The sequence below is a fragment of the Bos indicus x Bos taurus genome, chromosome 9 (assembly GCF_003369695.1).
Source record: "Bos indicus x Bos taurus breed Angus x Brahman F1 hybrid chromosome 9, Bos_hybrid_MaternalHap_v2.0, whole genome shotgun sequence".
NCBI lineage: Eukaryota > Metazoa > Chordata > Mammalia > Artiodactyla > Bovidae > Bos > Bos indicus x Bos taurus.
In genome coordinates, this window is record NC_040084.1 from 90,191,448 (window position 1) to 90,254,158 (window position 62,711).

The following is a 62,711-nucleotide window of genomic DNA, read 5'->3' on the forward strand; positions in this document are numbered from 1 at the left end:
AGCTAAAGCTGAAACGCCAATACTTTGGCCACCTCATGCGAAGAGTTGACTCATTGGAAAAGACTCTGATGCTGGAAGGGATTGGGGGCAGGAGGAGAAGGGGAGGACAGAGGATGACATGGCTGGATGGCATCACTGACTCGATGGATGTGAGTCTGAGTGAACTCCGGGAGTTGGTGATGGACAGGGAGGCCTGGTGTGCTGCGATTCATGGGGTGGCAAAGAGCCAGACACGACTGAACGACTGAACTGAACTGAACTGATCTGATGGTCCAACTCTAACATCCATACTGGAAAAAAACCATAGCTTTGACTATACGGACCTTTGTTGGTAAAGTGATATCTCTGCTTTTTAATATGCTGTCTAGGTTTGTCATAGCTTTTCTTCCAAGGAGCAAGTATCTTTTAATTTCATGGCTGCAGTCACCATTCACAGTTAATTTGGAGCCCATGAAAATAAAACCTGTCACTGCTTCTATATCAATATATCTCCTCAACTAAGGTGCAGAAAATACCTTTAATCTGTTTAAAGAAATAACAAGGCAGAGTTGTCCCATTAGACTTCATTTGCAAAAGATGAATTACTTAAAAAGATAAAATTACAAGGATTTCGGGAGGGTGACAGTAGAGCCGTAAGCTCCTCAGGACTCCCGAGTGCAGAGTTCAGTGTGAATGTACAGATCAGCAGTCGTGAAACTGGCCCTGACTCCAGGGTCTCTCCTAAGGCCTCCTTGAGGACAGGACCATTTTGCTTTTCTAACACTTTTGTTCCTCTGGAGCATCTAGGACACAATCTGATTTACTTTTTGTAAATATCACTTTTACATCGGATGGAAATTTGCTAGGAATGGAAGAAGGGAATTCAGTTAAGAAGCTCTTGAGCGATCTTGCTGTTGGTGAAAATACTCGCTCTACTCTTCTATTTCATTTGGGCATCATGAAATATCTGTCATTAGAAAGCCCTTGAAAATCTTTTGCTAATCAGTCCTCATAGATCAAATTGCCGTAGAATATATTTAACTAGCACAAAACCAACAGTGTATTCTTTTCCTTATATTTGATGTTCCCTTTTCTTACACATATTGAATCGTAAAGTTGGAACCTTGACAATGAATTCCATAATATACTGTAACCATTTCCAATTAAAACAAAAAAGCAATATAATAAAATATAACCAAAATTATGTTTCATAAATACTTTTGCATTCCTAATGACCTAAACTCTTGCTATTGAGGAAATTCTTCACTTGGACTACATTCCTACATAGCTTCAGTCAATCAGTAAAACACTGTGAAAGCTCCCTTTTAGTTTCTACAGACTCATCATCTACAACAGTGTTCAAGAGAGAAAGAGGAAGACAGCTGTCCTCACAAACAAGGACATACTATTTTCAGCAGAATAAAGCTCCTGCTTCACAGAGGTGAATATAAAATGGAAAGTTGGTATTTTTCCAGGTAAACGCACTGCAGCAGCCAATGATGCCAATTTGTTTCCTTTCCTTTATGTCTACTGGAAGGACAGGCCTCAAATGCACAGTGAGCTCACGAACGCTGCTGTTTTATTCAATTAGATTCTGGAGTAAGGCAAAACACTATAGACAGAAAAATCTATGACTGTGTAATTTCATCATATTTAAAGGGAAAGAGACACTGCTGTTTTTTGGTTCTGAACTTGTAATTTCAGAGGTAACTGAATCAAATAGTTACTATTGCTACTGCTGCTGCTGCTAAGTCACTTCAGTCGCGTCTGACTCTGTGCGGCCCCATAGACGGCAGCCTACCAGGCTCCCCCGTCCCTGGGATTCTCCAGGCAAGAACACTGGAGTGGGTTGCCATTTCCTTCTCCAAGGCAGGAAAGTGAAAAGTGAAAGGGAAGTTGCTCAGTTGTGTCCGACTCTTAGCGACCCCATGGACTGCAGCCCACCATACTCCTCAATCCATGGGATTTTCTTACTATTATGAATGAGTTAATTTCAAGTCAGAGAGGCACAGGTGACTTACTCAGGGATAGTAATCAAGATCCTATTTTTAAGAGACAGAGTTTGATTTTGTAGAAAGAAAAATATATTTGTGGCTAATTTAATGAAAAAAACCTTGTGAAGCATGGCCTTATTACTATATTATTCCTAGTTTATTAACAATTTTTAGTTGTGGACTATATATAGAGATGGTTGAAGAATAAAAAGAAAAAGATATCTACCAAAATATTCCAGTGCTAGAATATAAGTCTGGGTTATAATTTTTAAAGTAATTACAGAGATGTGCTTTTACGATAACAAATTATTATATTTTGGTGTCTATCAATTGTTTGAAAGACTTTTTTTGATGTGGACCTATTTTAAAGTCTTTATTGAATTTGTTACAATATTATTTCTGTTTTCTAAGATCCCAAGACATGTGGCCAACCAGGAATCAAATCCGTACCCACTACAACTAGAAGGTGAAGTCCTACCCCCTGGACCTCCAGGGAAGTCCTGGTGCCTATAAACTTTTGAAAAAAGATCTGAGAAGATGCTACAACTTTTATAGAAGTTATGCACATTTACATATAAAATATGTATAAATAATATATAATTAAAATAATATCTATAGATGTATACACATATTTTATGTGTATATACATATGCATATATGATATACAGTATATTAGGCAGAAGTGTGTTTAATGTGTATTTGAATAACTGAAACTTATGTATATCACTGCAGATTTCCTTGTCTTTTCATAGACAGAAAACTTTTATAACCTAACATGAGACATCTGTCACAGGGAATGACAGTTCCATAAATTTTAGCTTGACTGTTCACCTCCACTCTGGATTTAGGAAACACATTTTGATGATTCATATATATATAGCATAAAAGTATTATTGACAATAAAATGACATCAGGCTATATAGACCCATAAATAAAGAGAACTCAAGACTTTCATATAAGTAATCCATGTGAGAAAATCATTGTGTAAATTTGGAGACACCTATCCTATATTGGCATGATGGGCACAAGTCCTTAAAAAAGAAAAATAAGTGTGTAGTTTCCATTTTTTAAACACATTCAGAGTTCTTCTTCCCTTCCTTCTAAAACACATATTTTGGAATTTTATGGTGCCCAGCATTAACTTTCTTCCAGTTGCTTGCTTTTTGAAACATACTTCATAAGAAATGATTAATTAATTAGTTAGTGGAATCAATCATTTGTTTTCTGCAGTTAACCATATTGAGGAGAACAGTGATTCTGAATCTTTAATGTGCATATAAATCACCTGGTTGTTATTCAGTCACTAAGTCATGTCTGACTCTGAGACCCAGTGGACTGCAGCACATCAGGCTTCCTTTTCCTTCACTATCTCCCAGAGTTTGCTCAAACTCAGGTCCATTGAGTCAGTGATGCCATCCAACTATCTCATCCTCTGTTGCCCTCTTCTCCTGCTGCCCTCAATCTTTCCCAGCATCAGGGTCTTTTCCAATGAACTGACTCTTTGCATCAGGTGGCCAAAGGATTGGAGCTTCAGCTTCAGTATCAGTCCTTCCAATGAATATTCAGAGTCAATTTCCTTTAGGATGGACTGGTTGGATCTCCTTGGAGCCCAAGGGACTCTCAAGAGTCTTCTCCAACACCACAGTTTGAAGGCATCTGTTCTTCGGCACTCAGCCTTCTTTATGGTCTAACTCTCACATCCATACATAACTACTGGAAAAACCATAGCTTTGATGGACCGTAGTTATATGGACCTTTGTCCGCAAAGTTATGTCTTTACTTTTTAATATGCTGTCTCGGTTTGCTTCCCTGGTGGCTCAGAGGTAAAGCATCTGCCCGCAATGCGGGAGACCTGGGTTCGATCCCTGGGTCGGGAAGATCCCCTGGAAAAGGAAATGGTAAGCCATTCCGGTACTCTTGCCTGGAAAATCCCATGGACAGAGAAGCCTGGTGGACCACAGTCCATGGGGTCGCAAAGAGTCAGACACGACTGAGCGACTTCACTTTCACTTTCTTTCACTAGGTTTGTCATAGCTTTTCTTCCAAATCACCTAGGGATCTTACCAAACTGTAGAATCAGACTCAGTAGGTCTAGCGTTGCTAGCAATTTTTCAGATGCTGTTGCAGTTGGGCAGCAGACCCACGTGGTCTATCAAGGCACTAGAATCCTTAACCCAGTTATTTGTTTCTGTTCCCTCTCACCCTCAGGAATTCAACGAACACATACCGAACATGAACTCTGAACCAGCCACTGTGCCCTCCAAAAAGCATATCTAAGTGCAAGCAAGTTTTCAAATTTCTTTTTTCTTTATATTTTGCTGATTCCCTTTCCATTATGGGAAATAGGGTGCAAAATGCCCCAGGGAAAGGGTGAATGGAGAATATAGGCTACACTTGCTCGAGAGTAAGTAATTCCTTCATTCAGGTTAATTTTTTGCTAAGCACTGTTTAAATCCTGGGGCTAACTATCCTCATAAGTGTTACTAAAGGGAATGTCTCATTCTCCCCCAACAGCTATAAAAATGTAGCCTGATATTTCAGTTATGAGAATCAACCAGAAGCTCATTTTCTCCATCCCTTCAAAATTTTTTCTAAGTAGGAAAATTTTATGGAAAGATGTTTTTTGAAATCAGACACATTTGGGTTTAGACACAACATATTCCACTTACTTGTGTGATCCTAGGTAACTTACATCAATTCCTCAAGCCTCTGTTTTCTTATCTCAAAACACGGTTCATACCAATTACCTTACATCATTTACAACATATATCTTGAACACCTTCAGTGTACTGGCCACTGGTCTAGCTTTGGATGGATCAGTGAATAAACTGACACAGACATCTTCCTCCTACGACTGTTGGGCTTCAGTGTCCAACTCTTGGCGATCCTACAGACTGTAGCCCACCAGGCTCCTCTGTCCATGGGATTCTCCAGGCAAGAATACTGGAGTGGGTTGCCATGTCCTCTTTAGGGGAATCTTCCTGACCCAAGAGGAAAGTCTCAGGTCTCCTGCATTGGCAGGTGAATTCTTTAGCACTAGCCCCACCTGGGAAGCCCTGCGTGGAAATAATGCTATCACTAGGGCCCGGCACATTACTGATGCTCAAAAATGGTAGTAATTAGCAGTTTGTATTAGCTTTCAACTTTCTGGTGTTTTCCAGGTAACTCACAGGTAAGTAAAATTGCCATATTCATAAATTTTCATAGCAGTTCTCACTTCTTCATGCTTACTCTAAGCCAGGCATGATTCTAAGTGCTTTATGTATGTATCCACAGTCATCTAATCCTATGAAGTAGGTTGTTATTCTCATTTCATGAGGATAAGAACAGTGATGCTTAGAAAGAAAATTAAGAAATTTACCAAGATCACAAGCTGGTAAATAGTAGAGCTGGGATCTGAACTCACAAAGTTTGGCTTCAGAGATTCTGCTCTTAACCACAACACCCTGTAGTAATAAAATTAGAACCATTCTAGGTAATTCCAAAAAGCTTCACTTCACGTATTAAAAGTGTCCATGCGTGCTTGCTAAGTCACTTCAGAAGTGACTCTTTGGACCGTAGTCCACCTGGCTCCCCTGTCCATGGGATTCTTGAGGCAAGAATACCAGATTGGGTTGCCGTACCCTCCTCCAGGGAATCTTCCAAACCCAGGAACCAAATCCGCATTTCTTATGTGTCCTGCATTGGCAGGTGGGTTCTTTACCACTAACACCACGTGGGAAGCCCCAAAAGTGCCCTTACCAAACCGTAAGTTAGCTAAGTGTAGTGTGCCTTACCTACTCCAGTACTCTTGCCTGGAAAATCCCACGGACGGAGGAGCCTGGTGGGCAGCAGTCCATGGGGTCGCGAAGAGTCGGACACGACTGAGCGACTTCACTTTCACTTTTCACTTTCCTGCATTGGAGAAGGAAATGACAACCCACTCCAGTGTTCTTGCCTGGAGAATCCCAGGGACGGGAGAACCTGGTGGGCTGCCGTCTCTGCGGTCGCACAGAGTCGGACATGACTGAAGCGACTTAGCAGTAGCAGTACGCCCTCTGGTGGAAAACCAAAGAAAGAAACACAAGGAAACATTGAGGGCAACAGGAAGAGACAGCAGTAAGTTCCCTGACATTCTGGGCTCTAGAAAAGTTTGCAAGTTCATGAGAATGGCTGGAAAACCTTCCAGGAACCAGATATAAGAGTACTGAGTAAGACTAAACAGAAAACATGATGTAGCTCTCTCACGCTGGCTACATATGACAGAGTCTTTACAGGGACAACTCTGCGATGGAATCTTATAGCATCTCCAAAATGAATATTAGAATCATAATTTTTACAAGAAATCATTTTAATTTAAAAAAGTGTTTGTCAGAATGTCAAAAAAAAAAAACATGATCATGAAGCTACTGTGCATCACCTGCTCAGGAAGGAATTGTTAGCAGATGTGGCTTTCCCCTCCTCCTGGTGCTGAAAGTATTAGTTCCTGGGATATACCCTCCTAAGGCCCTAAGGGTTAATTCTGTGCTCCCTACTCTCATCTCCCAAGCAAAAGCTGCTTTAAAATAAAGTACTATTTCTTCACTTCTCAGACTATACACTCCAGTGGTTAGAGGCAGTCGGTCTTAAATGTGAACTGACTGGTAGAACTCGCCTGCACAGTGTCTGGTGAGAAGTCACCACACTGAAATTTTCCTGTTCAGGCAGCTGAGGTGGGGAGGGAAGTACTTCCCCCTCTTATGCTTCTCTTCACTCTCCTCTCATTCCCAGCAAGATAAGCATTCGTTTTTCAGTCTCTCAGTCGTGTCTGAGTCTTTATGACCTCATGAACTACAGCCCACCAGTCTCCTCTGTCCATGGGATTTCCCAGGCAAGAGTACTGGAGTGGATTGCCATTTCCTTTTCCGGTGGATCCTCACCCAGGGATTGAACCCACGTCTCCTGCATCGGCAGGCGGATTCTTTACCCCTGAGCCACCAGGGAAGCCCTCTTTTATCTTCATACAATCCATCCTCCGCTCATTTTAGTGCTAGTTCATCCTCGACTGAAAAAACTCATCCTTAAAAATATGGGTTGGCTTAAAGCTCAACATTCAGAAAATTAAGATCATGGCATCCTGTCCCATTACTTCATGGCAAATAGATGGGGAAACAGTGGCTGACTTTATTTTTCTGGGCTCCAAAATCACTGCAGATGGTGATTGCAGCCATGAAATTAAAAGACACTTACTCCTTGGAAGGAAAGTAATGACCAACCTAGACAGTGTATTAAAAAGCAGAGACATTACTTTGCCAACAAAGGTCCATCTAGTCAAGGCTATGGTTTTTCCAGTGGTCATGTATGGATGTGAGAGTTGGACTATAAAGAAAGCTGAGCGCCAAAGAATTGATGCTTTTGAAGTGTGGTGTTGGAAAAGACTCTTGAGAGTCCCATGGACCGCCAGGAGATCCAACCAGTCCATCCTAAAGGAGATCAGTCCTGGATGTTCATTGGAAGGACTGATGTTGAAGCTGAAACTCCAATACTTTGGCCACCTGATGTGAACAGCTGATTTGAAAAGACCCTGATGCTGGGAAAGATTGAGGGCAGGAGGAGAAGGGGATGACAGAGGATGAGATGGTTGGATGGCATCACAGACTCAATGGGCATGGCTTTGGGTGGACTCTGGGAGTTGGTAATGGACAGGGAGGCCTGGTGTGCTACAGTTCATGGGGTCCCAAAGAGTCGGATATGACTGAGCGACTGAACTTAACTGACTGAAAAATATGGGAGTATTTTTATAATTTTTACTTAAAAATCTAAAAAATATATTTACTTTAAAAAAATAGTGCATGCATGCTGAGTCGCTTCAGTTGTGTTCGACTCTTTGCAACCCTGTGAACAGGAGCCCACCAGGCTCTTCCATCCATGGGATTCTTCAGGCAAGAATATTGGAGTGGGTTGCCATCCCCTCCTCCAAGGGATCTTCGAGACCCAGGAATCAAACTTATGTCTCCTGCAACTCCTGCACTGCAGGCAGATTCTTTACTGCTGAGCCACTGGGGAAGCCCTAAAAAAAAAATAGTGCTAGTCCTTAGAAATAAACTAAACTGGGTTCTGAAGTTAGGTCAACAATAATACATGTTGCCTTAGGGGATCATGAACTCCAGCACCACTTCAGAGTTTCCTTTCCTGCCACTCTACTCTGAATTCTTTAAAAAATGATTTCTTATGGCGTTTGCCTAGCTCTTGACATGATATAGAAGTTGTTTCTTTCTGTCATGTAAAGAAAACAGGTGATGAGAATTAGTTTTCTTCACAGTAGTAAAGGAACTCCTGGAATATTGGCAGCATAAAATTACATTTTGGAGAAGGAAATGGCAACCCACTCCAGTATTCTTGCCTGGAAAATTCCAAGGACAGAGGAGCCTGGCAGGCTACAGCCCATGGGATTGCAAAGAGTTGGACATGACTTAAGGACTGAGTAAAATTACATAAATGAAATGCAGTGGGTGTTGAATCATGTTTTTAAAAGAAGGGAGGGGGTGGTTCCTTCTTCTTCCCTTTAATACTAATGATCACTTCTTTTCACAGACTTTGTCCATTTTATCATCTTTTTGAAACCAAATGAAGAAGTGTAGCTGGACATGCTCATCTATGTCCACTATGTAAAATGACATTGACCAAAAAATAAACCCTCAAAACCAAAACAAGGCATTAGCAAAACCGTGTTTTTGCAAACCTCAAACTATAGGATCCCTATAGCCCTCAAAGCTCTGGAAGAAAGGAAAAGCTTATTCCTGGGGAAAGGGTCACAGAAGGTTCCAGCAGTGATGTGAGGCAAAGCCCAAGTTCAGTTCTACTCATTGACTTCCACAGATGCCAGCCTAAATCCACAGTCAGTCATTCTTTTTATTCATTTCTTCCACAAATATTTAATAAACACTTGCTGTGTGACGGGGAGATAGGACCTGGCCTTCATTGGTATGAGAGGTGACCTGTTAGTTTGAGAGTGAGGAAAGGGCAGAGGTCAGATGAGGAGCAAGTTGCTGACAAACCATGAGTGTTGGGGGCTCTGGAGAAAAGTATCCAAGTCAATTTAAATGACCTTTAGTCCCTCATTTTCCAGCAAATACCCTCTTCTCTCTCCACCTGAAAGTGAAAGTGAAAGTCACTCAGTCGTGTCCGACTCTGCGACTCCATAGACTGTACAGTTCATGGAATTCTCCAGGCCAGAATACTGGAATGGGTAGCCTTTCCCTTCTCCAGGGGATCTTCCCAACCCAGGGATCGAACCCAGATCTCCACCATGGCAGGCGGATTCTTTACCAGCTGAACCTAGAGGGATGCCCTATCCTTATACCTAGAATAAACTTATTTTTAGAGTATGGAAGATCTAGATACTAGGGTACTAGAGTGTGATCTGTTTGGGCTATGGAGCCAGAAAAGATTCTTCAGCTACATGTTTGTTGTGTGATCTTAGACCAGTGCTGTCCAACAGAAACATAATGCGAGCCGCATATGTGATTTAACATTTTCTAGTTGCCACACTAACAATTATTAAAAGAAATAGGCAAAATGTATTTTATAGTATTTTATTTAACCTAGTATATCATTATTTCAACAAGTAGTCAGTATACAACTTATTTATGAGATTTTGTTTTTCTTCATATCAAGTCTTTGATACCTGGGGTGTATTTTACATTTGCAGCTCATCTCCTTTTGGATTTGAATGAGCCACATTTCAAGTGTTTGCCAGCTTCCTGTGGCTACTGCATTGGCCAGTTGCAGATCTCAGCTTTGAATATAAATAGTGGACGTAAGTTTTGAAAATAAGGAAGTCTTTCATTCTTTATACCTGAGACCAAAAGGTAAATAATTTATAGCTACCTATCACAAGCTGGAATCAAGATTGCCAGGAGAAATATCAATACCTCAGGTATGCAGATGACACCACCCTTATGGCAGAAAGTGAAGAGGAACTAAAAAGCCTCTTGATGAAAGTGAAAGAGGAGAGTGAAAAAGTTGGCTTAAAGCTCAACATTCAGAAAACGAAGATCATGGCATCTGGTCCCATGACTTCATGGCAAATAGATGGGGAAACAGTGGGAACAGTGACAGACTTTATTTTTCTGGGCTCCAAAATCACTGCAGATATTGATTGTAGCCATGAAATTAAAAGACGCTTACTCCTTGGAAGGAAAGTTATGACCAACCTAGATAGCATATTGAAAAGCAGAGACATTACTTTGCCAACAAAGGTTCGTCTAGTCAAGGCTATGGTTTTTCCAGTGGTCATGTATGGATGTGAGAGTTGGACTGTGAAGAAAGCTGCCACTGAAGAATTAATGCTTTTGAAGTGTGGTGTTGGAGAAGACTCTTGAGAGTCCCTTGGACTGCAAAGAGATCCAACCAGTCCATTCTAAAGGAAATCAGTCCTGGGTGTTCATTGGAAGGACTGATGCTAAAACTGAAACTCCAGTACTTTGGCCACCTCATGCGAAGAGTTGACTCATCGGAAAAGACCCTGATGCTGGGAGGGATTGGGGGCAGGAGGAGAAGGGGGCAGGAGAAGGAGGTGGCTAGATGGCATCACCGACTCGATGGACATGAGTTTGAGTAAACTCCAGGAGTTGGTGATGGACAGGGAGGCCTGGCGTGCTGCGATTCATGGGGTGGCAAAGAGTCGGACACGACTGAACGACTGAACTGAACTGAACGGATCCTAGATAAACACTATGTTGTGGGCTTTATACTATAATCTGATAGTACAGATAGAATAGAAAAGCAGTAACATTGTTTCATCCATTTTTACATTAAACTTCACAGGAATGAACAAATTGGGGTGTGATGTTGTAAGAGCGCCATCTAGTGGCATAGTGCTATTTACAATGTTGAAGCCGAATTTGAGAAAAAGGGTACAACTCCAAGCAGTCAAGGTACGATTATGATTTCAAGAAAGTAGCTTCAATTTCTTAAATTTTAAGTAATGATGGAGGAACTATCATTGTTGCTCTCATATGCAATCTTTCAGGCAGACCCTTGAGTTGTATGAACCGGGCTTGACAAACTTCTCAGCCAGGTAGAGGATATGGAAATGCCAAACTCTGGGTGTCAGGTAACATTTTAACACGAACCCTGGTGAAAGGCAGGCAAGGCTTTAGTGCTAATATATGAGTATGGTATTTGCTCCAGTGGAATATGACAAAGCGAACACTCACACAAGGCCAGTGCCTATGAACACATTGAGATTTTAGCAGAAATCCAAGAATATAATCTCTACCATTTAAATGATGACAGAACTACTGCAGAGCTGCCAACAACTTTCTTTGTCAGAATAAAAGCCTCAGTGAAGCAGCATTTGCCACTAGATGGTTGCTTTAAGTAATCAGAAATACCAACTGGCCCCAGCACTGTGTTAGAGTCGCCAAGAGTGACTCTGAGAGAGTACAGACTGCTCACTCGCTCGACCAGAGAAGCCATGTGAAGGCGGTCATTTAGGAGACTAGCTCCCAGGAGAGACCGAGTTTGACCAGGGTCAGCTCAAGGGCCCTTCTGAATGTAGTTATGGATTCTTGCCACAACATGAACCACCTAAGAAATCTCTTTTTTTTAAGGATTTATTCATTTTTATTTGTTTGGCTGCTCCATGTCTTAGTTGTCACATGCAGGATTTTTGATCTCTATTGCAGCATGCAGGATCTTTTTAATTGCAGAGGTATGTAGGATCTAGTTCCCTGAACAGAAATTGACAGGGGCCCACAGAATTGGGAGTAGAGTCTTAGCCACTGGACCACCAGGGGAATCCCAAGAAATCTTTTGACATAACATTTATTTAGATTCAATCCATAAAACATATAGGGTTTCCCTGGATACCAGAACACAAAGACATTTTAGGAAGCTTAAAGCCAGTAGTGTGACTTTCTGTAAAAAAAAAAATAAATAAAGGAATCATTAAAAAAAATACCCCATGTATCAGTCACCATGAAAGCACTAACACCTGTAAGTTATTCCTTCTCCCTTCTGTAGCAGACTTACAATAGTCCATTTTGGTGATCTATTTTGGTGCTGGAGTATGTGTTCTTTATTCAGGGACATTCTACACAGCTGCAAGATGGCTTAGCCTCCTGTAGTCATATTAATGTTGATTTCAGGTCAGGTAATTACACATCTCAGAGCCCTGGGGAGGACTTGACATTCTTAAAAATGATTAGTGCAGCTAATTGAACGGTGTAAGGAAAGACTTCTACTCCCCTTTCTCTAGTCCAGGGTTCCTAGAAAGGGGTGCCCACTTTGCATTTGTTGTCTATAATTGCATAACAAATCATTCTCAAACTATGGGACTTAAAATGATAAACATTTATTATCTCAGGAGTTCAGGAATTTGGGATCAGTTTAGTTGGGTGACTCAGTTTGTACTCAGGATGTCAACAGGGACTAAAATTTGAAGTCTGAACTGGAACTGGAAGACCTACTTTCAAGACCACTCACAGACTCAATTCTTTCAAAGACCTTAGTTCCTCACAGTGTGGGCCTCTCTAGGCTGCTGACAACGGACCTTCCCCCAGTGGCTGATGAGAGAAATAAAGGGAGGTAGAAATTACCATGTCTTTTACAACATAGACTTGAAAGTGACATGCCATCACTTCTGCTGTAGTCTGTTAGTCATGTAGACCAAACCTGAGGGAGTGTAGAAGGAGATTACACAAAGTTGTAAACACCAAGAGGCTGGGTTCACAAAGGATATTTTAAAGGCTCTTCTATTCACATTTTACTGAAGATTTAAGACATTATAATATGGCAAGAAAATGAAATAAATGCATATAGACTGTAATGGCAGAAATAAAGCTGTCCTAATTTTCAGAAAACATTGATCATCTACATAGAAAATCCCATAACTGAGTTTAGCAAGGTTGCAGACTACAAGTTCAGTCAATTACAGTTCAATATATTAACAATGAATAATTGAAAACTGAAATTAAAGACACCATTTACAATAGCATTAATATGTAAAACTTAGGAATAAATCTGACATAGGATGTGCAAGACATGACAATTAAAAGACGAAACTGCTAAGAGACATTTTAAAAGATGTAAATGGAAGAACGACTATGTACACAAGTTGGAAAACTCAGTGCTGTCAAGATGACAATTCTCTCCTTCTCATCTAATCCAATAGATGAATAGGTGCATTGCAAGCTCAATCAAAATTGCAATTTGTATGTTTGTAGAAATTAACAAGCTAATTATAAAATTTATGTAGAAATAAAAAGGATCTATGATAGACAACTTTGAAAAAAAATTTTAAATAGAAAAGGACTGTCACTACTTCATTCCAAGACTTATTAGTGATCAAGGCAGTGTGGTTTTGGAGTTCAAGAGACAAATAGGTCAATTAAACAGTACAGAGTCCTGAAATAGTCCCTCATGTTTATGTAAAATTGATTTCTGACCAAGATGCAAAGACATTTCAGTTGACAAGAAATGAGTCTTGTCAACAAATGATGCTGGAGCAAGTGGACACTCATTTCAAATGATACCTCGCACTACATTCCAAATGTAAACTGCAGATGGACCACAGACCTAAATATGAATTTTAAAACTATAAAGCTTCTAGAAGAAAACAAAGGAGAAAGATATGTATGCTCTTAAGTTAGGCAAATTAGTTTTTTTTAATTAAGTTATTTAATTGGAGGCTAATTACTTTACAATATTGTAGTGGTTTTTGTTATACATTGACATGAATCAGCCATGGGTGTACATGTGTCCCCCATCCCAAAGCCCCTTCCCACCTCCCTCCCCACCCCATCCCTTAGGGTTGTCCCAGTGCACCTGCCCTGAGCGGCCTGACTCATGCATCGAACCTGGACTGGTGATCTATTTCACATATGGTAATATACATGCTTCAATGGTATTCTCTCAAATCATCCCACCCTTGCCTTCTCCCAGAGTGCAAAAGTCTGTTCTTTACATCTGTGTCTCTTTTGCTGTCTCGCATGTAGAATCATTGTTACCATCTTTCTAAATTCCATATGTATGTGTTAGTATACTGTATTAGTGTTTTTCTTTCTGGCTTACTTCACTCTGTATAATAGACTCCAGTTTCATCCACCTCATAAGAACTGATTCAAATGCATTCTTTTTAATAGCTGAGTAATATTCCATTGTGTATATGTACCACAGCTTTCTTATCCATTCGTCTGCTGATGGACCTCTAGCTTGCTTCCATGTCCTAGCTATTGTAAACAGTGCTGTGATGAACATTGGGGTACACGTGTCTCTTTCAATTCTGGTTCCCTCAGTGTGTATGCCCAGCAGTGGGATTGCTGGGTCATACGGCAGTTCTATTTAGTTTTTTAAGGAATCTCCACACTGTTCTCCAGAGTGGCTGTACTAGTTTCCATTCCCACCAACAGTGTAAGAGGGTTCCCTTTTCTCCATACCCTCTCCAGCAGTTATTGTTTGTAGTCTTTTTGATAGCAGCCATTCTGACTGGCATGAGATGGTACCTCATTGCTGTTTTGATTTGCAGTTCTGTGATAGAGTGATGTTGAGCATCTTTTCACGTGTTTGTTAGCCATTTGCATGTCTTCTTTGGAGAAATGTCTATCTAGTTCTTTGGCCCATTTTTTGATTGGGCTGTTTTTCTGGTATTGAGCTACTTGAGCTGCTTGTATATTTTTGAGATTAATTGTCAGTTGCTTTGTTATTATTTTCTCCCATTCTGGAGGCTGTCTTTTCACCTTATTTATAGTTTCCTTCACTGTGCAAAAGGTTTTAAGTTTAATTAGGTCCAATTTGTTTATTTTTGCTTTTATTTCCATTACTCTGGGAGGTGGTTCATAGAGAATCCTGCTTTGATTTATGTCAGGGTTTTGAGGTTAGGCAAAGTTCTGAGATGTAACACTCAAAGCATGATGAGTTAAAGACAAATGTTAATAATTTATATATGATCAAAAATAAAAACTCTTCCAAAGACACTAGGAAAATGAAAGATAAGACAAACTCTGATAAAACACTTGTACCGACTGTATACTCTCAAATACCAATAATAACACACAAATGATTTGATAGACACTTGACCAAAGAAAATGTACGATGGCAAATAACAATGGCAAACATCATCAGGGAGATGTAAATTAAAACCACAATGAGATACTGCTACAAACACATTCAAAGGCTAAAATTAAAGACAGACTATACCGTGTGCTGATGAGCACATGACATAAATGGGACTCTCATACACTCCTTGTGAGAATATGAAATAGTACTCATTGACTTCCCTGGTGGCCCAATGGCTAAGAATTCACCTGCCAATGCAGGGGACAAGTTTGATTGCTGATCAGGGAAGATTCCACATGCTGAGGGGCAACTAAGGGCATGAGCCACAACTGCTGAGCCTGTGCGCCACAGAGATCCTGCTCTGCAACAAGACAAGCCACTGAAATGAGAAGTCTGGGTGCCGCAAAGAAAGTGTAGCTCCTGCTAACCGCAACGAGAGAAAGAACAAGCGCAGAAACGAAGATCCAGTGCAGCCGAAAATAAATAAAATAGTAGTCACTTTGGAAACATTTTGGTATTTTCTTAAAAAAGTTAAACATATAATGACTATATAGCCCAAACATTCTACTACTAGATATTGGAAAGCAAAAGTGAGAGTTGCTCAGTCGTGTCCAACTCTTTGTGACCCTGTGGACTACACACTGTCCATGGAATTCTCCAGGCCAGGCCAGAATACTGGAGTGAGTAGCCTTTCCCTTCTCCAGGGAATCTTCCCAACCCAGGGATCAAACCCAGGTCTCCTGCATTGCAGGTGGATTCTTTACCAGGTAAGCCACAAGGGAAGCACAAGCATACTGGAGTGGGTAGCCTATCCCTTCTCCAGTGGATCTTCCCGACCCAGGAATTGAACTGGGGTCTCCTTCATTGCATGGACATGGAACAACAGACTGGTTCGAAATAGGAAAAGGAGTATGTCAAGGCTGTGTATTGTCACCCTGCTTATTTAACTTATAACATCATGAGAAACGCTGGGCTGGAAGAAGCACAAGCTGGAATCAAGATTGCCAGGAGAAATATCAATCACTTCAGATATGCAGATGACACCACCCTTATGGCAGAAAGTGAAGAGGAACTAAAAAGCCTCTTGATGAAAGTGAAAGAGGAGAGTGAAAAAGTTAGCTTAAAGCTCAACATTCAGAAAACTAAGATCATGTCATCTGGTCCCATCACTTCATGGCAAATAGATGGGGAAACAGTGGAAAGTGTCAGACTTTATTTTTCTGGGCTCCAAAATCACTGCAGATGGTGATTACAGCCATGAAATTAAAACATGCTTACTCCTTGGAAGGAAAGTTATGACCAACCTAGATAAGCATATTCAAAAGCAGAGACATTACTTTGCCAACAAAGGTCTGTCTAGTCAAGGCTACGGTTTTTCCAGTGGTCAGGTATGGATGTGAGTTGGACTGTGAGGAAAGCTCAGTGCCGAAGAATTGATGCTTTTTAAATGTGGTGTTGGAGAACTCTTGAGAGTCCCTTGGACTGCAAGGAGATCCAACCAGTCCATTCTGAAGGAGATCAGTCCTGGGTGTTCTTTGGAAGGACTGATGCTAAAGCTGAAACTCCAATTCTTTGGCCACCTCATGCGAAGAGTTGACTCATTGGAAGACTCTGATGCTGGGAGGGATTGGGGGCAGGAGGAGAAGGGGACGACAGAGGATGAGATGGCTGGATGGCATCACCGACTTGATGGACTTGAGTTTGAGTGAACTCTGGGAGTTGGTGATGGACAGGGTGGCCTGGCGTGCTGCAATTCATGGGGTCGCCAAGAGTCGGACACGACTGAGCGACTGAGCTGAACGGAACTCCTGCATCGCAGCCAGATTCTTTACCAGCTGAGCTACCAGGGAAGCCCCTCTCGATATTTGCCAAGAGAAATTAAAGAATACAACTTGCAAAGACTTATATATAAATGATTTTAACACCTTCATTTCTGGTAGCAAAAAAATGGGTGAAAAATCCAAACATCCAACTACCAGGGTGAACATACATGTAAACAAACTGGCATATCCGACAGTGTATTTCTTATTAAGAGAAAGGATGAATTACTGTGCACATAAAATGGATGAAACTCAAAAGTAATATTCATTGAAAGTAGTCACATAGTACAAAGTGATTTCATTTATAGAAAATTCTAGAAAAGACAAAGTAATCTACAGTGACAGATCACTGATTGCCTGGGGACTAACAGGAGGGATTACAAATGGGCAGGAAAAAATGATAATATTCATTACCTTCATCTGGCAAGTGATGGCTTCATGCATGTGTATGTCAAATTACATACTTTAATGCTTTTGTTTGTTGAAAGTTCCTTTAAGAAAACCATTGTTAATTTCATTGGAGATTTTATTCCATTAGAAAGACACACCCATTTAAGATAATCCATTTAAGATAAATCCTCTATCTTGGTTTCCTGTTGAGATCAAGGGCAAAGCCCTTAAGCCTCTAAGAAGCCCATTGATTGAGATGAATCAAGGTAATCTGAATCAAAAACACTGGTCATTGCAAACACCACCCTCCTCCAACACAAGAGACAAACTAAACATGGACATCACCAGACGGTCAATACCAAATTACATTCTTTGCAGCAGATGCTCTACACACTAAGCAAAAATTATAGCTGGAGCTGACTGTGGCTCAGATCATGAGTTTCTTATTGCAAAATTCAGACTTCAATTAGGGAAAACAACTAGACCTGCCTCCTGTGAAACCTGTATGCAGGTCAAGAACAATTAGAACCCAACATTGGAACAACAGACTGGTTCCAAATTGCTAAGGTAGTCCGTCAAGGCTGCCTATTGTCACCCTGCTTATTTAACTCATATGCAGAGTACATCATGAGAAATGCCAGGCTGGAGGAAGCACAAGCTGGAATCAAGATTGCCGGGAGAAATATCAATAACCTCAGATGTGCAGATGACACCACCCTTATGGCAGAAAGAAAACAAAAACTGAAGAGCCTCTTGATAGTGAAAAAGCAATGAATGAATGAATACACCAGAATTTCCCAAAGTGTGTTTTATGATCTTGCTTTGATCCATCTTGAAATGCTTATTTCAAGACCCAATTCCACTACTAAGATACTGGGTGGCAAGAAAATTGAAATTGGAATATGTAATTCTACAAGTTTGAGTAAACTCCAGGAGACAGTAGAGGGCAAAGGATCCTTGCGTGCTGCAGTCCATGGGGTTGCAGAGTTGGACAGGACTTAGTGACTGATTAGATGATCTTCCCTGGTGGCTCAGACGGTAAAGCATCTGCCTACAGTGCGGGACACCTGGGTTTGACCCCTGATGGAAAGATCCCCTGGAGAAGGAAATGGCAAACCACTCCAGAACTCTTGCCTGGAAAGCCCCATGGACAGAGGAGCCTGGTAGGCTACAGTCCATGAGATCGCAGAGTCGGACACAACTGAGCAACTTCACTTTCACTTTAGTGACTGAACGACAATCTCACAAGGTTCCCATAAGGAGACAAAGACCCACTCAATGCCTTTCCACACGTCAGTCTCCTACAGCTTCTTCAGCTGTTTCTAAGATTTAAATGTTTACCTACATAAAAGATTCACATTATTTATCAAGCTTGTAACAATTTTATTCATAATAGGAAAAAAATTACTTACATATATATACAAAAGACATGTATTTTCTTACTCTGACATAAAAAACACAGAAATATGTACATATGTACAAAATATTAAAACATTCAAGCTTTACAAATAAGGAAAACAAGCAAAACTTCACCAAGGATACTTTTTTGGGAAATACACTCTAAAAAAGAGGTAAAACAAAGGTGACGAGACATTTACATGGAGACACCAGAAGCTGATATTTCAGTAGATATTATTAATTTGGTAAAGCAAATAAAATAATGTTAATAGATGGTAAAGAAGATTTACTTTTAAGACTGTTGAGGTAAAATGACATGGTCTTCCTTTGCCATAAAATGGAATGAATTTTATTTTACCTCTGAATCACAATCATCATAGTTCCCCTTTTTTCCTTAAAATATTTATATTTTCTGATTTACATTGAGAATTTTAAATTTTTTCACTATTAAATTGTAAAATATTTTAATAAGTTGTGTACCCTCTTTTTTCACTGAAGGGAAAAATCCCATGTATTACACTGATTTCAACATAAAATTGAACATCACAATACATTTTTTTTTTTTTTTAGTTAAAACCTAACATTTTTCTAACTAGCCTTCATGATCGATCTCAATTGATGTAATAAGCAATCATAACCGTCGTAAATTCTTCTTGCTTTTCTTAGTACCAGGCACAGGACCCATTTTATAACTGGCTTTTAGGGGCTTGCCATTTGAACAGTCTTCGGTGGTATGATAAGTACACAAACACTTTGTACAATAATCAAATCCACAGCTTTCTCGTTTACAGGTTGCCCGTTGTAAATAGCAATCATATTTTGCAGGTGAATTACAGCGAATACAGGCTTTAAGGCTTTCATTCTTTTTCAAAGTTTTGGCGACCTAGAAAGAAGAAAATCCATACACGTATTTTACTAAGAACTGAATGTAATTTAGCTAGTCAAAACAAGGGCGCTTCCCCAATACACGTATTAGAGCACCAACACAACTCCTGCCTTTCAGGATCTTACTGCTCAACGTGGGAACAGACCACTGTCAACTGACCCAGTGGTTATTGCAGCATTAAGCTACAAATACGCTCTAATTCATAAACGCTACTCCCACATCAATGCCACCTTTTCTGTGGAACCAGGAGTTGGTTGCTCTTTTACCTCTAGCTTTTCTTTAAAAAAAACCTTTCACATTATATGGCATTTACCTTTATATAGCTATGAAGGTTACCATGTTTCCCTATCTATGTAGTGCCTGATAAAATTGACTTTTTGCTTAGCTCTCTCTTCCTCAGTTATCAAAGGCAATAATTGTGAAATGTAGTATTTAAGTTTTAGAAGAAACTTCAAGGTTTCTCCTTATTCTCTTAAGTGTTTCTAAATTAGAGCTCAACACCACTGAACTGTCATAAACAATGCCAAATAATGTCTATTATTTTTGGCATAGAAAGACATCTCTGTGTACTTTCCTAATTTGATTACTTGAGTCATAAACGGTTTTCTTACTCTAAATCCTTTTAACAATAAATACCTCGTTTCCAATTTATTGATAAACAAAAAATTACCTCAGAGAATTCACTGTGTCGACTGTAAGTAGAATGTTTCTGATCACCTGGATCAGGTAACTTAGTTCGAGCATCTTTTTTGGGGAGAGTCTGGGTTGCTGATTTTTGCACAGATGCTAAAGGGGTTCTGAATAAAACATACTCTCTGGTCGAAGCGTGTGGTGAAAACTTAATGTTTTTTTCCTAATTAAAAAAAAGTTTGAATAGGATTAAAAATTATCCTCCTATATTCTCAATAATCAGAAATTTTTATCATGTTTATACATGTAAAAAAGGGCAAATGAGAATATAAAGGATTTATTCCTGTATTCAATTTACCTGCATGTGTGTAAGCACAGCCACCCACAACTATTCAAACATTTAAAGCCTAACAACTAAGTTACTGAGAGAAACTACGAATCAGAAACTGTGAGAAAGCAACTTTACATGCTTAGTACCCAGCATTTAATACATGATTTATAAAGCACTACCCCCAGAACAAAAGGTCATTCTTCCTACCCACCAGTAGATGGCAATAGTCACATTCAAGTGTCACATCAGTGCTGTGAAAGGATTCAAAACAATCTATTGAGGTAGAAAATTTTTCATTAACACCAGCTTATGGATAAAGAAACTGAACCTGGAGAATTTAAGCAACACTCGACCTTAGTCTGCCAACTCCTAAGTCTGAAATTTTAATCGTGTGTTGATCTTTATTCTCAGAAACATCTCCAAAGTTACTAAGTATTTTGCAAAGTGAGTGAATTCCCTTCCTACACTAAAAATCTTCTATATGTAGATAATTTTACTACTTTGTAACAGATAAAATCCCAGCCCCTTTATCTTTGTATTTTCTTTTAATGAGTTATGAATGTAAAGGATTTCCAGATCTGTTATCTTTACTATTTCCCTCTCCCATTTCAAAGGTAGAGAGCACTAGCTGTTATATCTTAAAACAACTGCATAGACTTACAGTAATTCTTTGTATTGCTTTATTATACAATTGTAATGCCACCTTGTCATCTTCCAGAATCTTCTTCCAAGTTGTGCTCACTTTAGACACACTGGAAAAATAAATGATTATAAAGGGAACAATTAAGCACCATGAAGGCTAAGATGAATATATTACAGAAACACAACCAGTGCAAAAAAGAAATTTCTATTAGCAGTGCTTCATAAACCTGACTATACTTAGAACTGCCTGTGGCACGCACTTAAGATTTAAGGATGGCCCATGCCTAGTCACTTGGGTTTAGTTGGTCTAAAATGGGAGCCAGGGCTCGAGCTCCCCCCCGCCCCCAACCTTTTAAAAAGTTCACCATCAAGTAATTCTAAGTAGATCTAGGCTTAGGAACCCCAACACTTCATTTTTTCACAATATCCACAAATATCAAATCGGAAACTCCATTGTGTATATAGCTATTTATTAACATTAGACAAATTTCAAACATGTGACACATTGCTACTAGTAGAAATCAATTTAAAAAATCCATTTTGTTAACAAAAATGTTGTGATGTTGATTATCCCTCAAGAAGCTAGTCAATAATAAAAATCAATACTTGTGCCTGTTTTGGTTCAGTTATATTTCATGGACCAGCGTAAAGTAACAAAGAGTACTCCTGAAATTTTTTCAAAAAGCCAAAAATGAACCAAGTTGGAGGCAATCTAATCCAATACTCTGGATAATCATTTTCTCAATTGTTGTTTAGTTGCCAAGTTGTGTCAACTCTTGCGATCCCATGGACTACAACCCGCCAGGTTCCTCTGTCCATGGGATTTCCCAGTCAAGAATACTGGAGTGGGATGGGGAGAGGGGTTCAGGATGGGGGACACATGTATACCCATGGCTGATTCATGTCAATGTATGACAAAAACCACTACAATACTGTAAAGTTAGTAGCCTAAAATTAAAATTAAAAAAAAAAAAAAAAAAAAGAATACTGGAGTGGGTTACCATTTCCTTCTCCAAATCTTCCCGACCCAGGGACTAAACCCAAGTCTTCTGCATTGGCAGGTGGATTCTTTACCACTGAGCCACTACTGCTGCTGCTGCTAAGTCGCTTCATTTGTGTCCAACTCTGTGCGACCCCATAGACGACAGCCCACCAGGCTCTGCCGTCCCTGGGATTCTCCGGGCAAAAACACTGGAGTGGGTTGCCATTTCCTTCTCCAGTGCATGAAAGTGAAAAGTGAAAGTGAAGTTGCTCAGTTGTGCCTGACTTCTAGTGACCCCATGGACTGCAGGCTACCAGGCTCCTCTGTCCACTAGGGAAGCCCTAATTCTCTGTTGCTGCTAAGTTGCTTCAGTCGTGCCCGACTCTATGCAACCCCATAGATGGCAGCCCATCAGGCTCCCCGGTCCATGGGATTTTCCAGGCAAGAGTACTGGAGTGGGTTGCCATTGCCTTCTCCAATGGCAATTCTCTGTTATCTCATCCTAAAAGGTTTTCTCTGGTTGGATAAGGAGGAAAGGGCAGTCAGTAAAACGTTTCTAAGAAATAGTCATAATCAGACCCATTTGTATGTTTCTGCATTTTTATCACTTTTAAACTTGAAAATGGTCTAAAAAGAACAGAAATAATTACTTCATACTTTCAAGTGCGACAAAAATCAAATTCCCATTGGACCTGTACAGCAGACCCCTAGGCTGTTGTTTTTATAGTTATGACCAGAAGATGTAGCTTAGATATGAACAATTTCAGAACCAAAAGAAACAAAGATCCTAACAGAAATAGCTTTCACTAGCATAATATGAAATTTGAAGTAACTGGATTAAAAGCATACTTTCATCACCTCAATTAAAACTACAGTGCAAGACTACACTACTATCTTTGCATGAGCTGGTAGCGCTGAGCTATCTAACAAAAATATTCACGGATTATACTAATACATACACTCAGAGCAACAATACTTACTTGATTAAGTCCATCTCACTGAGTTGTGTTAAAATATTTGCTAAGAGATGTTTGAGTCCTCTTCGAAAGAGTTCACTGAGAATATCTACACATTCGAGGCCCATTTTCCTACCAATTATATTCTGTAGTCTAAAATTTCCACTGGATATAAATTCCTTCAGCTTCTCCCAATCTATTTTAGGATTTCGTTTACAATTTTTTTTTAATGTTGAACAAACCACTTTTTCAAAATGAAGAGCTGGCAGCAAGTTTTTGTTGGGATACTGGTCTGGGCTTTGTGTCTGTAGCAGGCAGCATTGTGGACTGTCATTGAAACTTTCCACCAGGGCAAGGCTACTGTCTTCATGTTCACTGAGGCCACTTCGTTGGGAAAATGAAGAGTAGCCACTGTCTTCATAACATCCGCTGGTCTCTAGTTCTTGTATGTTATTGGAACTATCAAGTGTTTGTTGTATGTGTTGATTTTCCTTGTTATGCAATGGCTTGCTTTCAGGTTCAAGTTCTACAATCCTGGGGCTCACAACGGGGGACCCAACATCTGATACCCTGTCGTAGTCTTTAATGCAGTCTTTATAAGAACCTTCCAAATATGCAGTAGTGTAGGAACCTTTTCTTCTACTGTCATCAGGCTTTACTGGTTTAATTCCAGAATGAACATGGTTATAGTTAAAATCACACTTCATTTTGACAGAGAGAGTGGAACTTTCTTCTTTACAACCTACAAAAAGAACATAACATTACGCCCGATGGCAAAAATTTCCATATATATCACTACTTCTTTAACTTTGGGATACAGATTTAATCACTTTGCATTCTTTCAGAACTGTGTACTTACCATGAAATTAGCTATGAAATTATCCAAGTATAATGTGAGAAAATATTACTAAAACCTAATAAGTACATATATCTTATTCTTGAGGGAGTACTTCAGTACAGTCTGCTTTTAAATCTGGTGTAACTATACCATCTGGCTTTTAGAGTCGTATCTGAATAGAAAATAGTGACAAAAGGGACTATTTAACAAATAGTCTATGCTTACAGAATAAGGAAATATGATGCATCAAGAGTAGGGCCTGAGGTAAGAGACATCCCTAGAGAAATCAAATACTTCTAGAAATATGGTTAAGATAATGGAAGACGGAATGTATAAGGGTCAAAACAGTTTTGATAAAAGTTGCAAAAAACTTATATATTTAAATGTTAGTAATTATTATAACTGACTCATTGGAAAAGACCCTGATGCTGGGAAAGACTGAAGGCAAAAGGAGAAGGGGGCGGCAGAGGATGAGATGGTTACATAGCATCACCAACTCAATGGACAAGAACTTGAGCAGACTCTGGGAATACCTAAGAACAGGGGAGCCTGGTGTGCTACAATCCATGGGGTTGCAAAGAGCTGGACACAACTTAGTGACTAAACAACAATTTTAAGTCTTATAATAATTAATCACAAAATCTATAGGAAGTTTAGAGAAAGGACTAAAGAGCCAATAAATTTAATCATTTGTAAGTTAACCACTGGGGGTTTCCCAGGGGGCACCATGGTAGTGTTTAGAATCCGCCTAAGCGACAAAGCACAAAGGCACAAATTAACCACACTAGTGACTTCTGGGGCAGGATGATTTTGCTGAGGGTTGTCCTGTCTGTTGCAGGATGTTTAGTAACTTTTAGCTATCTGATGCCATTAGCAGTCACTATTCCTCTAGCAGGACAATAAAAAATGTCTCCAGCAACCATTTATTGCCAAATGTTGGGAGTAGGGGGAAGTTGTGGGTGTATGTGTTAGTTGCTCAGTCATATCCGACTCTTTGCGACCCCATGGACTGTAGCCCACCAGGCTCCTTTGTCCATGGGATTCTCCAGGCAAGAATACTGGAGTGGGGGAAGTTAGCAGAGGCAAATCTCCCCCATTCTTAGTTAAGAACTGCTGTTTTAAAAGATGATTAGGATTTCTAGCAGGCAATAGTGGCTGGGAAGGAATATAGTAGATGGGTTTAAGAAAACTGTTTAGCATTTTTTAAGGCAGAGTATATGGATTGTATGTGCTTCTAATGTACTCCCCCCATCTACTATACTATACCTCCTGCAAACCAATCACAGGTAGGTAACAATTTACCCTATAAGTAAATATACCTAAGTACAGTCAGTATGTTTAGTCTGTACTAAACATTGGTAATCTGTTTATATGGAATTTACTGTTTTTACTTAGAACAGAAATGCTAAGCGCTAAAGGACACCTTGTAGATAGAAACTTTCTTTTAATTAAGTTTAAATTAAAAGTTTAGGGACATAAATATTCCCCCAATTAACCCTAACTCTAGAACAAATTATTCTGAGTTGTTCCCTTGTACTCAGAAAAGAGTAAAAAATTCTGAGATTTTCATTTTGGCCTCAAGTAAGGAATTAAGTATGATTTAGCTAAGACCACCCATGTTATCTGAAGATAAAGAAACCACCAACAAAGACACATTTTATTTTGTTTAGTTCCCTAAAGGGAATGGGCATGTTCAGTCGTGTCACACTTTGTGACCCTATGGACCATATAGCTCACCAGACTCCTCTGTCCATGGAATTCTCCAGGCAAGAATACTGGAGTGGGTTGCCATGCCCTTCTCCTGGGGATCTTCTATGACCCAGGGATAGAATCCCGTCTTTTGTGTTTCCTGCAATGGCAGGTAGGCTCTTTACCACTAGCACCACCTGGGAAATCCTAAAGGGAAGAGGCCTGAAACTATATCTCAGAAACTCAATTCTTTTCAAAGGTATTCTTCCTCTGCTGCCTTTACAACTCAGTTACTGAAAGACTATCCTACAGAACCCTGTTCATTCAACATTATTCTCAAGAGTATGGACAGTTCCTTAAATTCAGAGCTAATAATGATTCAGCTACTTTATAATTGTTTAGAAGTCAACAATTTCCAACATTCCCAAACATATGTTCAAAACTCTGAGGTAGAATGTGAGCCAACGCTCAGTCATGTCTGACTCTTTGTGACCCCATGGACTTCTCCAGACCAGAATGCTGGACTGGTAGCCTTTCCCTTCTCCAGGGGATCTCCCCAAACCAGGGATCAAACGCAGGTCTCCTGCATTGCAGGTGGATCCTTTACCAGCTGAGTCACAAGGATCATTAAAAAAGTGTGTGTGTATATATATATATATATAAAGCTCACAGTTCGGAGACCTCTTGAATCAGAAAGATGAGGACTAAGAGTCAATCCTAAAGGAAATCAACCTTGAATATTCATTACAAGGACTGAAGCTGAAGCTCCAATACTTTGGCCACCGGATGTGAACAGCAGACTCAAAAGACCCCGATGCTGTGAAAGACTGAAAGCAGAAGAAGGGGACGACAGAGGATGAAATGGTTGGATGGCATCACTGATTCAGTGGACATGAATTTGAGCAAACTCCAGAAGACAGTGAAGGACAGGGAAGCCTGGCATGCTGCAGTCCATGGGGTCGCAAAGAGCTGGACACAACTGAGCGAATGAGCAATAGAGAGTCTAGCTCTGCCACTTCATTTACCCAATGCCTACTTAGTGACAGAGTCTTGAGAAGGAAAGAAACTAGCCACAGATCTTTTGAAATCCTGGTATCTTGAAAGCCTTGTGAAAATCCAGACAGAGATGGACCCTGGAAGGAAAAGTGTTGAACTTTCAAGGAAGAGGAAGGCCTGCAGGGCTGTGACTCAGTATACGATAGGGGGATAAGGATTGAAAATTAATGTTGAAGAGATATAGAATGCTATAGGATTTTTAGGGTAGACTGGTTTAATTCATTGTGTAATAAAGAGCCTCTGAGGGGTTCTAAGTGAGACATCTGGTTAACACTAGGATTTCCCTGTAGCTCAAACGGTAAAGAATCTGCCTGTAATGCAGGAGACCAGGGTTCGATTCCTGGGTTGAGAAGATCTCTGGAGAAGGGAATGGAGATCCACTCCAGTATTCTTGCCTGGAGAATCCCATGGTCCTATGGACAGAGGAGCCTGGCAGAATAGTCTGTGAGGTCGCAAAGAGTCAAACATGGCTGTGCAACTAACACACAAACACACAAATAAACAAATGATTGCCAGCTATGGAAAATATTGGATCATATGAATAGGAAGGTATAGGGTTGGTCAAGAAGTTCATTGGGTTTTTTCAAAAGACACTGTGGAAAAACTTGAAAACTTCTCCTGTGACAAAATTTGAACAAACTTCTTGGCTAATCCAATACAAGTGAAAGCAGGGAGGGTAGTTGGAAATGCTTATCACAGGAGTCTAGAGTTGGGTACCCAAGACTAGGATGACCGCAGGGCAAATAAGAGATAACTGAATAGATCTGAGATCTTTTCAGAAAGGTAAAGTCAACAGAGGTTGGTGATACACTGTATTAGATGTGAATACCCTGGGTTTAAATCATGAGCATCTCAGGTGAAAAACAAAAAACTGAGCAAGTTAACTCTTAAAGCTTGTTTCCTCATGTATAAAATGCAGGTAAGAAAACCAAACTGGACTAAATGCATGGTGGAGTTTCCATCACATATAGTTTAATAAACAGAATCTATTTTCACTATATTATTTTTGTAAGCCAAACCCTTCATATTCTTTATATTTAAATCACGAACATGTTCAAAGTGGCAAAATACATTCTACACAGACTTATGCATTTCAGATTATATTTTCCCCTAGGAATCAAATCCAACTTCAAATGAAAGTCCTGGCTCAGCCTTTTGCCATTTTGTGATCTAGAACATTGAACTGGTCTTTCAATTTCTTTAAAATGGAAATACTATATCCATAATATCTACCTCATGGAGTTGGTAAAGATTCACCATTGCATTTTTAAAACCTCTTATTTACCAACTCAATAGTCCAATCATGAAAAAGTGGTATTAGGTAGTTAACTGTACAAAGTTAACTTCTATTTAACTTCCCAATGTAGATTTAACATTTCATAGTAAAATATAATACTTAAAAAGACTATAGTGCTTAAAGTTAAAAAATCTTTACAGCTATCCCAATGCTAAATAATTAAGTACTACAACCTCCAGTACCTACAAGATAACCAGCATGTGTCCAATACCAATGAGGCATGGCTAGTCCTTTAAAAGAACCTCAAGACCTGCTGCCATAAACTGCAAAAATCAGTCATAATCCCCAAGAGAATATTTTAGAAAAGCCTATTTCAGAAATATTTGAACGCAACAGATTTTTACATTTCATTTTCTTAAATTTTCAAATATAGAAAAAAATCTAGGGGACAGCAAATACCCTCGTGAGGGGCAAGGTAGTAGACAACCGAAGTTAAGCAACCAAAAAAATCCCTTCTTAAAGCCACCAATCTCCAGAATTTCAGAGGGTTTTGAGTCAGGGATTTCTAGACTAAGACTTAACCTGTTAAATTATTTTTTGAGTCTTCTAGATTCCTTTTCTAAAGAAAGGACCGTCTTTCAGTGGTTACCAAATATACACCATCAAGTTGTTAACTTCTAAAATTTTTCACAATTTCTAAAGTAAAATGAATGCAGCTGGGTCTTTTTAAGAGACAGCAACAAAGAGGATAAAAGTTAAGCATTCATTTGGGTGCCTTCCATTCCACCCAAGAGCTGGAATAAAAGATTGGGTCTCCAGAAGCACAGGGGAAAAAAAAAAAAAACTAATTCTTCACTTCTCAGATGATCTTCCCCAATTCTTCAAAATCAGCTACATTTGGACAAATTCGGGGTTTCTGCATTAAAAATGCCCTTTTCCCTCCTTCCATTTCAGTCCAGGCCTTGAGACTGAGTCACTCACTGGGTTCAAGGAGGGAAAAAAGGAGAAATTAAACGTTTTTGTTCAGACATCCCCAACAGAGCCTTGGCCCGATGAGAGGGGTCCCTTCATTTGGCGGGCATTGGAGAAGGGGAGACCCTGGAAATCCCGAGGGGTCGGAGGGGTGGCCCTCAGGGCGCGGACCGGCGGAGGAGGCGGGAGATAACAGCGAGCACGATCTCCCGCGCCCGCCAGGAAGACTGAGGTGGCGAAAACCTGGGAGGACTGACTTCCGACCTGAGTGCGGGGCAGGAGTGCAGAAGGGGCGCTGAAGTGAGGGGTCGGGCACCCGGCTGGACCCCGAGGGCCGCTGGCTGGCGGGCCCTGTCAGCGCCGAGGCTCAGGTGTGGGGGAGGGGCGGCAGGGGGCATTTGGCGCCCGGGCCCGCGGGGTGGAGGCAGGCAGCCCTGCCCAGGGTGAGGAGGCCCCGACCCGCACCTCCCAGGGGGGCTGGCGCCCCGGCTCGCCGGCACAGCTGGACCCAGGCGCGCCGGCCATCCCGCCCCGGGACCTCTGCTTCCCCTCTCCGGCCTCCCCCCTGCCTTCTTCCTCCAGGTCCCGGGGGAACCGCCGTCCGCCCTCCCGAGACCCAGGAAGGGGCCGCACGGCTGGACTCGGGAGGGTGTCGGGTCCAGGTTGTTGTCCACCGCCCCCCACATCCCGCCACCGTCATTCCCCCGCGGGCACCCCTTCTGGAAGGCGCGCCCCGCTCGCACCCTCTCCTCTCACCCACCGTCCGAGGGGCAAGGGCGCCCGGCGGCTGTCAGGGTGCCGTAGCTGCAGCGGCAGGAACCGGAGAGCGGCCGTAGGGAGCAGCTGCAGGGCCGCCGGCTCATGCCAGGGGTAAGAGAGGAGTCGGCCTCAGGTGAGAGAGCTGCTGCCGCAGGAGGAGAGCAAGCGGCCAGCTTCTCAGAGCTCTTATCTTCCAAAAGGCGCCAGCTGGTACTTTTAAAATCTTTGAATTTGGTGCCCAAATCTGCACGGCCCAATGGGGCACGCAGCTCACACGCGCGATCCAATGGGAGGGCGGCGGGAGGGCGTCCCCTCACTCGCGCCCAATGGGAGGCTGCCGAGGCGGGGCCGAGCCGCCAGGCCCAGCCTCCTTCCTCCCTCTCCAGCACCTCTCGTCCGGAAAGATGCGGAGGCCGGGGGCGGGGCCGGGGCGGGGCCTCGGAGCGCGGGGAGGCCTCGGCTCGGCCGCACGTGGAGGGCTCCTACCACGCACGCGCGTTCCCGCCACGCTCTCCTGCAGTCTGAGGGACCGGCCTCCGGCGGGTCCTAATTTCATCCTGAAGGCGGCTCCGGCTTGCGTCTGAGCAGCTCCGATGGGTGCAGAGCACGGCCGACTTCCTCCGGTCATCTCTTCAGCGGGAGTTTGATGAGCGGCGACTCCTGACTGTCCGAGAATGCAGACTTTCCGGAAGATGAACCCTCCCCCCAGCTCGGCTTAGCCCGCCTCTCTAGGATTTAGGCGCGCTCCTCTCGCCTTCTAGTTTCGCCCCTCCCCCTGCTCAGCGCTTTCGCGCAAGCGCTGGTGGCGGGCGGCCGCCTTGGAGTTGGCGGGTTGGCGCTTGCGCGCTGGGGTCCCCCGCGTTTCTCTCAGGAGGCGGGGGAGGCGGAGAGCCCTGGGCAGCGGTGGGTGGGGCCGCGTCCCTCAGGCGCGCGGAGCTGGTCCTGCCTCCTCGGTGGCGGGAGACCCCGACTGACTTGAATCTCCTTGGGCCCGAGCTGAAGGGATGAGACTGGGACAGTCGCTTTTTTGTAAGCGTGTTTGTTTTTTTACTTTAGACCATTGTTCCTCAGCCACCTTGCTTTAATCACGGACGTTTAAGCTTATTAAATATATATCTACTGTACTCTCCTGGGTTTCCTTTCAAGTGCCAAGCACACACTGTAATCCTATTCCAGAATCAATGAGTGAATGAATCAGTCATCCTGTCCTGGGAGTTCCAAACCTAACTCCCTGAGTCTGAAGGCCCTTGGCCATGATTTTCTAGTGATGGAGGAAAGGGTGGAAGTATTCATTGCTAAGTCTTCTATTAGCAAGTTGTACCGTACGTGTCATACTGAAGTTTTAACTCTGTACGTTTAAGTGGTGACATTGCATTCCCCAGTTTCGATTTTGGTCAGAACGCAGTGAAGCCAAAGGATGTAAGCTCCCGAATGTCCGAATTCCTGTCTCTTGCAGTTTTCCCACTTTTGCCTTTCTGCAGCCTCCAAGAGAGTTAATAGTTGGCGGTGTGGTAAGCAAATGCAGAAGACAAGAGGTTCGATCCCTGGATCGGGAAGATTCCCCCCCCCCCCCCCCCCCGCCCCCAGGAACAAATGGCAACCCACTCCCGGTGGCCTATGGTCTGTGGTGTCGCAAAGTCAGACTTAGCATGCAACACACAGGTGCTCAGTTAAGTTGTTATCAAGTCCTTTGTGAAGCAGGGCGGGGATCAAGGTGGATCCTGCAAATGCTGAGTAACTAACATTTACAAAGTGCCTATCAGATCAAAAAGCTACCATAGTTTTAATATTCATTTAACAAATCACTCCATTGCAAACATCCCTCAAACAGTTAACCACAATCTATAGGATCTGGCTTCTACCTGACCTCCACTCCTACAGTCTTTTGCTCTGTTGGCTCTAGAATTCCGTCAAGTCCTGGAATAAGTCTTTGTGTAAAATTTTTTATAGTTCATCATGGTTTTCTGCGTTTATTTTTTAGAATGTTGCCTTAAATTAATATTTTTCTTGGTTGCTGAAATTTTGGGCATCCTCTTAAATTTTGCACCTGAGTCCTGTCTCTCACCCCACCCTGGCCCTGGTGCTAAGTCCTGGAGACACATGGTTGAAAAGACAGAAGTCTTGACCTTCAAGGAGTTTACATTCTGATGGGAAAGAAATTGGCAGTTGACAGTTTTACTGAATGAAAGAGGAATATAAAACAACATAAGAATTTAAAACATCTTCCCAACCCAGGTATCCAACCAGAGTCTTTTACATCTCCTGCATTGGCAGGCAGATTCTATAGCACTAGCCCACCTGGGAAGCCCTATAAAACAACATAAGAGGGTAGAGAATGGGCTGACTGGAAGGGCATGGCTAAGGACTTTGGGTGCTCAAGAAGGTTTCTGAGGCTTTGGACAAAGTTTGGAATGTTGAGGTGGCGATGCAAAGATCTGCATAATAAGCAGAGGAAGGAGGCTGAAGGTACATGGCTTATTCCAGGACTTGATGGAATTCTAGAGCCAACAGAGCAAAAGACTGTAGGAGTGGAGGTCAGGTAGAAGCCAGATCCTATAGATCGTGGTTAACTGTTTGAGGGATGTTTGCAAGGGAGTGATTTGTTAAATGAATATTAAAACTATGGTAGCTTTTTGATCTGATAGGCACTTTGTAAATGTTAGTCTTTAATTCTCACAATAACCTTAGCGTTTTCATTTTCTGATTGTGCTTCAAAGTGTAAGTTCATTGTCATAGAATGACACAGCTAATAAGCAAAAATTCCAGCCTGAGTCTTTGGGAATAGAGCATGTACTTTCCTCTGTGTTACACTGGGGAGTAATATTTGTAGGAATCCTGATTGTTTGTATGTACATTTTCATGTTACTTTTGACGGGCAAAGTGAAGGGACAAAATAGGTGACGATAGTTAATCCAACTAGGGGATTTAAGTAAAAAATATGGGAGACCCCTGTAAGTTAATAATTTCTCAAGAAATTATTAATAATTACTCACGAAAGAATAATTATTCAAGAAAGCAGGTTTGCTTAGCAGCAAAACCATGTAAGAGAAGCTCGTGACATGCCCCAGGAAATAAAACAATGGTGGCGTGACACCCCCATCCTGCCCAGTGAACTCAGTAAGTTAATGATCCATAGGACATGCTCTCTGCATAAAAACATAAAACATAAAAACAATAATTTGTGGACCTCGCGTGACCATGTAAGGACAAGAAAACTCCCCTGCTTAACCTGGACGAGGAACTAATGATGGAAGCACGAAATCTACTCAAGAAAGATGCAGAAGCTCTTCTCCCCACTTTTCCTTTGATTATGAAACTATTGCCCAGTAAGTTCATGCGACACCCCCTTTCCCACCCACTTGTTAACCTCACAAGCATCCTGTTCTAGTGTGTGTGTGTTAGTCACTCAGTTGTGCCTGATTCTTTTCAACCCTATAGTCTGTAGCCCGCCATGCTACTTTGTCCATGGAATTCTCCAGGCAAGAATACTGGAGTGGGCTGCCATTTCCTTCTGCAGGGGATCTTCTCCACCCAGGGATTGAACCCGGAACTGCCACACTACCATCTGTCACCTGGGAAGCCCAGGTGATTCTAGTAAATTACTTCTTATGTATCACTTTGCCTCTTGCTGAATTCTTTCTGCACTGAGACATAAAGGTCTATGGTACTGAAGCTCTTCAGAGCCCCTGAAACAACACCCCAGTTTCACTTCCCATTTGACCTTAGAGATCTTTATTCACCTCTATTTTTAGATGAAGACATATATATGAAATTTGAGGGGAGGGGGTTCTCCAGTTATTTTTAAAGTTTATTTTCAGAAAAAGACTAAGATGTTGGGAAAATTAAAATTACTATTGTAATGTAAGGTAAGATAAAGATTGAAGCATGTTTTATTGCATGCTGGAATAGTCTTTTTCTCTAGGTTTAAGTTACTTTATATTGATTTTAACTATTAGAGCTTTATATTGAAATGCTATTTTTTATACTTATTTTTGATTGATGATTGCTTTACAAAATTTGTTTGATTTTTGCCATACAGCAGCATGAATTAGTCATAGGTGTACATGTGTCCCTTCCCTCTTGAACCTTCCGCCCAACCTTTCCCACCCCTCCCACCCCTCTAGGTATCACAGAGCCCTGGTTTGAGTTACTCTGAGTCATACAGTGTATTGTATTTCCGTAAGCTATCTGTTTTATATATGATAGTGTATATGCTTCCATGCTACTGTCTCCATCTCACTCTCTCCTTCCTCTCCCCAGCCCTTGTCCATAAATCTGTCTACATCTCGATTGCTGCCTTGAAAATAGGTTCATCAGTACCATCTTTCTAGATCCTGTATATGTGCATTAATGTACAGTATTTGTTTTCTCTTTCTGACTTACTTTACTCTGTATAATAGGCTCTAGGTTGATCTGCCTCACATTAGAACTGACTCAAATGCATTCCTTTTTATGGTTGAGTAGTATTCCATTGTATATATGTACCACAGCTTCTTTATAACCATGCATCTGTTGATGGACATCTAGGTTGCTTCCATGTTCTAGCTATTATAAAGTGTTGCAATGAACATTGGTGTGAAGAGTGAAAATGTTAAAGTGTTAGTTGCTCAGTCGTGTCTGACTCTTTGTGACCCTATAGACTATAGCCTGCCAGCCTCCTCTGTCCATGAAATTCTCCAGTCAGAGATACTGGAGTGGGGTGCCATTCCCTTCTCCAGGGGATCTTCCCAGCCCAGGGATTGAACCCAGGTCTCCTGCATTGCAGGCAGATTCTTTACCATCTAAGCCACCAGGGGAGTCATTGGGGTATATATGTCTTTTTCAGTTTTGGTGAATATTATTAACTGACAATTAACTTTCAATAGGCTCATGAGCACCTGTTAGTTTCATTCTTAGTGGGAAGTTTAGGCAGGACCTTTCTGAATTGTACTAGATGTCAACAGATGTATGTACCTCTTTGTTTTTGCAAATCTGTATCAGAATTGTTGTTTTTAGGTGGAAAATGAAGTGCAGAGAGAACTGTCTTTATTCTCACCAAATCCTTATTGTATACGTGGGGTGTCTGGAAATAACTGAGATGTGGTGCCTGCCCCCTTTGCTTACTGTCTGGGCCTGCAACCTAATAGATGTAGATTCTCAGTAAATAATCTTTGAATAAAAACATTATGAGTATGGGGGTAGAGGATAATGTGTACATAATATAGCTGTGAACACTGGATGAGTCAAATGCATCTAGTTACAGTGGAATTTTTATAGTGACTATATTATAGAATAGAGGAGTGACTTCTGTACCCCAGGGTACGAGTACAGGACAAGGTTTGTCAACCTCAGCATTTCTGGCATTTTGGACAGATGACAGTTCTTTGTTGTGGAGGCTGTGCTGTGCACTGTAGGGTATGACAAGATCAGAACCTTGTGTTTTAGGAACATGAACCTGGTGGTTATGTATGCATGATCTGAATTAGAGAGGATGCAGGGGACTATGCAAGTAGTCCAGGAGATGTAATTTTGGACCAGATTTGAATGGAATCTGTGAAGATGAGGGTGTTTAGTAAGAGACTAGGTGTGAGCAACAAACTGCCTATGAGGAAGAGGAGCAGAGAAGCCCCAGCAAGATGGTAGGTGCTGGAGCAGTGGCTGTGCAGTACTGGAGAGGCTCTGAGGAGATACCCCAGATCCAAGAACAAAGGAGAAGCCCCAGCAAGATGATAGGAGGGGCAAAATCGTATTCAAGAATCAAACCCCATACCCTCCAGAGACGCTCACAGGGCTCAAACAAACCTTGTACACACCAGGACCCAGAGACCCCTCAGAGACAGAGACAGAACTGTGAGCATCTCCTGTGGAGTAGGGGTCAGCGGTGGACTGCCTCAGGTGCAGGGGCTCTGGGTGCAGCAGACTTGGGTATAGCATAAGCCCTCTTGGAGGAGGTCATCATTAACCCCACCATAGAGGCGCCAGAATTTACACAGTCTGGGAAACAAACTCTTGGTGGGCACAAACAGAACCTTGTGTGCTCCAGGAGAAAGGAGCAGTGACTCCACAAGAGACTGACCCAGACTTGCCCGTGAGTGACCAGGAGTCTCTGGCAGAGGCGTGTGTCTGCGGTGGCCTGCTGTAGGGCACTGAGTGTAGCAGTACATGCATGGGACCTTTTGAAGGAGGTCACCATTATCTTCATTACCTCCACCATAGTTTCCGTTCAGTTCACTTCAGTTCAGTCACTCAGTAGTCTCCGACTCTTTGTGACCCCATGAATCACAGCTCGCCAGGCCTCCATGTCCATCACCAACTCACGGAGTTCACTCAAACTCACGTCCATTGAGTCGGTGATGCCATCCAGCCATCTCATCCTTTGTCATCCCCTTCTCCTCCTGCCCCCAATCCCTCCCAGCATCAGAGTCTTTTCCAATGAGTCAACACTTTGCATGAGGTGGCCAAATATTGGAGTTTCAGCTTTAGCATCAGTCCTTCCAATGAACACCCAGGACTGATCTCCTTTAGGATGGACTGGTTGGATCTCCTTGGAGTCCAAGGGAGTCTCAAGAGTCTTCTCCAACACCACAGTTCAAAAGCATCAATTCTTTGGCGCTGAGCTTTCTTCACAGACCAACTCTCACATCCATACATGACCACAGGAAAAACCATAGCCTTGACTAGATGGACCTTTGTTGGCAGAGTAATATCTCTGCTTTTCAATATGCTATCTAGGTTAGTCATAACTTTCCTTCCAAGGAGTAAGCATCTTTTAATTTCATGGCTGCAATCACCATCTGCAGTGATTTTGGAGCCTCGAAAAATAAAGTCTGACACTGTTTCCACTGTTTCCCCACCTATCTGCCATGAAGTGATGGGTCCAGATGCCACGATCTTAGTTTTCTGAATGTTGAGCTTTAAGCCAACTTTTCCACTCTCCTCTTTCACTTTCATCAAGAGGCTTTTTAGTTCCTCTTCACTTTCTGCCATAAGGGTGGTGTCATCTGCGTATCTGAGGTTATTGATATTTCTCCCAGCAATCTTGATTCCAGCTTGTGCTTCTTCCAGCCCAGCGTTTCTCATGATGTACTCTGCATAGAAGTTAAATAAGTATGGTGACAATATACAGCCTTGACATACGCCTTTTCCTATTTGGAACCAGTCTGTTGTTCCATGTTCAGTTCTAACTGTTGCTTCCTGACCTGCATATAGGTTTCTCAAGAGGCAGATCAGGTGGTCTGGTATTCCCATCTCTTTCAGAATTTTCCATAGTTTATTGTGATCCACACAGTCAAAGGCTTCGGCATAGTCAGAACCACCATAGTTTCAGTCAGCTCAGTTGCTCAGTCGTGTCTAGCTCTTTGCGACCCCATGAATTGCAGCACGCCAGGCCGCCATGTCCATCATCAACTCCCGGAGTTCATTCAAACTCATGTCCATCGAGTCGGTGATGCCATCCAGCCATCTCATCCTCTGTCATTCCCTTCTCCTCCTGCCCCCAATCCCTCCCAGCATCAGACTCTTTTCCAGTAAGTCAACTCTTTGCATGAGGTAGCCAAACTACTGGAGTTTCAGCTTTAGCATCAGTCCTTCCAAAGAAATCCCAGGGCTGATCTCCTTTAGAATGGACTGGTTGGATCTCCTTGCAGTCCAAGGGACTCTCAACAGTCTTCTCCAACATCACACTTCAAAAGCATCAATTCTTCGGCGCTGAGCTTTCTTCACAGTCCAACTCTCACATCCATACATGGCCACTGGAAAAACCATAGCCTTGACTAGATGGACGTTTGTTGGCAAAGTAATGTCTCTGCTTTTCAATATGCTATCTAGGTTGTTCATAACTTTCCAAAGAGTAAGCATCTTTTAATTTCATGGCTGCAGTCACCATCTGCAGTGATTTTGGAGCCCGAAAAAATAAAGTCTGACACTGTTTCCACTGCTTCCCCATCTATTTGCCATGAAGTGATGGGACCAGATGCCATGATCTTAGTTTTCTGAATGTTGAGCTTTAAGCCAACTTTTTCACTCTCCACTTTCACTTTCATCAAGAGGCTTTTTAATTCTTCACTTTCTACCATAAGGGTGGTGTCATCTGCACCATAGTTTGGCCCCAGGTAAATAATAGGGAGGGAAAACAGTCCCACCCATCAACAGAAAACTGGATTAAAGATTTACTGTACATGGCCCTGCCCATCAGAGCAAGACCCAGTTTCTTCCTTAGTCAGTCTCTCCCATCAGGAAGCTTCCATAAGCCTCTTACCTTTCTCCATCAGAGGGCAGACAGACTGAAAACCACAATCACAGGAAACTAACCAATCTGAGAACATGGACCACAGCCTTGTCTAACTCAATGAAACTATGAGCCATGCCTTGCAGGGCCACCCAAGATGGACAGGTCATGGTGGACAGTTCTGACAAAACGTGGTCCACTTCAATATTCTTACCTTGAGAACCCCATGAAAAGTATGAACAGGCAAAAAGATAGGACACTGAAAGATGAACTCCCCAGGTCAGTAGGTGCCCAATATGCTACTGGAGCTCAGTGGAGAAATAACTCCAGAAAGAATGAAGAGATGAGCCAAAGCAAAAACAACTAGTTGTGGATGTGACTGGTGATGGAAGTAAAGTACAATGCTGTAAAGAGCAATATTGCATAGGAATCTGGAATGTTAGGTCCAGTAATCAAGGCAAATTGGAAGTGGTCAAACAGGAGATGACAAGAGTGAACATTGACATTTTAGTAATCAGTGAACTAAAATGGACTGGAATGGGTGAATTTAACTCAGATGACCATTATATCTACTACTGTAGGCAAGAATCCCTTAGAAGAAATGGAGTAGCCATCATGGTCAACAAAAGAGTCCAAAATGCAGTACCTGGATGCAATCTCAAAAATGACAGAATGATCTGTTTGTTTCCAAGGCAAACCATTCAATATCACAGTAATCCAAGTCTGTGCCCCGAAGAGTAATGCTGAAGAAGCTGAAGTTGAACGGTTCTATGAAGACCTACAAGACATTCTAGAACTAAAACCCCAAAAAAGATGTCCTTTTCATTAGAGGGGTCTGGAATGCAAAAGTAGGGAGTCAAGAAATATCTGGTATAACAGGCAAATTTGGCCTTGGAGTACAAAATGAGGCAGGGCAAAGGCTAATAGAGTTTTGCCAAGAGAACACACTGGTCATAGCAAACACCCTCTTCCAACAACACAAGAGAAGACTCTACACATGGACATCACCAGATGGTCAACACCAAAATCAAATTGATTATATTCTTTGCAGCCAAAGATGGAGAAGTTCTATGCAGTCAGCAAAAAGAAGACTGGGAGCTAACTGTGGCTCAGATCATGAACTCCTTATTGCCAAATTCAGACTTAAATGGAAGAAAGTGGGGAAAACCACTAGACCATTCAGTTATGACCTAAATCAAATCACTTACGAGTATACAGTGGAAGTGACAAACAGATTCAAGGGATTAGATCTGATAGAGTGCCTGAAGAACTATGGACAGAGGTTCCTGACACTGTACATGAGGCAGGGATCAAGACCATTCCCAAGGAAAAGAAATACAAAAAGGTAAAATGGTTGTCTGAGGAGGCCTTACAAATAGCTATGAATAGAAGGGAAGCTAAAGGCAAAGGAGAAAAGGAAAGATATACCCATTTTAATGCAGATTTCCAAATATCAAGGAGAGATAAGAAAGTCTTCCTCAGCAATCAGTGCAAAGAAATGAGGAAAACAATAGAAGGGGAAAGTCTAGAGATCCCTTCAAGAAAATTAGAGACAACATGGGAACATTTCATGTAAAGATGGGCACAATAAAGGACAGAAATGATATGGCCCTAACAGAAGCAGAAGATATTAAGAAGAGGTGGCAAGAATACATGGAGGAGCTATACAAAAAAGATCTTCATGACCCAGATAATCACGATGGTGTGATCACCAACCTACAGCCAGACATCCTGGAATGCGAAGTCAAGTGGGCCTTAGAAAGCATCACTACGAACAAAGCTAGTGGAGGTGATGGAATTCCAGTCGAGCTATTTCAAATCCTGAAAGATGATGCTGTGAAAGTGCTGCACTCAATATGCCAGCAAATTTGGAAAACTCAGCAGTGGCCACAGGACTGGAAAAGGTCAGTTTTCATTCCAATCCCAAAGAAAGGTAATGCCAAAGAATGCTCAAACTACCGCACAATTGCACTCATCTCACACGCTAGTAAAGTCATGCTCAAAATTCTCCAAGACAGGCTTCAACAGTACGTGAACCGTGAACTTCCAGATGTTCAAGCTGGATTTAGAAGATGCAAAGGAACCAGAGATCAAATTGCCAACATCTGTTGGATCCTCGAAAAAGCGAGAGAGTTCCAGAAAAACATCTATTTCTGCTTTATTGACTATGCCAGAGCCTTTGACTGTGTGGATCACAATAAATTCTGGCAAATTCTTAAAGAGATGGGAATACCAGACCACCTGACCTGCCTCCTGAGAAATCTGTATGCAGGTCAGGAAGCAACAGTTAGAACTGGACATGGAACAACAGACTGCTTCCAAATAGTGAAAGGCGTATGTCAAGGTTGTATATTGTCACCATGCTTATTTAACTTATATGCAAAGTACATCATGAGAAACACTGGGCTGGATGAAGCACAAATGGAATCAAGATTGCAGGGAGAAATATCAATAACCTCACATATGCAGATGACACCACCATTATGACAGAAAGCAAAGAAGAACTATAGAGCCTCTTAAGGAAAGTGAAAGAGGAGTGAAAAAGTTAGCTTAAAACTCAACATTCCTCAACATTCAGAAAACAAAGATTATGGCATCTGGTCCCATCATATTATGGCAAATAGATGGGGAAATAGTGGAAACAGTTGACAGACTTGCCAAGAAATTAAAAGATGCTCCTTGGAAGAAAAGTTGACCAACCTAGACAGCATGTTAAAAAGCAGATACATTACTTTGCCAACAAACGTCCGTCTAGTCAAAACTATGGTTTCTCCAGTAGTCATGTATGGTTGTGAGAGTTGAACTGTAAAGAAAGCTGAGTGCCGAAGAATTGATGCTTTTGAACTGTGGTGTTGGAGGAGACTCTTAGAGTCCCTTGGACTGCAAGGAGATCCAACCAGTCCATTCTAAAGGAAATCAGTCCTGAATATTCATTGGAAGGACTGATGGTGAAGCTGAAATTCCAATACTTTGGCCATCTGATGTGAAGAGCTGACTCATTTGAAAAGACCCTGATGCTGGGAAAGGTTGAAGGTGGGAGAAGGGGATGACAGAGGATGAGATGGTTGGATGGCATCGACTTAATGGAAATGAGTTTGAGTATACTCCAGCAGTTGGCGATGGACAGGGAGGCCGGTTGACCACGGGGTCGCAGAGTCGGACATGACTGAGTGACTGAAGTGAACTGAGGAAGAGGAATTGAGGAGTACAATTTAAATTTGAGAGGGAAATTCATGCCAGGAAAGAAACTGAGATCACAGCACAAGAAACAGGTTGTAGAGGAATAGGACAAGTTTCATTTTAGACAGTGATTATCTATTTATACTGGCTTCCCAGGTGCTTCAACCCTAAAGAATCTGCCTGCAGTGCAGGATAGGAGGGTTCAGTCTCTGGGTTGGAACAATCCCCTAGAGGAGGAAATGGAAATCCACGCCAGTATTCTTGCCTGGACAGAAGAGCCTGGCAGGGCTACAGTCCACGGGGTCACAAAGAGTAGGACACAACCTACAGACTAAACAACAACAAATCTGTTTATAAATCTTCAAAATTGCCATTCTGACTGAATGAGTTTTGATTAACTGATGTTGTAGGCCATTTTGTAATGAAGTTCAGTTTTGGTTCTGAACAATACACCAGATTTCTAGATAAATCATTTTAGATCTAACTGCCTTTTAGATGGAGAAGGCAATGGCACCCCACTCCAGTACTCTTGGCTGGAAAATCCCATGGATGGAGGAGCCTGGTAGACTGCAGTCCACGGGGTCCCTAGGAGTCAGACACGACTGTGTAACTTTCAAGTAGACAACCTGAGCGACTTCACTTTCACTTTCATGCATTTGAGAAGGAAATGGCAAGCCACTCCAGGGTTCTTGCCTGGAGAATCCCAGGGACCGGGGAGCCTGGTGGGCTGCCGTCTCTGGGGTCGCAGTCGGACACAACTGAAGCGACTTAGCAGCAGACTTTTATGTATCTTAGTGCCATAAGACGAATTTCATTCCCTGACCAACCCTTTCCCATCCTTGTTAAGCATACATACCTGAGATAGAAGTATACCGGGGAATTTATTGCCTTACCATCCATGTTGTCATACTGTGTGGAAAGTACTGTGGAATACTTAATAATATAAACTTAAGATATATACCATTATCACCCTGTATTATGAACACATATATGAAGTAACTGACAAATTCTGGTCTGAATTGGCATTGGCTCCCACTTTACTCACTAATCTAGTTAATTCCTTCATGAGCAAAAGTAATTTTTGGAACCCAGACAAAGATGAGTAGAGCAACATAATTTTTGCAGGAAGCCTACTGGAACAATACACCTAATACTTTTAAGGATCTTAGAATTAACCATTTTAGATCAGACTGCCTTTTAGATCTTAGTGGAATTCTAATGCAGAATAGTGAATTCGGCCTAGGGCTAAGATGCCCTTTAGGTGGACCTTGAAGTCTGTCTGTGGAGTGTGTGTTTTAGGCAGAGAGGGCAGAGAGAACAAAGGCAGGCAGGCGTGGTGACAACGCATACTGTGTAATTCAGGTAGCTGTGTAGATGCAGTTTGTACAAATACCTACAAAATCTAAGACCCTTAAAGGTCTTATTAACCCTCTCACATTGTCTCTTTATAAACAAAATGGTTTTCTTCATTCTTATCTCTTCAAGACCTAATGGCACTAAGATCTAAAAGGCAGTTTGATCTAAAATAAAATAGTTAATTCTAAGATCCTTAAAAGTATTAGGTGTATTGTTCCAGTAGGCTTCCTGCAAAAATTATGTTGCTCTACTCTTATCTTTGTCTGGGTTCCAAAAATTACTTTTGCTCATGAAGGAATTAACTAATTTAGATTAGTGAGTAAAGTGGGAGCCAATGACAATTCAGACCAGAATTTGTCAGTTACTTCATATATGTGTTCATAATACACAGTGATAATGGTACATATCTTAAGTTTATATTGTTAAAATTACCAAAGTATTAAGATTTCTTCTAACCAATAAGGTGTTCTAATGGGAAAGTTTGAGAGTTCACTGAAGGTATTTTCCCAACTTCATCAGTATGATTCTCACACTTTTTCTCCTGGGGGCAGAGAGGGAGGAGCAGAGAGTATTAGAGAATATTCTTTTATTAGAGAGTAAGAAACTTACTGGCTGTCCCCTGTTCCCAGAGTAAAATCTAATATTCAAGACCCTTCACAATTTCAATCCAACTTTTTTCTTTTGGCTGAGCCATGAGGCATATGGGATCTTAGTTCCCCAGAGGGACAGAACCTGCACCCTCTGTATCAGAAGCATGGAGTCTTAACCACTGAATCACCAGGAAGTCCCTCAATCCAACTTTTTTATTTTCCCCTATAACTAATAAAATGAGAAATTAAGTCTATTATATACTGTATATTATATACTTTAGTATATTTAATAAGCTGCAGCCATGTCCTTTTGATTCTAAAAGGAAACCTAAGACCCAAGGGGAAACTGATAAATCTGGGAGAGCCAGGCTTGCAACGTGGACAGTGAATATTGTTGTAGGAACATGTCTTGCTGTAATCTTGGTTGCCTAGGTCACTAAAAGGGGCATTCATCAGCTGTTCTTGTGAAGGCAGAACAGAATGCCTCTCATGAGCAGAACATTCTGGGGGAGAGGGGTACTTTTCAAAATAAAACTCTCTGATGTATTTGGTAACCTTTGGCTAGCTTAAATTCTTAACTGTCTTTAATGGTTTTTCTGGAGAAGGCAATGGCATCCCACTCCAGTACTCTTGCATGGAAAATCCCATGGACGGAGGAGCCTGGTAGGCTGAAGTCCATGGGGTCACAAAGAGTCGGGCACGACTAAACGACTTCACTTCCACTTTTCACTTTCATGCATTGGAGAAGGAAATGGAAACCCACTCCAGTGTTCTTGCTTGGAGAATCCCAGGGACAGGGGAGCCTGGTGGCAGTCTATGGGGTCACACAGAGTTGGACACGACTGAAGCGACTTAGCAGCAGCAGCACACTTCCCTTTTACAGCAGAAAGAAGCTACCAACATAAAATTACTCTGAAATTTAGCACATGCTGGAACTCTAAAGGACATCTGGCTAACAAATGTTGACTTAAGAGGAAACAGTTACCTGACAATAATGTAGGTTTGAATGAATGTCATATGTATGACAAGGTGTCATACATATGTCCATAAAAATTCAGACAACTATTGATTTTAACAAATACGGAAAAATGTGCAATTCTGAGAGTTAACTAAATGTCTCCTAGTTCTCTAACCTATAAATCATATAACCTTAATAGTGAAATTGCTTTTCCTCCTCTGGAAATCCTAACTTGTTCTAACTACCATAAATTTAACATTTATTCATTATCTACTAGGTAGAGCTCTTCATAATTGTCATCCTGGAGTTTATGTTTTCAGAATATTCTTGAGCCAGCATTTCCAGCTTCTCTCACTTTTTTATAGGCTAACTGTCATGTCCTATTTCTTTTCTGTAGTTACAGGTTGGATTTATTAATACTTTTTGAAGTGAAGGAGCACACACACCATGGGAGAACAGTGAGGGTCTGTTTATCAAGCACATGATTTATTGGTGTTGCTCTGAATACCAAGAGGTCTTTGACAGCTGTGCAGCCTCAAGTAGACGTTCCTGGGCTTTCCTTCCCTCTCAGGCCTCCATCCTCTGAAGTCAGTCTTATCATTTCATGTTTTCCCTTGAGAGTCAAACCAAATTTCTGATCATTCATTAAATACTTTACATAAAACAAAGGACTATTCTCTTTTGTCTACTTCTTGTAAGGAAGAGTTCAAAATATTCAGCCAGAGTCATGATTATATGTTTTTTCACTTAATACGTTCAGAGACATATATAAGTTAGCTGTTTATTAAAAATGTTATTCTCAACTGTGTTAACTCATGTGTTTCAAGAGAATACTGTATATACACAACCTGATTTGCTATAACAGAATTTTCATAAGCTATACAAATCTTTAGTAACAAATCAACTTAAACTTCTTTGGCAATAATTTCTACTAAAGATTCATAATTAGCATAGTCCTTCAATGACTGTACAAGTTCATCCAGTAGGTACTCTCCTTGCATAAAAGTTTCAAGATCATGAAGTGACTTGTTTATTCTGTGATCTGTGACTCGGTTCTGTGGAAAATTATATGTTCTTATTTTCTCTGACCTTCCTTTTGTGCCAATCTACATATTAAAAGAAAAAAAAAAGAATACAAGATAGTTAAAATCAGGGCAACTAAACCTACAAAGTTAATTTACCTAGAGATTAAGCTCTTGGTTTATAATTTGAAACACAATGTTAAAAACCATATTTTAAACATTTTGAATTCTCAAATTTAACATGGGCACTTGATACAGAAAAAAGAACATAGGCTTGAAAAGTCAGACAGCTTAGTACTTGAATTTTGAATCCTCTCTGCCATTTTTTTTTACTTTATAACTTCAAGTAATTTACTTCAACTTTAAACTTTAGTTTCCCCATTTATAAAATACAGATAATACCTACTAACACTGATAATGTACACATACAGCCTGGCACAGAGTTGATATCCAAAAATGGTAGCTAAATATATATAATCTCTGTGAATTGATCTGGTTATCATCAGTGATGACAAAGTGATCAATTCTCCATAATAAAGGAGTTAATAGAAGGGCTCTGTAATTATAAAATCAACTGCCAAACAGGAAGAAGGTAAGTTCAATGTCCTTTCCAACTTTCTTCCATAATTTTAAAAGGATTCAAAATGAATGGGAATTCGGTATATCTTCCTAAGATAACTTTGCTGAAAATCCTGAGAAAGATACTTTTGAATACAAAAACAGTATAAATGTGTAATAAGATTACTATAAAACAAGCCCTTGGTTCAATGACATGAATTATACTTTAACTTTGACAAATACAATGAAATAATTTTAACACATATTAAAACTGGGTAATCTAAAACTATTTTTATCTTTTCAAAGCATTTAAAAAATTCAGTTTTACCTGAATCTTTCTAGCATTGTATCGTTTACTTGTTTCTTCTTCTAGCTGCAGGCTGTACAGTTTTGCACGTAACTTTTTCATAGCCATTTCTTTATTTTTCAGTTGAGATCTTTCTTGCTGGCATTCGGAAACAATACCTGAATAGTGTTATGAGAATTAAAAGAGTTTTAATAGAAACATCTTCTTCACGTATTATCAAGGAATACTCCTTTTCCTTCTTCCTTTATGAAGGGAAAAAATAAGACTCTAATATTAAAAAAGGAAAATGGCTGTCTGGGGAGGCCTTACAAATAGCTGTGAAAAGAAGAGAAGTGAAAAGCAAAGGAGAAAAGCAAAGATATAAACATCTGAATGCAGAGTTCCAAAGAATAGCAAGAAGAGATAAGAAAGCCTTCTTCAGCAATCAATGCAAAGAAATAGAGGAAAACAACAGAATGGGAAAGACTAGGGATCTCTTCAAGAAAATCAGAGATACCAAAGGAAGATTTCATGCAAAGATGAGCTCAATAAAGGAAAGAAATGGTATGGACCTAACAGAAGCAGAAGATATTAAGAAGAGATGGCAAGAATACACAGAAGAACTGAACAAAAAAGATCTTCACGATCCAGATAAACACAATGGTGTGATCACTGACCTAGAGCCAGACATCCTGGAATGTGAAGTCAAGTGGGCCTTAGAAAGCATCACTACGAACAAAGCTAGTGGAGGTGATGGAATTCCAGTCGAGCTATTCCAAATCCTGAAAGATGATGCTGTGAAAGTGCTGCATGCAATATGCCAGCAAATTTGGAAAACTCAGCAGTGGCCACAGGACTGGAAAAGGTCAGTTTTCATTCCAATCCCAAAGAAAGGTAATGCCAAAGAATGCTCAAACTACCGCACAATTGCACTCATCTCACACGCTAGTAAAGTAATGCTCAAAATTCTCCAAGCCAGGCTTCAGCAATATGTGAACCGTGAACTTCCTGATGTTCAAGCTGGTTTTAGAAAAGGCAGAGGAACCAGACATCAAATTGCCAACATCTGCTGGATCATGGAAAAAGCAAGAGAGTTCCAGAAAAACATCTATTTCTGCTTTATTGACTATGCCAAAGCCTTTGACTGTGTGGATCACAATAAACTGTGGAAAATTCTGAAAGAGATGGGAATACCAGACCACCTGATCTGCCTCTTGAGAAATTTGTATGCAGTTCAGGAAGCAACAGTTAGAACTGGACATGGAACAACAGACTGGTTCCAAATAGGAAAAGTTCGTCAAGGCTGTATACTGCCACCCTGTTTATTTAACTTATATGCAGAGTAAATCATGAGAAATGCTGGACTGGAAGAAACACAAGCTGGAATCAAGATTGCCGGGAGAAATATCAATAACCTCAGATATGCAGATGACACCACCCTTATGGCAGAAAGTGAAGAGGAACTCAAAAGCCTCTTGATGAAAGTGAAAGTGGAGAGTGAAAAAGTTGGCTTAAAGCTCAACATTCAGAAAACGAAGATCATGGCATCCGGTCCCACCACTTCATGGGAAATAGATGGGGAAACAGTGGAGACAGTGTCAGACTTTATTTTTCTGGGCTCCAAAATCACTGCAGATGGTGACTGCAGCCATGAAATTAATAGACGCTTACTCCTTGGAAGGAAAGTTATGACCAACCTAGATAGCATATTCAAAAGCAGAGACATTACTTTGCCAACAAACATCCATCTAGTCAAGGCTATGGTTTTTCCAGTGGTCATGTATGGATGTGAGAGTTGGACTGTGAAGAAGGCTGAGTGCCAAAGAATTGATGCTTTTGAACTGTGGTGTTGGAGAAGACTCTTGAGAGTCCCTTGGACTGCAAGGAGATCCAACCAGTCCATTCTGAAAGAGATCAGCCCTGGGATTTCTTTCGAAGGACTGATGCTAAAGCTGAAACTCCAGTGCTTTGGCCACCTCATGCGAAGAGTTGACTCATTGGAAAAGACTCTGATGCTGAGAGGGATTGGGGGCAGGAGGAGAAGGTGACGACAGAGGATGAGATGGCTGGATGGCATCACTGACTCGATGGACGTGAGTCTCAGTGAACTCTGGGAGTTGGTGATGGACAGGGAGGCCTGGCGTGCTTCGATTCATGGGGTCTCAAAGAGTCGGACATGACTGAGCGACTGATCTGATCCGATACACAGAACAGATAATTTTACAGTTATTAGAAAACTGAAAATTGGACTTACAGCTCAAAATATTTATATACTGAAAGCATACATACTGAAGAGTAAGCATTAGTCATTTAATATGGATTATTTTCTGGTACTTTTACCTAGTCACCACAATTTTTTTCAAAAAGTAGTAACTACTCATTATACAAACTGAACTATAAAAGTTAATGTTATTACCAGAGATAATCACTATTAATATTTTTATTCCTGTTTATATACTATGTGTTACATAAAACATCATCTTAAAGTTTAACATGAGAATTTTCTCATTTAAAAAAAAAGAGAAAAAATCAACCCAACACTCCCAGCAAGCACTACCAACCATGGGAATTATGCCTATCTGAGATCATTTATAGGAAGATTGAGGTTTCCTATCCTTGTGCTCTTTTTCACATGTAAGTCACTGGAGCAACACTTGTAAAAACACATGTAGTTCTATCTAACACAATTCTAAAGACTTAAGAAAAATTACAGCTCCACTGCCTAACACTATAATCAGGACAGAACCCCCAGATGTCTGCAGATGGACTTAACGGAAAGAAGCCCCTGAAATTGCATGCAAAACTTTGCATATAAGCATGTTTCTGGGTAAACGGTCCAAGTTTTCATTTTCTCAAAGGAATTCATTTTCTCCTCTCTCCAAAAAACACTAAAAACTGGTGATTTAGAGCATTTTCTTATAAGGGATCACCCATGATATTACTTCACTGTGAGGATTCTTTTTATAATTAGTGATATAATCACTAATGTGGAAATTTCCTGGGCACGGATCTTTCCCTCTTCCTGCCTTTGTAATTATCCTACAGAGTTTCAGCTAAGGAATCTAGATAAATCAAGTGTTGAAAATAAACAGTTCCTAGTAGCCTATACGTTGCTGGTAACTGAAGATCTGTTTCAGAGGAAAAGTCATTCAGAGTTTGATTTTTATGTTGAAGAAGGAACCACGCACCCGTTGGGAGATGAACGATCCGGACAGCACTGTCTGTGGTGTTCACATGCTGCCCCCCGGCTCCACTGGCTCGCTTAGTATCAATCCTCAAATCCTTAGGATTAATCACCAGGTTAATCTATACGTAAGAGAAAAGTTGGGAGTTTTGAAAATTACATGTGTGATCTGTTCAAAGAGCATTATTTATAAAAATGCATGTCATAAAAAATATTTGTATAAGATTTGGAAGGTTTAATTTTAAGAAGAGAAAATAATTGGAAGGATACCATTTTTTTAAAGACTTGTCTTATTTGAAGAGTGGGGCTTACCAGGTGGCACTAGTGGTAAAGCCGCCTGCCAGTGCAGGAGACATAAGAGACGCAGGTTCAATCCCTGGGACAGGAAGATCCCCTGGAGAAGGAAATGGTAACACAATCCAGTATTCTTGCCTGGAGAATCCCATGGACAGAGGAGCCTGATGGGCTACAGTCCACAGGGTCACAAAGCGACTAAAGTGTCTTAGCATGCACACAGTGGATAAGTATCAAAATATAATGCAAAATAAAAACAAAACCTCCCTAATCCTCAAAAACTAGACTTCTCTGTAAACTACCCTCTTATTACCAATGGCAGATCTCAGCTATTAATAGAAATGTGAATATAATCACTAAAATGATTTCTGAGTTCAAAAAGACTTTAGTGGAGGAAAAAAAAAAGATGCTAAAACACTACAGGAAGGTTTTATTTTGTTTCATATTAAATACAGGAGGACTTAAACATACTTAGAGGCAGAGCAGAGATGAATGGAAATGGCTAATACCAAGAAGTCAAGGATACAGATTCAATTCACAAATACACTGGATCTGATATCAGCATAATGCTCTGTCCTGGCAGTCACCATCCAAAGCACTGCATTTAAAAAGCTCTTGCATGAACTATACCCACTCTGTGAGATGTCCACAACTCTAGCAGCAGGCATCTTATCATTCACAGGCCTTCTAGGTCTCCCTATGTAGCTCTTAACTGTTGCTGCTGCTGCTGCTAAGTCACTTCAGTCGTGTCCGACCCTGTGTGACCCCATAGACGGCAGCCCACCAGGCTCACCCGTCCCTGGGATTCTCCAGGCAAGAACACTGGAGTGGGTTGCCATTTCCTTCTCCAATGCATGAAAGTGAAAAGTCAAAGTGAAGTCGCTCAGTCGTGTCTGACTCTTAGCAACCCCATGGACTGCAGCCTACCAGGCTCCTCCGTCCATGGGATTTTCCAGGCAAGAGTACTGGAATGGGGTGCCATTGCCTTCTTTGTCTTTACTGTTGCTGCTGCTGCTAAGTCGCTTCAGTCGTGTCCAACTCTGTGCGACCCCACAGACGGCAGCCCACCAGGCTTCCCCGTCCCTGGGATTCTCCAGGCAAGAACACTGGAGTGGGTTGCCATTTCCTTCTCCAATGCATGAGAGTGAAAAGTGAAAGTGAAGTCGCTCAGTCGTGTCCGACTCTTAGCGACCGCATGGACTGTGGCCCACCAGGCTCCTCCATCCATGGGATTTTCCAGGCAAGAGTACTGGAGTGGGGTGCCATTACTGTTGCTAGGAAGAATTAAATGAGATGATACATGGACCTCAGTCTCCATCTTTTCCTGAAAATCTCTATCTCCAAGATGCTTAAGCCAAAGTGACTAGTATCAAGGGTTGCTTTTACTATTTATCCTGCTTCCCTCTCTCCCTTAACTATCCTGTTCCTCACCTAGATTTCCTACAGAAATTAGACTAAAGAAAGGAACTCCATGTACCCTATTAGACAGTAATACAGACTTTCTAAAAAGTAATAAACAGAAATCCTCAAGCTTCCTTCTCACGTGCTTATTTCATTCTAAAAAAGAAGTTACAAATTTCCCATCACTTTTCAGTGTAAGTGATGTAAGCAAAATATAACTCCCCAACTAAGCTACTTAAAAATATATAGACTGAGAATTTGCTGGTGAAAATAAAGTATACTCATTGTGTACAATGTAGCGATGTTACTATTTTAATATGACTGGATTATAAACTCACAATTCTGTAAAGTAGTTACCCTTTATTAAAACAGGATTCTTGCTATTGATATTCTGGGAACAAGTCACACAAAGCGAGTCGCCATAAAGGCAAGCAGCTCGTAAACTCTATTTAATATTGTTTCTCCTTTATATGGTCTCAAAATACCTGCTGTAAGCTTAGCAGTGGAGAAAAATAGACAATGCAACATCATATGACTTTGTTGTTGTTTAGTCACCAAGTCATGCAAAGATGGACACAATAAAAGACAGAAATGGTATGGACTAACAGAAGCAGAAGATATTAAGACGAGGAGGCAAGAATACATAGAAGAACTATACAAAAAAGATTTTGATGACCCAGATAACCATGATGGTGTGATCACTCACCTAGAGTCAGACATCCTGGAACGTGCAGTCAAGTGGGCCTTAGGAAGCATCATTATGAACAAAGCTAGTGGAGGTGATGGAATTCCAGTTCAGCTATTTCAAATCCTAAAAGATGATGCTGTGAAAGTGCTTCACTCAATATGCCAGCAAATTTGAAAAACTCAGCAGTGGCTGCAGGACTGGAAAAGGTCAGTTTTCATTCCAATTCCAAAGAAAGGCAATGCCAAACAATGCTCAAACTATGGCACAATTGCACTCATCTCACATGCTAGCAAAGTAATGCTCAAAATTCTCCAAGTCAGGCTTCAACAGTACGTGAACCGTGAACTTCCAGATGTTCAAGCTGGATTTAGAAAAGGCAGAGGAACCAGAGATCAAATTGCCAACATCCGCTGGATCATCGAAAAAGCAAAAGAGTTCCAGAAAGACATCTACTTCTGCTTTATTGACTACGCCAAAAGCTTTGGTTGTGTGGATCACAATAAACTATGGAAAATTCTGAAAGAGATGGGAACACCAGACCACCTGACTTGCCTCCTGAGAAATCTAAATGCAGGTCAAGAAGAAATAGTTAGAACTGGACATGGAACAACAGACTGGTTCCAACTAGGGAAAGGAGTATGTCAAGGCTCTATACTGTCACCCTGCTTATTTAACTTCCATGCAGAGTACATCATGGGAAATGCCAGGCTGGATGAAACACAAGCTGGAATCAAGATTGCTGGGAGAAATATCAATAACCTCAGATATGCAGATGACACCACCCTTATGGGAGAAAGTGAAGAACTAAAGATAAAGAGCCTCTCGATGAAAGTGAAAGAGGAGAGTGAAAAAGTTGACTTAAAACTCAACATTCAGAAAACTATTATCATGGCATCCAGTCCCATCACTTCATAGCAAATTAGATGGGGAACAATGGAAACAGTGACAGACTTTATTTTTTTTGGCTCCAAAATTACTGCAGATGGCAAGTGCAGCCATGAATTTAAAAGACACTTGCTCCTTGGTAGAAAAGCTATGACCAACCTAGACAGCATATTAAAAAGCAGAGACATTACCTGGCCAACAAAGGTCCATCTAGTCAAAGCTATGGTTTTTCCAGTAGTCATGTATGGATGTGAGAGTTGAACTATAAAGAAAGCCGAGCACTGAAGAATTGATGCTTTTTCTGAACAATGGTGTTGGAGAAGACTCTTGAGAGTCCCCTGGACTGCAAGGAGATCCAACCAGTCAATCCTAAAGGAAATCAGTCCTGAATATTCATTGGAAGGACAGATGTTGAAGCTGAAGCTCCAATCCTTTGGCCACCTGATGCAAAGAACTGACTCATTTGAAAAGACACTGATGCTGGGAAAGATGGAAGGCAGGAGGAGAAGGGACGACAGAGGATGAGATGGTTGGATGGTATCATCAACTCAATGGACATGAGTTTGAGTAATCTCCGGGAGTTGGTGATGGACAGGGAAACCTGGCATGCTGTAGTCCATGGGGTCGCGAAGAGTCGGACACGACTGAGCAACTGAACTGAACGTGTTCAACTTGCAACCCCGTGGACTGCAGCCCTCCCAGCTCCTCTGTCCATGGGATTTCCCAGGCAAGAATACAGGAGTGGGTTGCCATTTCCTTCTCCAGGGGATCTTTCCAATCCAGGAATTGAACCCACATCTCCAGCATTGGCAGGTGGGTTCTTTACCACTGAACCACTAGGGAAGCCCTTAAGTTCACTTATATATCCTTAATTCTTATCATTTATTGTTAAAATCATATCTATTGGACTGCGATAATATATTTGAAAAATGAATTCAAAGACAAGATGACAGTCAAATAAGAAAAGGAGATACTCAGTTCAGTGAGGTGAGTGTTACTTGGGGGCAAGGCGCTGTGCTGGGCTAGGACTCCCGGGAGCGGGGCTATGGTGCCTCACCTCAGTGGGCTGGGGTAGGATGGCTACAGTCATGGTGCTGGTGTGGATGCGGCCTTGCTTCTCTGTCTTGGGCACTCTCTGGACTCTGTGCACACCTCCTTCAAACTTCATGTGCTTATAGGCTTCTGAACCCCCAATGCTGGCAGATGCATGTCTAAGGCCACCTTGAAAACATTGGTGAAAGACATTTGTTATTCCTGCCAATTATAAATAGCTGACCATCACTTCTACCATCTTTAAATATAATTAAAAGAGCTACAAACTTATATAAACACATCAACTGTGAAACATTGAAAGCCTTTAGCAAGTCTATGATATTCAGTGTTTTAGTATCTTTATTGTTTATAATTATTAAACATAAAGCATTTATGGTGTCAATAAACTGACTCAGTAACACCCTGAAGGACTACTTATAAAAAACCATTAGCCACTGAATGACAAGTATTTTATAGGCCATTTCAAAACTGGTAATATTTCTGCATTCAACATTATTAAGTTTGAGCAAACTCTGGGAGATAGTGAAGGTCAGGGAAGACTGGCATGCTGCAGTTCATGGGGTCGCAAAGAGTTGGACACGACTTAGCAACTGAACAGCAACAATTATTAAGTAAATGATAAGCATAAAACTACTTAATCCTCCTTACACAAAAATTATAAAGCTTAATCATGGTCTTTCCAACCCTTTTCCCTAAAATACACATAAATAAATAAAATCTATGCTTTTCTCAAAACAAACCAAACAGTTTACTGACCTATTTCACTTGGAAAATATTCCAGGGTTTCAAAATGCCATCTTTTAAATGCAGCATACTGCTGATACATATCAAATATCTCTGAGGTAAACAACATTGCCTCCTGACCCCCAACTCCTGCAGTTACCTCCAGGATCAAATCATTTTTATCTGTTTCTTCTGAGGGAACCAAAAGTAAGATAATCTGCAAATAAAAAATATCACCCCTCCTATAATTAAGATTTAAAATATTTGAAAAAGAGCTCAGTGATTAGATATAGAATTTTAAATATTTAATTTACTTAAAAAAGTTTCTCTAAGCAAATACCTTAATATTGCTGATTACTATTCAACCATCTTGCCAACTAGACCATACAATGCATAACTTCTAAAAATATTAATGTTATAACTACATTACAAATGCTATAAGGTTCAGCTAAAACTTACAAGTTTATTTCTTTTTGGTGTTCATGTATATTAGTTCTCTATTCAGTTAATGATTAAGTCCTTGCTGTGAAAAGGATACTGTATTGTGTGTAGCAAGCATAAGAAGCAATCCTTGGAGATTTATAGCCTACTATGGCAGGAAAAGAACACTCAGATTGCATTTGTATTTTTCCTAAGCTTCTTTAATATGGAAGAGACATTTGCAATTTTGGAACTGGAGAGGCTCTTAAGAGATGATCTGGTCCAATACTCTCATTTTACAAGTCAAAGAAAATGAGATTAACAGAGTGCAATGATGAATTAAAAAGCAAAGTGTCAGTTACTGGAACTCAGATCCTTGTGCCTAAGTCAGTCTTCCTTCCACTAAAATTGTATGTTTCACACTTCAGTGTGTGTTAGACACAGACACAATAGAAGACAGACTTCTCAGATGAGGTGGATCAAGAAAGAAAAGCCGCCAACATTTATAAAAATGGTTCTTTAATAGAGAGGCACTCTGCTAAGGACTTTATGTATTTTAATTCTTAATACATCTTGGGCAGGTACTATTAACAGCTCCACCTTAAGATGTGAAAACTAAGTTTCTCAAGTTTAACTTAACTAATAAGTTTAACCCTAGTTGGCCAATACCCTACAACTAGAAAGTGGAAGGGCTAGAACTTGAACCCAAGTCTCCCTGAGTTCTGAAGCATCGCCAAGGTGTGCTGGCCAGGAGCTGGCCTTGTTCTCCTGCTTTCCCGTAGCTCTAGCCTGTGCCAAAAGAATGTGCCCATTCACATCCTGAACTAGCACGACGCAATTTACACCTGTGAATTACTAGCCAACAAATAGAAACCGTTAATACACGCATTCTTCTACCTCACAGAAAGTTTATAGAGTAGAAGCCAAGTTACCTGAAGCTTTTCAATTTATTGTGGAACTTTTCTTCTAGAGTAGGTGGTGCGGAAATTAATTTTTGGTTAAGTTCCACACTTAGGTAAAGAGAGAGAATTTCTATGTTAAGCATCCCAGTTCCAAGCTCCGTCCTCACTTTATCATGTTCTTTCACTTATATTTCTAGAGATAACTGCTGTAAACCTTAAAGCTCTGCTTTACAGAATTAACAATGGATCTAATTTCATGATTTTTCATCTAACTTAATATGTTCTTTTGCAGTTCTCCTAGATATAAAGCCAATACTCTTAGATATAAATGCAATTCTGTTTTCAAAATCCTAAGGGGCCTAGTCCAGGCTGGCACTCTATAAGAGTGTCAAAGACAAAAAGATAAAGAAATATTCCTGCTTCCACCTACCATTGCTCCACAGTCTCTTCTACTCATGTCTACCCCCACCCTCACCTCTCTTAAAAAACAAAAGAGAGAAAACATATTATCAACATTTCATTGCCTTCTTGGAAAATTCTATTAATGTGACATTCATCTTTCTTTCAGATTTCTACAATCCTTTTAGTATGATAAAAACGGAGCTACAGGGAGTATGCTTTTTCTGCTTTAAAAACCAGGTTTATAATTGTAAATACTAGCATGCTGATTAGTTCTTGACTTGCTTTTATAAAGTTATAGTAAAATATAATGGAAGTGATAGCAGAATGCTTTATTCTTTGCACAAATGCCATACCTGATGCTTTAATTGAGCTATTTCTTTTTCACATGAAGTTATTTCATTTTCGGCAAGTTTCCTTAAGTCCTCATTTTCGTCTAAGAAAAAAAGGCAGCAGGTTGAGTTTTCCTTAATTAGTATTAAATAGCTGACAGAGTTCAAGGTAAAAGTTTTGTCACTGCTGAAGGGAAATATAACAATTACCCTTTTTTAATAACTGTCATTAATTTATAGCACTTTATGCACTAGTTTTTATGAGCATGCAGTTAAAAAACAAAAACTTTTTTCCTGATGAGAAGGGTAGAAGTTAAAAATAAAAATAATCTCTATGGGAAAATACAAAGAAGCTACTCAACTTTTCTATAATTCTTCCTCCCCCAACTATTCATATTAACAAATATGCTTTTAGTTTTCAGACTTAAGACTCTACAATAACGAATGAATGCACTGAGTGAGTTAGATCAGAGGGGAAAATAAGGCACCATTAGTAAAGCCAAAACTGAGTTAAAAAGTAGAAAGTTATTTATTGTCTTATTAGGAAACGCTTAATATAAAAGTATCCACCTAAACATTTAGACCCTGCCTGATATTCACAGAGTACCTACAGAGTACCTACAAGAAGTACTCTTCTTCTCTTTCAGGCTTTACTCTAGTTCTTATTTCATCTAGTTTTCACTTTTACCTTACAAAATATACCTCCTCTTTCCTCTATCTGATGGACAACATGCAACCTATAAAACGGAGAGAAGCGGAAATTGTATTAGCTATTACAGTTTGTTATCTCTGTTGAAAGATCAAACTCTGTATTGGCTGGAATGTCTTATTCATTTACTAAGAACCAATTATGCTGGGAACTGGGAATAACATGTAACACTTGCCCTCAAGGCAGGATTTTCAATCATTTTAGTTTCTTTATATTATTCTAGGGGAGAAAAGCTCACAAAAAATAACAGCCTAAAACATTATGTGGTTAAATATTAAAATAACAGCATGCAGAAGCAATTTTTTGTTTTAGAGATGCGCAGAATAAAGGAAAAAAGGATTAACTCAATGAGAGATAACAGCAGCAGCAAATTGAGATAAACAAATACAGGGAGTGTTGGTGACATGGCAGGATATTATTTTGGTAAGAATGGGTTATGAGATTTGGTGAAATGGAAAAATGTGCTTCATTAAAAAAAGCAAAAGTGAATTAGAGCCCCAGTTCAACCACTAAGGTTCTCTTAGAACATCTCTCCTAACGTCTCTGAATGTCAGTAATCTCAAGAGTAAATGAAAGATCTGAGTTGGATGACTTCTAAGAGGCCTTATTAGTTCTGAAATGTAGTGTTCCAGTTAAGATGAAGAAGACTGGAACTAGGGTGTAGACATAATCTAACTTAAATACTTCATTTTATTTAATTCAGGTCCCCCAAACACTATCAATTTCAACATGTATTGAATATAATTTTTTTTTTTATATTAAGGCTTTGTGGCTGCTACGGGGACTTGAAGCTTGGCTTATGAAACTGATTTAATTTTCCCCTAAAAAAATACTTCTAATTTTTTTTTTCTTTAACACTCTGGGCAGCTTCTTCTCTTAAATCACTTAATTTAGACTCTCCTTAAGTCTCAACTATACAGTTGCATTAGCCTTCTGTCTTCCATGGCATCTTTAGTCCTTTTCCAGATTGCTTCTCAACTGCCTCCCATCAAAGTTCCTAAGCAACAAAGCTATTCCTATTATTCACTCCCAACCCAAAAGCTTCTGCTGGCTTCCTTCTGCCAAAAGGATGAAACCAAACTTTGCAGGTTAGTATTTGAGCCCTCTTACAAAATGGTTAACCCCACCCTCCCCCCTACCCCTCGCCTCCCCAAACCTACCCCTTCCTCAGTTAATGCAGAATGCAGTGATTAAGAGCATGAGATTTGGAGTCAGTCCTATTCAAGCTCTACTCCTTAAGAGTAGTTTAACCTGGGCAGAGCTATGTTCTCTTTGTATCTCAAGTTCCTCTTCTGTTGCATGAGGCTAAAAGAACCTACTTCATAGTTTATTATGTGAACTGGATGAGTTAATAGACAAAGAAAAGCAAAGCCTAGAGGAGGCAAAGGATCGATTAAAGTTAAACTATTATTATATCATCTAAGGTTGGGCCTTTATACTTGTACAAGCCTTTCTCCTTCCAAGTTCTCCTTGCTCTCCCAGGTCTTTACTGATTTATGTTCTCACTTATCAGCTGTATCAGAATTAATTTTCTTGCTTCAGTAGACTGTGACCCTCTCTAGAACCTTTCCTTTGGCTGGCCACAGGCCAGCCACTAGGCATCCCCAGGAATTTGTGCAAATTAAGTAACTTGAGCCCCATCCAGATTCGAATGGGCAAGAATCACTTGGCAAGCTTGTTAAAACCGCCGCATGTTCTAGGTCTCAGAGTTCCAGTCTGGGTTTACTTAGCACGCATTTTTTCTGTCACTTTTGTGGGTGGCCGCTCTACCACACTGAGAAACAATGCTCTCGACTCCTTAACAGGAATAGGGCCTTGTCTTCGGTGAGCTCATCTCCTGCCATTAAATACGCAACCAATTAAAGTCAACTTAAGTTTTGTAAAAGGGCGTACAGCACTGTCAAGAGAGCACAAGGAGAGGATGGGACCAGAACTAACATAATAATGTCTTGACCTTTGGTGTAAACCATAAAGAGCTGCAACTGAGTAAAAAGTTCAAAATCAGAGTGTGTGGAGACGTGACCGGCGGCTTAGTGCAAAGGGCAAATGAAGAGTCAAGACTCCGCTCTGAATCCCGCTGCCCTAGGCCAGGCCCTTACCATGAAGCAGGTGCTGGGTCTCCTGCAGCTCCTGCTCCTTGTCGCTCAGAAGTTTGGCCACCGCCACCAGCTCAGGCCGCCTGACCTGAAACTGGGCTTCAGAGCCTACCTGGCGCTCGAGGAAGGTCCGCAGAGCTCCGCCGCGGGCGAACAGCTCCTCCAGGGGCAGGTTACTGCAGCTTAGGTGTCGGCAGGCCGGGACAACACCCCGGCGGGCCCAAAAGCCCCGAAAAACGTTCCAAACTAACCTGGGGCGCATAACTACAGCCAGACCACCATGGCAAACAAGACCCGGAAGTTCCGGACAGAGCAAATCTCGCGATACCGCGCGGCTCGGACACAGGGGCGAGGCCTATCCGAGCTCCGCCCAACTCATGCGCCAGTTTAAAGGGGCTTCCAGGAAGCCTGGTTGGGAACTTCCGGTCATGCATTATTAAACGCCGTAGTATTCGCGGAGGCCGGAAGTTGAGATGCAGAGCTAAAAGCGATAGGGGCGGGTCTGAGAGACCTCGGGCTCCTCCTCTAAAGAGTAGGTCAGAAACGCCTCCTGTAACGAGCCGGGGGGGAGTATTGGGCCGGAAGGGGAAAGGCATAGATTGTTATTACGCTTTCTGACGTCAAGATTGCTTCTCAGGTACTCAGTGAAGCTTTCAAGTACCGCGCTGGAGGGCCGTACAGTGTCAACTACAGGAGCTGAGATCACAGTACAGATGTCAGTCTGGACTGTCGTCCCCAAAGGCGAATTGTAGAATGGCCATCAGTGTGTGTATGTGTGTTTACTCCTCTTCCATTTCTCGTTCTCCTGTTTCTCCTTTCGACGGTGGTTAAGGCTCGATTCATGGGGTCGCAAAGAGTCGGACCTGACTGAGCGACTGATCTGATCTGATCTGAAGGCTCGTATTAATGGGACGTGACAAGTGGATTCGAAGACCAGTTACCGAGTGATTTAGCAAAATCTACTTTCCTGCCCTTTATCTGCCACTTAATTTACATAGCCTTTAAACGACTTGCTTCCACACCGATTCTCCTGCCTAGTCTCACTTATCCCTTGTTAGTCGGCTACTTTTTAAAGACGTTGAGCCATTCGTTTCCTGTTTGCTGCTAACCACTGCCAAGCAAAGCCTTGACAGCCCCGCCTCCGGGGGCCCCGCCCGCCAATTTGACACGGTGGATTAGTGCCCAGAATACTGAAGTTTATTCGTGTAATGCTTTTGAATTTTTAAAGACCTCTTCATAGACCACCAGAAGAATGTATGAAGTGAAGTCGCTCAGTCGTGTCCGACTCTTTGCGACCCCATGGACTGTAGCCTATCAGGCTCCTCCGTCCATGGGATTTTCCAGGCAAGAGTGCTGGAGTGGATTGCCATTTCCTTCTCCAAGAAGAATATATAGGAGAGTATAATACAACCCAGAGAGGCCTGGGGACGCTACAGCTGAACTCTCAATTGGGGAACTCTCACCACCTAACTAGTTTGAGCAGGGCTTACTTACTGTACAGAGACCTGACATACTGAAAAAGTTTCTCATTTATTTATTTTTTAAATATAAAAATACAGGAGTCCTCTGCAAGGTTCAGTCATCCTTACTTAAGTCATCTAATCAAAATTGTTAAGTATAAAATTCTTATAAAATGCGCTTGCATTGCCTCTGCTGTATTCATTTCTGTACTCTACATACAAATGCAAAGTGAAGTAGAGGAATGAGATCACTCTCCAAACAATATAAAACAGAAATATGTTTGGCTACTTAGAAGCTTCCACTAACTCAAATCTTCTTTCATTTTGTATGTGAATTAAAGCCACACTACTTTTACAAAATTGTCTTGCTTTAAAGTAGTGATTGAAATCGAATCTTAAATTCAAATCCGAGTATAGAACAGGACTGATGAGGTTATCTACATCTCTTTTAGGAACAGGTATTTCTCAAGTCTAAACTCAACTTTGAATATTGTTTTAAGCACAGAATTGGGGGGAGCTACTTGACTCCGAACTCTCAGCTGAATTTTTAAAACAAGTCATTTCATGAACATACTTCATTACTTATAAAAGGTGCAAAGGTGCAAAAATGTAATAAGCAATAACCTTGTAAAATAATGTAAAGAATCCAGCCAGAAATTATTTTCCCTCAGATGTGTAAGCAATTTAAGTAATATAAATAAGTGTACCTTTACTCCTGTAATGTGACACCAATGAGGAAACAGTGACTTGTCTAAGGATACATGGGTGAATTCTTTATTAATTCAAAACATTTAAAAAAAGTCAGTGTGTAATGCATGTGTGTTTTACAGTAATATCCATGGGTGTCCACAGTGTAGTCAAATGAAAACAGCTGTAGTTTGATTTACTTTGAAAAGTCAAAGATCTATACCGTTTGAGATTTCTGAATTTTCTTACATTATTGTCATGCTCAACTTCTATTATATGTTGAAAATTCTAGCATTTTCAGGAAGTATTATTGTACATAGGTAAAAATAATAAAATAGATTCAAGGAAGGAGGAATAAAAACCCAAAACAACTTAATTTAGAGGAAAAATAATCTGGATTATCTATTCAATTTATAAGTACCTACAGTTATTTTGGCATTTCAAAATAACCAAGCATGGTATCTCAAGTTATATTCATGCATTCAAAACTTCTTTATGGTCCACTAATAAATATTGATCAACTCCAAAATATGGATATAGATTATTAAGTACAATGAACATAGCAAAAATTTACACATGTTCAATATGATAAATTTTACAAGAATCGAACACATTGAAATTATTTTTAATATTTAGCAAACATCTTAAAATCATATACAAGAAACACTGTATTTATGACAAATAGGTTAAAGCAAGACGGAAAAAATCAAGTCTTACATTATTCCAGTATTCGGTGTTCATTGTTCAGTGAAAAGCAATATAGAAAAGTACTCACCAAAATGACCATCAATTGAGATTACCTTTTAAGACAGTAAGACTAAAATCTTCACTACCCAAGAGACGTAGAGGATTAAGGTAATTATACATGTAATTCAAGAGAAGAAATTCACTTTCACCCCCATTAAGTGAATATTCAAGTTAACACTATTTTGGAGTTTTACTTTCCTATATCAATTTCCAGTTCATTATATTTTCTTCATAATGTTTGTTAGCAGTCATTTAGTGGAAACTAATAGCAGCGCTGAGGAATCTGCTCTGAGTATTATGTCAGTGTAAATGTCCAGTAAATCTACCTCCAAAATACCCTCTTAAAAAACGTATCACTTTACAGTGGAAAAATCTAACAGACACTACCTCAGTCAGACGATGATGTTCAACATCAACAATAAGTCATGTTGATGATGGTATGTACCTTTGATATGGTGTGATATGAATGGCACTTCTGTGGTCTTTCCTCCAAAATCTAATAACACCTGTCTATTCATGGGAAAACGATCAGAAAAATTCCAGTTGAGGGACATCTTACAAAATACTAGGCCTGTAACTCCTCAGTACTGCCAGGGTTATCAAAAACAAGAGAAATTTGAGAAAACATCATAGCTAAGAGGGTAACATGATGACTAAATGTAATACCATATCTTGAACAGAATCCTGGAACAGGAAAAAAAAAAAAAATTATGAAAAGCAAAGAAGGGCAGGGAAGCCTGGCATGCTGCAGTCCATGGTGTCTCAGAGAGTCGGACATGACTGAGCAACCGAACAACAGCAAAGGAATCTGAATAAAGTATGGACTTAATAATGCATTGATATTGGTTCACTGGAGAAGGAAATGGCAACCTACTCCAATAGTCTTGCCTGAAAAAAATCCCATGGACAGAGGAGTGGTGGGTTACAGTCTCTGGGGTTGCAAAGAATTGGACGGGACTTTGTGACTGAACATCCATGTATTGGTTCATTTATTGT

General features: G+C 40.8%; 2 protein-coding genes across 5 annotated transcripts; both read right to left on the reverse strand.

Moving 5' to 3' along the window:
- Nucleotides 1-18,480: 18,480 nt before the first annotated feature.
- FBXO5 (F-box protein 5) lies at nucleotides 18,481-29,895 on the reverse strand. 2 transcript variants are annotated; one of them, XM_027551886.1, is made up of 5 exons: nucleotides 29,581-29,895; nucleotides 23,053-23,770; nucleotides 21,110-21,200; nucleotides 20,158-20,340; nucleotides 18,489-19,484 (listed from the first exon to the last, which is right to left on the reverse strand). In XM_027551886.1, exons 1-5 carry the CDS (start codon nucleotides 29,681-29,683, stop codon nucleotides 19,233-19,235), a joined length of 1,347 nt encoding a protein of 448 aa, XP_027407687.1. In that variant the 5' UTR covers nucleotides 29,684-29,895; the 3' UTR covers nucleotides 18,489-19,232. The 2 variants fall into 2 exon arrangements, with proteins under 2 accessions (XP_027407688.1, XP_027407687.1); XM_027551887.1 differs by lacking the exon at nucleotides 20,158-20,340 and having other exon boundaries at nucleotides 18,481-19,484.
- A 14,439-nt stretch (nucleotides 29,896-44,334) lies between these two features.
- Nucleotides 44,335-59,155, reverse strand: MTRF1L (mitochondrial translational release factor 1 like). 3 transcript variants are annotated; one of them, XM_027551891.1, is made up of 7 exons: nucleotides 58,934-59,155; nucleotides 56,041-56,120; nucleotides 53,997-54,180; nucleotides 53,245-53,408; nucleotides 48,924-49,041; nucleotides 45,778-45,914; nucleotides 44,335-44,975 (listed from the first exon to the last, which is right to left on the reverse strand). In XM_027551891.1, the coding sequence occupies exons 3-7, from the start codon at nucleotides 54,091-54,093 to the stop codon at nucleotides 44,775-44,777; spliced, it is 717 nt and encodes a 238-aa protein (XP_027407692.1). In that variant the 5' UTR covers nucleotides 54,094-54,180; nucleotides 56,041-56,120; nucleotides 58,934-59,155; the 3' UTR covers nucleotides 44,335-44,774. The 3 variants fall into 3 exon arrangements, with proteins under 3 accessions (XP_027407692.1, XP_027407689.1, XP_027407691.1); XM_027551888.1 differs by having other exon boundaries at nucleotides 58,825-59,144; XM_027551890.1 differs by lacking the exons at nucleotides 53,997-54,180; nucleotides 56,041-56,120 and having other exon boundaries at nucleotides 58,825-59,143.
- Between the last annotated feature and the right edge of the window lie 3,556 nt (nucleotides 59,156-62,711).

Excerpts from the sequence above, each read along its gene's own strand:
- FBXO5 (XM_027551886.1), bottom strand. The coding sequence starts at position 29,683 with ATGAGCCGGCGGCCCTGCAGCTGCTCCCTACGGCCGCTCTCCGGTTCC. Across the intron at positions 21,201-23,052 it reads AGTGAGATGGACTTAATCAA|TGTGTCTAAAGTGAGCACAA; the intron begins GTAAGTATTGTT and ends TTATTTTTCCAG. Across the intron at positions 20,341-21,109 it reads AAGCAATACAAAGAATTACT|GAAAAAAACATTAAGTTTTC; the intron begins GTAAGTCTATGC and ends TTTTTTAATTAG.
- MTRF1L (XM_027551888.1), bottom strand. The coding sequence starts at position 59,083 with ATGCGCCCCAGGTTAGTTTGGAACGTTTTTCGGGGCTTTTGGGCCCGC. Across the intron at positions 54,181-56,040 it reads TAGCTCAATTAAAGCATCAG|ATTATCTTACTTTTGGTTCC; the intron begins GTATGGCATTTG and ends TTTTATTTGCAG. Across the intron at positions 53,409-53,996 it reads ATATTTTCCAAGTGAAATAG|GTGGCCTTAGACATGCATCT; the intron begins GTCAGTAAACTG and ends AATGTTTTCAAG.